Here is a 72,089-nt window from a genome sequence, read left to right on the forward strand (position 1 = left end):
GTTGGAAAAAAAAAAAAAGACAGCTGGTAACACTGCAATGCCCAAAGCCCAAATCCAAAGCTCCTTAAATATTGCTTGCAGAGCTAATGTTTGGGAGCAGTGCTTCTGGCAGGCCTCTTCTCACTTTCTGTTTTGTTAGGGGCAGTCGATGGCATACCTAATATATTCAACATCCCCGATCCTCTATAGGACAAGATTACCTTCTGTAATAATCAGTAATCATGATTCTCTTGATTTGTTCTTTAGTTTTATAACAATTATTAAAAGAATATAAATTTTAAAGACATGTCATGTATGAAGTAAAATTTGTGTTAACAACAAAAACATATCTCACAATTTGTCCTATTTTATTGTTTTCAACTTTATTATTTTTTTCCTTTTTTAATTTTTTGAGATGGAGTCTTGCTCTGTCACCCAGGTTAGAGTGCAGTGGCATGATCTCGGCTCACTGCAACTTCCGCCTCTCAAGTTTAAGTGATTCTCTTACTTCAGTCTTCCAAAGTAGCTGGACAGGCACACATCATCATGCTCAGCTAATTTTTGTATTTTTAGTAGAGATGGGGTTTTTGCTATGTTGGCCAGGCTGGTCTCAAACTCCTGACCTCAGGTGATCTGCCTGCCTCAGCCTCCCAATGTGCTGGGATTACAGGCATGAGCCACTGCACCTAGCCTGTTTTCAACTTTAAATACAAATGAAAACTCAAAGAGATCACAAAGAATGACATGATTGAAGTAACTCGGGTTTTGCTTCTTCATTTTTACAAGGCTGTTCCATCATTGCTGATGTCAAATCTACCATCTCAATGCAGGAAAGTGTTTATCGCTTGAGCTGGATTCAGGCACACGCTGTGCCAGACAGTTGGAACAATTCTCAAGTATAAGCAGTAAACAGATGTACTAATTGACAGATTACATGTATATTCTTAAAACTCACCAGTAATCACTGCTGTTGCCTAGAGTGTAGACCAATCATCTTTTATTAAGGGAGGAGTGTTTTATTATGGACATTTGTTTTTTTTTTTTTGAGACAGTCTTGCTCTGTCACCCAGGCTGGAGTGCAGTGGTGCATTCTCGGCTCACTGCAACCTCCGCCGCCCTAATTCAAGTGATTCTCCTGCCTCAGCCACCCAAGTAACTGGGACTACAGGCACACACCAGCATATCCGGCTAATTTTTGTACTTTTAGTAGAGACAGGGTTTCGCCATGTTGGCCAGGCTGGTTTCAAACTCCTGGCCTCAGGTAGTCTGCCCGCCTCGGCCTCCCAAAGTGCTGGGATTACAGGCGTGAGCCAACGTGCCCAGTCTTACCATTGACATTTTTTATAATTGCCAGGGAGTAGTGACAGTAAAAAGTAGATCAACGTTCCACTGGTTTTGTTACTTTATAATTTTTTTTCCGATGTTCCCCTCTTGCCTGCACCATGGGCAGGCTGACCTTGTTCTTGGCACTCCACCCTCTTGCGTGTCTTACATTTTGCCAGTTTAGCGGCAGAATGACTCCTCCCACCTCATCAGAGCTGCCACGGCCCAGGCCATACTTTCATAGAGGGCCTTGCATTCAGAATGTGGACATGCCATCTATATGAGGCTCTTTCTGTAGTCAGACAGACCAACAAGAATGAAGGAAAGAGATGTTCACCTTACAGTTTTTAACTTATGCCATTAGTGGACTTCTATGTGTAAATTAATATTGTTAAAAACTCTGAGATTATTTTTATCAATAGCACAAGTAAATTGTACATTGGGGTGTTTCAAATGGGTTAAATAAAAAAATTTAAATGTTAAAACAGATCACAACTTTTATAACCATTTTGCCATTTCTACAAAATGACAACATAATAGATGCCGTCGAGACTGTTTGCACTGCTAAAGCAACCAACCCTCTGGGTTTGCACAGACCTATAGGACTTCACGGGCTGCAGAGCTGTCAGTGCTAAAACCCAGACTGTCCTGTCCAGGTAAACCATGATGGTTGGTTACTCTACCTAGGCCCTTCAGAGTACAGCACAACTTAATCTTATAGGATGGCTGGTTTCTTACTGCTGAGTCTGGAGACTTTATTCTGGTAAAGAACAGAAGATAGATGTTTTCCCTTCATGCTGAAACAGGCACTCAAACTAGGAGAGTTCAGCTTAGAGGAACGGAGGCCTCCACAACCCTCTGCCCACGCCTTTCTATACCAATCTCTCTCTAACTCAAGTAGACTACTGGACAACAACAACAACAAATGCAATTACATAATGTCGTTTATATAAGTCAGAGTAGAGTGTTTTATAAACTAAAATCAAAATGGCCATAGAAAATTGGCAATTTTCTTTCTGACCTGAGAGAGACTTACGTTTCTCAAAATTATCTGGAGGCTGTTGCCACACCTTTGTGGTATAAATTCAGAAAGCCCTAGATTTAGGGTTCCAGGGCTGAAATGTAAGTATCCAAGAGATCTAAGAAATATAACTTTTTGAATATGGAATGAAATAAAAGGTTCAGGGAGTATTACAGCCCTGCTGAAACTATACCCTGAGTGAGTCACATTACTAAAAAATTCAATACACATTACCAACAGCCAAGCTATTGTGTTGTTGGAGGTTTGGTGCTGAAACAAATAGTAGTAAAAGAGAACAGTGGTGTTTCTGATGGATTGCATGTTGTTCTTTAACCAATGGTCTGCAGAATCTATAAATAATGATTTATGGTAGAACTTAAGTCTTGAAATAAAGTCATTTGTGATCAAGTTTGATTAACATCTTTGCCTGTTGCTACTTGAAAAACAAAACCAAAACAAAACAAAAGAGACTTCTAGACCTGAAAGAAAACAATCGAAATGGTAAAATAACAAAAAAGTTATGGAAGCTTCACTAATTAACCACGTAAGACTTGGCCATTCATAGCACCAGTAAGATTTCAACTGCAAGGTCAGTCAAAACAAAGGCAATTGTAGCTCATGAATGACTGAAAATAGATCAGTTTTATCAAAGTGGAGAGTCCGATAAAAAGTCTCACCAAAAGGATGTGGGGAAGAGAGTAATCATGTCTGCATTTGTGGAAAGGTAAACTGATACAAGATTTTTGGGGGGCAATTTGACCCCGTATTCAAAATTTTAAATATGCATATAGTTTGACTGAGTATATGTATATACTCTGATTATATTTCTGAGAATCCACTGCACTGAATATTTGCACAAATTTGCAAAAATATATGAACAAGGAAAGCTTATTGCTGAATATTTATAACATTTGTAATAGTTAAAAGTCGACAACCTAGATATTTAACAATAGAGTTAAAAACTTCATTGAGGTGTTTTGTATACACTGACATGGAAGTAAGTTTGGAATAAATTGGGGAGAAGAAAATAAGTTACAGGCATGTACAGTATTAAAATAAATTTAAAAATAAAACAGCAACCTACAGAATGGGAGAAAATTTTTGCAATCTACTCATCTGACAAAGGGCTAATATCCAGAACCTACAAAGAACTCAAACAAATTTACAAGAAAAAAACAAACAACCCCATCAAAAAGTGGGCAAGGGATATGAATAGACATTTCTCAAAAGAAGACATGCGTACAGCCAACAGACACATGAAAAAATGTCGTCATCACTGACCATCAGAGAAATGCAAATCAAAACCACAATGAGATACCATCTCACACCAGTTAGAATGGCAATCATTAAAAAGTCAGGAAACAACAGGTGCTGGAGAGGATGTGGAGAAATAGGAACACTTTTACATTGTTGGTGGGATTGTAAACTGGTTCAACCATTATGGAAAACAGTGTGGCGATTCCTCAAGGATCTAGAACTAGAAGTACCATATGACCCAGCCATCCCATTACTGGGTATATACCCAAAGGATTATAAATCATGCTGCTATAAAGACACATGCACATGTATGTTCATTGCGGCACTATTCACAATAGCAAAGACTTGGAATCAACCCAAATGTCCATCAGTGACAGATTGGATTAAGAAAATGTGGCACATATACACCATGGAATACTATGTAGCCATAAAAAAGGATGAGTTTGTGTCCTTTGTAGGGACATGGATGCAGCTGGAAACCATCATTCTCAGCAAACTATCGCAAGAACAGAAAACCAAACACCGCATGTTCTCGCTCATAGGTGGGAACTGAACAATGAGATCACTTGGACTCGAGAAGGGGAACATCACACACCGGGGCCTATTATGGGGAGGGGGGAGGAGGGAGGGATTGCATTGGGAGTTATACCTGATGTAAATGATGAGTTGATGGGTGTTGATGAGTTGATGGGTGCAGCACACCAACATGGCACAAGTATACATATGTAACAAACCTGCACATGTATTCTAGAACTTAAAGTATAATATAAAAGTAAAATAAAATAAAAAAATAAAACAATCTGAATACATGTATATATGTGTGCTCATAAATAATACAGGAAATACTATATTCCCAGCAAACTGTCAAGAGTGGTTAGTGCTTGGGAATGGGACTGAAAGTATCTCATTTGTATTTTTTTAGGATGCACTTATATTACTTTTTGTTTTTTAAGGCAGAATTTATCTTTCCTTTTTTCTTTCTTTTTTTTTTTGAGACAGAGTTTCACTCTGTTGCTCAGGCTGGAGTGCAGTGGCGCAATCTCGGCTCACTGCAACCTCCACCTCCCTGGTTCAAGCAATTCTCCTGATTCAGCCTCCCAAGTAGCTGGGATTACAGGTGTGTGCCACCATGTCTGGCTAATTTTTGTATTTTTAGTAGAGATGGGATTTTGCTATGTTGGCCAGGCTGGTCTCGAACTCCTGACCTCAAATGATCCACCCGCCTTGGCCTTCCAAAGTGCAGGGATTACAGGCATGAGCCACCCTACCTAGGCAGAATTTCTTTAAAGACACTTTTTTTAAAAAAAAATTTTATTTTTTAAGAATCAGGGAGTTGCTGTTAGGTCCTTACTCTGAATATCATGTACTTGCATTGTCCACATAAGAGACAAAAAGCAGTGGTGATTACCACTGGTGACAAATCAGACTCTCCACACCATCCCAGAAAAAAAACAAAATCAAAACAAAAAAAACCCCTGATCTATCCTACTATATTTTGAGGCAAAGGGTTCAGTTAGGTAACATTAAAGTCACTTATCAAATAAAGCTAATATATTGTCTAAAGAACTAAAGTTATGCATTTGGGCCTATTCATATTGCTCTATTTTAAATATGGAGGATAAAAAGAATAAAGAATGCCTTTTCTTCTTCCCTAAATTATTTCTTACTCTCTTGGGTTTTCCCAAGCCTACATCTGTCTCTCTCTAGACACCATCCAAGTAAATTTTCAGATATTTTTAAAACAGGAAGCAGAAGCTGTCTGTGAAAGACTCTAAAATAAATGTTATTTCTGGAAGGTTCCAAATGGCCTGGGGGAGTGAAGTGGGTCACGACTAATAGAAACAAATTTGATAAAGTTGCATGTTACAAGATCAAAACACAAAATTTAGCCATGTTTCTATACATAAGCAATGAACAATTTGAAAAGAAAATTGAGAGAGGACAATTACATTTACAATAGCATCAAAAAAATAAAATACCTAGGAATAAATTTTACCAAAAAGGTGAAAGACTTGTACAGTGAAAACTATAAAACACTGCTGAGAGAAATTTAAAAAGACCTAAATAAATGAAAAGACATCTGTGTTCATGGATCATAACGCACAGAGAGCCCTGAAGAGCTGAAACAATCTTGAAAAAGAAAAACAAAGTTGCAGGACTCACACTTTTCGATTTTGAAACTTACTACAAAGCTACAGTAATCAAAACTGTGATACCTTCATAAGAATAGACATATAGGACAGTGGAATGAAACTAAGAGTTGAGAAAATAAGCCCACACATCTATGGCCAATTGATTTTTGGCAAAAGTGCCAAGACTGTTCAATAGGTAAAGAATAGTGTTTTGAACTAATGGTGCTGGGACAACTGACTGTACATATGCAAAAGAATTAAGTTGGATCCCTACCTCACATCATATTTTAAAAATCAACTTAAAATGGATCAACAATCTAAACATAAAGGCTAAAACTATAAAATTCTTAGAAGAAAACATAGAGGTAAATCTTCATGATTTTAAATCTGGCAATGGGTTCATAAATATGATATCAGAAGCATGAGCAACCAAAGGAAAAATATAGACAAATTGGACTTCATCAAAATTAAAAACTTTTGTGCATAAAAGACGTTATCTAGAAAGTGAAAAGACAACCTATAGAATGGGGGAAAATATCTGCAAACCATATCTCTGATAAGAGTCTACTGTCTAGAATATATAAAGAATTCTTACAACTCAACAATAAAAAGAGAAAAAACCCAATTAAAAAATGGGGAAAAACTTGAATACACATTTCTCCAAAGAGGATGTATGGGTGGCCAGAATGCACCTGAAAAAAATGTGCAATATCATTAGTCATTTGGAAAATGCAAATCAAAATCCAGGGGTTGCAATGAGAAGGAAATGAGAAATAACTGCTTATCAGGTATGGAGTTTTCTTCTGGGGAGATAAAATGTTTGTTTGTAAAAATGGAGTCTCACTGTGTTGCCCAGGCTGGTCTTGGACTCCTGGGCTCAAGTGATCCTCCTGCCTTGGCCTCTCAAAGTGCTGGGATTACAAGCATGAGCCACCGTACCCCACCAATAAAGTGTTTTGTAACTAGATAGATGGAGTAATCACACAACATTGTGAATGTACTAAATGCCACCAAATTGTGCACTTTAAAATGGCTAATTTTATGTGTGTGACGTTCACCCCAGTTAAAAAAATAAGCATCAATGAGATGCTGACTTCTACTCTTCTTCAATCAACTACTCAGAGTAAGAATAAGGGGAAAAAAGCCCTAAAAATTGGGTCTGCCTTTGTGTGGTCACTACTGAACCTTCTCTAGGCTGCACTGACTGCCTCCGAGACCACTAGCAGTATTTGCCAATTTCAGCGTCAAAAATTAAGCATTTATCCTCTGTGATGGTAAATATAGTTCACTGACATTGAAATAAAATGAAAGCGGTGGGCTAGGTGTGGAGACTCACGCCTGTAATCCCAGCACTTTGGGAGGCCAAGGTGGGTGGGTCACTTGAGACCAGGAGTTTGAGACCAGCCTGGCCAATGTGGCAAAATCCCATCTCTACTAAAAATACAAAAAGTAGCTGGGCATGGTGGTACATACCTGTAATCCCAGCTACTCGGGAGGCTGAGGCAGGAGAATCACTTGAATCTGGGAGGTGGAGGTTGCAGTAAGCCGAGATCACACCACTGCACACCAGCATGGGTAAGACTCTGTTTCAAAAAGAAAAGGAAAAGAAAAAGAAAAATAAAGGAAGTGGCATGTTCTTCATCTTCGTTCAAACTCTACTTACTAGAGCCACCTGCTGCATTTGCCCCCCTACAGTCCAGGGCTTCTTAGCCCTAGTTGTGTATTAGAGTTAATTATCTAAAATATTTTGTTTTTCCTTTTTTAAAATTAAACTTTTATTTTGAGATAATTGTAGATTCATATGCATTTGTGTAGAAAATAATACGGTGATTCCACATACCCTTTACCTAGTTTTCTCCAATGGTAGCATCTTGCAAAACAAGATATGTCCATGATGTGTACAATTTCACCACCAGGATCAGGACTTTTTTTTTTTTTTTTGAGACAGGGTCTTGCTTTGTCACCCAGGCTGGAGTGCAGTGGCACAATTAAGGCTCACTGCAGCCTCAACCTCCTGGGCTCAAGCCTTTCTCCCACCTCAGCCTCCCAAGTAACTGGGACTACAGGTGCGGGCCACCATGCCTGGCTAAGTTTTGTATTTTTTCATGGAGATGGGTTTTTGTCATGTTGCCAAGGCTGGTCTTGAATTCCTGGGCTCAAGGGATCCGCTTGTCTCAGCTTCCCAAAGTGCTGGGATTACAGGCATGAGCCACCATGCCTGGCTCTCCACCAGGATATTGAGATTGCTATAATAAAGACACAGAACATTTCCATCATCAAAGGATCCCTTGTGTAGCCCACTTTTAACCACACCTCCTTACCTCCCACTTCTCTTTCCTCTCCCATCCCCTACCCTCAACAACTAACCTTACTTTATTTCTATAATTGCCATTTTAAGAATGTTATATAAATATAATCATACAATATGTAATCTTTGGGGATTGACTTTTTTCACTCAGCATAATTCACCGAAGGTTCATCTAAGTCATTGCATGTATTGTTGCAAGTATCAAAAGTTCATTTCTTTCATTGCTGAATAGTAGTCCATGGTGTGGCTGCACCACAGTGTGTATAACCATTTGCCCATTGAAGGACAGCTCAGTTGTTTCCAGGTTTTTTTTTTTTTTTTTTTTTGGTTATGATGAATAAAGCTGCTATGATTACTCATGTATAGGTTTTTGGGTGGGCATAAGTTTTCATTTCCTTGGAGAAGTGCCCAAGAGTTCAATTGTTGAGTTGTATGGTTTTTGCATATTTAGTTTTATAAGAAGATGCCAAACTGCCTTGCAGAGGTGGTTGCTGGAATAAATCCACCAGCAATTTATAAGTGATCCAGTTTCTCTACATCCTCAACAGCATTTGGTATTGTCACTATTTTTATTTTAGACATCCTGATATGTGTGTAGTGATAACTCATGTAGTTTTAATTCCCATTTCCCTGGTGGCTAACGATGCTGAACACCTTTTCATGTGCATTATTTGCAGCTGTGTTTTCTCTTCAGTGAATGTCTCTGTCTTTTGCCCATTTTCTAACTGATGTTTCTCACTGTTGAGTTTTGAGAATTCTCTATATTCTAGATACTAGTCCTGTGTCAGATTTGTGGTTTGCAGATTTTAAAAGAAATCTGTAATTTGTTTTTCATCCTAACAGGGTCTTTCTCAGAGCAAACATTTTAAATTGTGATGCAGTCCAATTTATCAGTTGTTTTTCTTTTACGAATTATGCTTTTGTTGTCAAGTCTAAAAACTTTTTGCCTAATCATAGATCCTGAAGATTTTAAAACCCAGGCGTTAATTTGATCAGGTCTGCCTGCCCTGCTTGCTTTTTCTGGTCACTTGCTTCTTGTTATTTTTTTTTCCTTCCTTTTTCCATGAAGCTGAAGGCCTCAGTAGCTGAAGCCGTTGCTGCTGCATACTGAAATTCATCCTTCATTGGCTCCTTTATTGATAACTCATAGGTCACCATGGTAATGATCACTTTGGTTGTTTTTTTCTGGAACTTGGGCCAGCTCCTGTCCAGTTTGAACTGGTTGAGACCACTGCCCCTTTAGCTGGGCTTGTGCAGGTGCTGGAGAGGTGGGTGGCTTTTTGATGTTAGAGGACCAAAATTCCACCCTTGGATCATGCTAATGCTGGCATTTTCTGTGCATATGTTCTATGAAATGACACTTGTGCAGAACCTGCCACTTCATTTTTCCCCACTGTCAATCACCTTTCCCCACACCTTAGACCACCCCACTTCCCTAACCCATAAATATCCCTAAGCCTAATCTTTGGGGAGGCAGATTTGAGAGCTGGTCTCCCATCTCCTCACCTGGCAGCTTTGTAAATAAATCTTTTTTCTTTTGCAAATCCAGGGGACTGTGACTGATTTACTGTGCATGGGCAGAACAGACCTGGACCTGGCTGATAACAATTTTCTCCTATTTTTCTCTTAAAGTTTTATAGATTTACACCTGTGATCCATTTTGAGTTAATTTTTATATAAAGTGTGAGATTTAGGTTGATGTTCATGTTTTTACCTGTGCACGTCCAATTGCTCCAGCACCATTTGTTGAAAAGGCAATCTTTCCTTCATTTAATCGCGTTTGCATGTTGTGAAAAATCACTTGGACATATTTGTGCAGTCTATTTCTGGATTTATCTATTCTGTTCCATTGATATATGTGTCTATTCCTCTGCCAATACCACACAGTCTTGATTATTCGTTATGTTTAAAAAGTTTCTGCACTAATTCTCAGTGTGGCCTGAGAACCATTTCTGAAGCTAGACGAAAGTCTCCAAGAGACTGACTAGTCCAATTATCCCCTGTAATCCAGAAAGGTATAGTGAAGATGTGCTGTACTGAGTGTCAAAAGACCTGGGTCTTGTAGTCTCAGCTCATCAGGATGTGGCTGAGTGACCTGGCTAGGTCTTTTAGTCTGAGCCCCAGTTTTCTCACCTATGGAACTGGGACGCTCATACAGCACTTGTTTAGCCTACCCTCCCAGTATGCTTGTGAGTGTAAAAGGAAATAGATTTGATCTATATATAAGGTTTAGACTTAAGCATAATTCAAATACAAAGGGTTATTATTTTAGGGATAAGCACAATGAGATTCAGAGATTAAAGTTCTTACCCAAAGTCATCTTTTATTTGATTTCTTGGCACCCATCAGAAAATTTCACATATTCAGCACATACGTATAGAGTCCAAACTCTGCCAGGCACTGTGAAAAGTCCCTGGGGTACAAACACAAAAAGACATGGTCTCTGTCCTTAAGAATCTTTCTATTTAGTGAGGACATAATTAATTTTACGAAAGCTAAGTGAATACAAATTAAATTTGTATCCAGTATTCCTTTAGAATTCCAGGACCCTCCTAGTTGGATGAATCCACAGGACAATAAATCATTGTCCTAGCATCTTCACAAGTCCCCAGCTACACTTTCAGACTTTCACAGGGATGTACACTGACTTTGGTAGAGTCAACAGGAAAGAGAGGGTTTTCCTGGACAGAGTTAAAAATCCTGTGAGGCTCACACACTTGTAACCCCTTCCCAGCGATCACCATCTACACTCCAGGATTCCTCTGCCACCCATTTATTAAATCAAAACCATCCCATGGAGCCTATTCAGGGCCCAGATGTCAGGCTTAGTATCTGGGTGATAAAATAATGTATACAACAAACCCCCATGACACGAGTTTACCTGTATAACAAACCTGCGCATGTACCCCTGAATGCAAAATGAAAGTTAAAAAAATACAATTTTAAAAAAATTTAAAAAATGTATATTGCCTACATCAGGTGGGGCAGATCGTGCAGACAGTGGGCATTCCCAAGAGTCAGCCTGCTTTTTCTGTGTGCTCCCAGGTCTCATTTCATGAACTGATTTCAGCCAAGGACTGTCTGTAATGTAACTGCATGTGGACTAGCTTTGTCAGAGAAAGACTGGATGTGTAACATTCTTCTACATAGCCGGCACTGAAGAAAATCTTATTTGGAGAACAAAGGCTATTACTATTAAATCACTTAAGCATTATTACATGCTATTTGGTGCGTTCCAAATGCATGAGAGTAAAGCAAAACACACAGTAGCAAAACATGTATCGCAGCAAAATCAAAATTCAGTTTCTAGATTCACAGCTGGAGAGATGCTCTGATGTAACTACAAGTGCAAGTGCCATCCCAGCCACTGGTGAGGTTCTGCTGCCCCCGGGTGGCCGAAATCCTTCTCTGACAAAGCTGCTGATGCTCTCATGCTGATAATGTTATGGTGATTTTTACAAGGGCAGAGTGGATGTATGTATACATGGATGAATAGTTGGATGGATGGATAAATGCATGGAGAGATTGGGGGATCCATTCATTTAATAGTATTTAATTTCAACTATTTTTCCACACATGGGGCCAAATGCTGTTAAGACATGATGTTTGAGATCTGAGATGTAAAAACCTGCATTGGTGTTAATTAAGCAAGAGCTGTGGTCCGAGCTGCTCAGTGCATTGGTCCCAGGAGATTAGGGGGATAGAAAGGATTAAGGAAGTGATCTAAGATGAGAGGGGAAGGACTTCCCAAATATACCTCTTCTAGGGAGACAAACATACCTCTGGCTAACCATAGCCTATTAACTCAAATCCCTTGGGTTAAGAGGAGAAATAATAAAAAATAGTAAGTATGGGTTTAGATACATACTAGAAGGAATATAGGGAAAATCCAAGGTGGGAACAGGGAAAGAGAATAGGCAGAACACTTTGCTTCACTGAAAAACAAAGTGAAACAGATTAAAACAAGATATGACACTTGACATCACTGGTCTTCAAAGATGATGCCACCCAGTATTAATAAGTTACTATACTATTGATGGATATGCAAACTGATACATTTATTTTGACACAGTGGTTTCATAATCAGGAATTTATTGTCTAGAATTACTTGCAGGATATACAGAGAAAAGAACAGATGAGACCACCTGTTATTCGTTTCACCTGGACTTAAATAATGGCGTCAAGACACTTAAGAGATGAGGAGTTTCTTCTAGAGATTGAAAATTGTGCTGGAAGTTTTCACTGTAGCTGGGTTAGTATTATTAGCTCTTTTTAAGATTCTGTAAAAGCCTCTATAAAAATTCCCAGTCTTTTGATTTCAATTGAACTCAAATATGCATTTATTGATCACCCTGGTGAATGCACACGACTTTGGCTGGGTTTTTGGAGGTTGTGATGCAGGGGTAACTTAGATCGGATTCCTTCCCTCAAATACCTTGGTCTAGAGAAGCCTGGCTTGTAAAAACATAAAATATAGTAACAATGAAATAATGGCTACAATATAGCATTATGAAAATATGGGATAGGGAAGATATGACACATTCTAACTGGAGGGATGATGGAGGGGAGATTCCCAGCAGATGTGGCATTTGAACCTTGGATCAGAGAATTTTGACAGCTCTAGGGGAACAGGGTGGGGGAAAGTGGGTAAGGATTCTTTTCCTTTAGGTTGGAAGAGCATGTGTTGCTATTTATTAAGTCTTTATTGAGCACCAACAAGGTGTTGTGTGAAATAGACAGCATAAAAACATCTATAAAAGGGAGATAAAATACATCCCTGAAAAAAGTCATGTAACAGTAAATGATACTGTTTGATTAGTTATCAGAACAGTCTACAGAATCCAGAGGTGAAGCAGAAATGCAGGCTACTTTTCTTTGGGTGGTGAATTAGCCACTTCAAAAATATTTCAGTGAAATCAGTAAAGGAAAATATGAGGCATAATAAGACACATTTATACCACTGGCACTCCTTTCTTCACTAGATTTTGTAAAAAGTTACTGTTTCTATTTTTAATTAAATGAGTAATCTTGCTTCGAAAAATCCAAGGGATAAGAAAAAGTAAAAAGTAAAATTCTCCCTTCAAAATCCGCTGTTCTCCAATCTCATTTCTCTTTCTGGAAGTAAGCACTATTATCAACTTACTGTGTTTCCTTCCAGAATGATTTCAGATGAATTCATGGAAATATGTAACTGGTATAATTTTGCATAAGTGGATATATGCGTTTTTCTGAACTTTTTTTCTTTACTCAACACCATATTTTGGAGCCTTTTATATGTTAGCACATAGACCATAGAGTACAGAGTTACAACACATTTTTTTTTTTTTAAACTGGAATTCCGCAATTAGGATATACCTTGGCTATTTCACTGTTTCTTTTTTAATGGTTAACAAGACGAAAACTGCTAAGGTCTTATTCGATTTTTATCACCAAACAAACAAGGGAAAAACGACCCCAACTCTGGGCCTCACAGAAAGACATCCTACTTGAACTTCTCACTTGCAGTTCCTCATTCAATCCCCAAACCAGTCTGTTCACAAATCCAGTTTCCTAAATGAAGGGAAAGCCGGAAACCCTTGAATAATTCAGTAATAATATCATGAGACAGGTATGTGCTGTGATTCTTAACTTCTAGCCTTCTCCAAAGGTGCCAGTGATCACCTGTGGATAAATCTGCACTGAAAAAAAAGGAAAATCGCACTATGCCACAGTAGTTCACTGGTTAGAGTGGGGTTTACAGTGGTGAGGTAATTAAAGGAATTCTAACCCAAGTCCACCTTATAGTAAGTTCAATGGAACCCTAAACCCTTCCAGTGGTTTTTCCCCAATTCCTGAGTGTACATTTAAAGGACATAAGGCAGAATCTTCACATTGGTTTCCTGACCTTTAGAACAAGGGCAAGTATGATAGAAAAGACTATGAAGAATCCGCAGAGCTTTATTACACTCTGCCACCCCCAATCAAAATAGTAATGAACAAGCTATAACAATCCCTTGGAGACTAGCTATAGTGTCACCCTCAAATATCTGAATTTATAGTTACCTTCCAGCTTGACTGGTGATGAAAACAGATGGACCCGGAAGAATGACTGACAATTATAAACTCAATCAAGTAGTGTACCCAACTGCAGGTGCCTTTCCAAGTGCGGTCTCTTTCAAGGAGCAAATCAACAGAGACCCTTGTATGTATCCATTGCTTAGGCAAATGCTTTCTCCCCCTCCATCTAATAACAAGCATTTACTATCTTACAGTTTCTGTGAGTCAGGAATCTAAGCATGGCTCAACTGGGTGCCGCCATCGCTGGGTTTCTCAGGTGGTTGCAATCAAGATGTCAGCCGGGCTGTGGTCAACTCCAGGCTCACCTGGGGAGGATCTATTCCAAGTTCACTCACCTGATTGTTGTCAGGCCTCAGGTCCTTACCGGCTGTTGGCTGGAGACATCCATTCCTAAACATGTGGGTCCCTCTGTACAGCAGCTCACAACACGGCAGCTGGCTTCCCTAGGAGTGAGTAAGAGAGTGACGGGGGTGCCCAACATGAAAGCTGTAGCCTTTTTATGTACTAATCACCTAGGTGATAGGCCATCACTTTTGTTATATTCTATTCATCGGAATCAAGTCACTAAGTCAGCCCATACTCAAGCTAATTTTTACCCAGTACTTACCATATGCCAGATCCACGCACTTGGCTTCCTTCTGATCTAACCCCAGACCTGTCTGAGTTCAGAGGCCCTCGCTCAGCATTTCTGGGCTCTGCTGGTGAGCTGTCTGCCTGACTTGTCCACTCAAGTAGCTAAGTCAACTATAGCTGCGCAGCTGCTTTGGCCCCATGCTGGATGCACAGCGTGTCTAAAAAGTTTACGGTTTTCCCTGAACTGTTCTCTGGAAAGGAGACACGAGCAATCTCTGCAACCCCCAAAACCAGCCAGGAGGTTCTGTCTGCACACGGCAGCCCCCTCTTCTGTTCCCACAAATGTAATTCTGCGTCAGGAAAATGGACCTTACATCACCCTGAATCCAACCCCAATCTATGGCTCATGATCTCCTGTCCTTGAGTTTCCTTGGCTTTTGATATTCAAAGCCTGGCATTTTCACTAAAAACACACAACAAACGCGAACAAAACTTTTCACGTAAGCAGCAGCTCTTACAAAAGTTCTTTGTCTTTCAACCCTACTATGACGAAAAAAAGCAAAAACGAACAAACAAAATTCCAGCACCTCACTTAACTTCCAGGTTCAAGAATGTTGCTATCTTTCCATGAGGCAAGTGCATTAAGATGATCACTGATGTCTTAATGCAGGAAAAATGGTAATGGGGCAAGGAAGCCCAGGGAAGGTGGACTTCAGCTAATATCTTAAAATATGATCCACTACAACATCAGCATTTCTCCAAATGAGATATACTTTACGGGCGTCATTTTAATGGCTGTCAGATATTTTAACCAACAAATATAACCTACCTATTTTAGTCTCGTTAGGGTGCTATAAGAAAAATACCATAGACTGGGTGACTTAAACAGCAAACATTTATTTTCCACAATTGCAGGTTGGGAAGTCCAAGATGAATGTATGGGCAGATCCAGTGTCTGGTGGAGGTCTGCTTCCTGGGTCACAGATGGCCATCGTTGCTATAGCCTCACATGGGGTGCGAATGAGGGAACTCTCTGGGGTCTCTGTCATAAGGGCACTAACCTCGTTCATGATGGCTACACCTCCACGACCTAATCACCTCCCAAAGACTCCATCTCTTACTCATCACACAGGGGTTAGGACTTCAACATATGATTTTTTGGGGGAAACTCCAGCATGTATTCAGGATATAAAGAAAGAAAAAAATGAAAAGAATTTTGGGGGTCCACAAACATTTAGCCCATAATATTACCATTCTCTTGTATTTTATTTTTATATCATACATAACACATTATGATTATTTTAGGGCATAAAGTTGTCTCCCCCGAATTTATTTATTTTATTATTATTATTTTAGATGGAGTCTTCTTCTGTCGACCAGGATAGAGTGTAGTGGTACGATCTTGGCTCACTGCAACCTCCACCTCCTGGGTTCACCTCCTGCTTCAGCTTCCCAAGTAGCTGGGATTACAGGCACCTACCACCATGCCCGACTAATTTTTGTATTTTTAGTAGAGATGGGACTTCACCATGTTGGCCAGGCTGGTCTCGAACTCCTGACCTCAAGCGATCCACCCGCCTCAGCCTCCCAAAGTGCTGGGATTACAGGAGTGAGCCACCACTCCTGGCCCCCTGAATTTGTTATATAATTTATGTCACAGTATTTATATAACGTTAATGCTTTCGTTACATATTCCAAGTTGCTTTCCAAATACAGTCACGCACCATATAAGGATGTTTCAGTCAACAACAGACTGCCTATATAATGGTGGTCCCATAAGATTCTAATACTGTATGTTCACTCCACCCTTTCTATGTTTAGAAAGAAATATTGTATTATAATTGCATACAGTATTCAGTACAGTAACATGCTGTACACATTTCTAGATGGGTTATCCCATGTAACCTAGGTGTGAAGTAGGCTATACCATCGAGGTTTGTGTAAGTACACTCTACGATGTTTTCACAATGACTTATTTCTCAGAATGTGTCCCCATCATGAAGCAACCCATGGCTGTAGTTGCAACTGTTTGATTCTAGGATGCTGCTATATTTGGATTAAGCACATTAAAGACTTCTGCACCTTAACAAAGTTGTCCGTACTAGCTATCAGCACTTCATCACCTATTACTCTTTCCTCAACTCATTATGCTCTGACTTCTGCCCAAGCCACTCCACTGAAACTGCTTCTGCTAAGAATCTTGCTGCTAAATCTAAGTCCTTCTACTGTTTGCTCAGAAGCACTTAAGAGTCTTGAATTCCTCCTCTTCCATGACGCTTCTGTGCTTTCCTGGTTTTCCTCTCCCTACTTTTGGCCCCCTTTACAGGTCTATCCTCCTCTCTATAGTCTCCCATGTGTCCTAGGGACCTGTTCTAGGCCCAGTGGTCTTCTCCCTGTAAAGACTCTCCTTGGGCAGTCTCAGACATCCCCACTAGATGCTAATGCCTCTGAACGCTCCATTTCCATCTCAGCTCTCTTTGGGGTCCCACATCCATCCGCTCGCTGGACAAGCCCCTCCAGTAGGAGGTCTCAAACCCATCTCAATATAGCAGTGTTGAAAATGAAACTCTTCTTCTTTTTTCACTCCCGCAAGTACCCTCTGTTCCCATCTCAGTAAATGGCACCGCTACATATCCAGATGCTCAAGCCAGTTGTGGCATTGCTTCCTTCTCTTTCCTTTCCCACATTTAATCAATTCCCTAATCTTGTTGATGCCAGCTCTAAAGGTCTCTTAGATCTGTTCCCGTGTCCCGTGTCCTCTGCCACCATGAATCCAGAGCCCTATCATTCCATCCCTGGATTACTGAAGCAGCCTCCTCACTTGGCTCCTGGCCTCTAGTCTTGCTTCCCTCCAGTCCATTCTTGATGCTACAGGAAGAGTGAGCTTTCTGGAACACAAATCTAATCACAACCGTTCCCAGCTCAAAACCTGGCAGTAATCTTGTTCTGGTGCCTCAGACTAAAATCCAAGCCCCTTGCTTCCTGAGGCAGAGATTAGTGTATGTGAATTTTTAAAAATAACCATGCAGAAAAACAGATTCTTTGGGATGTGCAGTTCTGTGAATTTTTTTTTTTTTTTTTTTTTTTTGAGGTGGATTCTTGCTCTGTCATCCAGGCTGGAGTGCAGTGGCACGATCTCAGCTCACTGCAACCTCTGCTTCCTTGTTCACGCGATTCTCCTGCCTCAGTCTCCCAAGTAGCTGGGATTACAGGCGTATGTCACCACCCACGCCTGGCTAATTTTGTATTTTTAGTAGCCACGAAGTTTCACTATGTTGGCCAGGCTGGTCTCGAACTCCTGACCTCAGGTGGTCCGCCCACCTCGGCCTCCCAAAGTGCTGGGATTACAGGCGTGACACATGTATAGATTCTTGTGGCCGCCGCCATCTATCAGTCCCCGAAACACCCTCAGGCTATCCTTTCATAGTCCTACTCTCCCTCATCCCTACCCCTATCTTTTTAGGAATGTCAAAGAAATGGAATGTGATCTTTTGAAAAACAAAAACACCCAAACCCCTTACGGTGTTTTCAACGCCCTTGCCTACCTCTCCTCCCTCTCCTCCAACAACTGCCCACCCAGACCCCGCAATGCAACTCGCCGGAACTATGCTCAGTTCTTGGGGCGCTCCAGGCCGTACTCCACTTAGCCAAGCTCCCCGCCCGTTTCCGGGGGTGGGTTTCCACTGTGCGCCGCAGTACCTAGTGCTTCCCCCACTACAGCCCTTTCACGCTGTGATAATTGCCAGGTTATCTGCCTCTCTCATTACAGTTCCTTCCTCGCAGGGACCGCGTTTAAACCACGGCTGTATCCCTAGAGCGCAGGATGGGCTAAGCCCCACCCGCCCGGAAACAGCACCCCGCGCTCAGCAGCAGGGCGTCAAGACGTTCCCCGCCCGCGCCCGGCACAGACCTTCGGAGGCGGAACGAGCATGCGCACTAGCAAGGGGCGGGGCGCGCGCGGTCTCCCGCCCCCTGCACGAAGCCCCAGGAGGGGGCGGGCCTTGGCCGCTCGCTCTCTCCTTCCCTACACTGCTGCGCTTGCGCGCTGGGGACAACCGTTGCGGGGTGTCCCAGGGCCTGAGGCAGAACGGTCCTCAGCTGACACCTTCCCTTTCGGTCCTGAGGTTCCCGGCCTGGTAGCCCCAGGACGTTCCGGTCGCATGGCAGAGTGCTGCGGACGACGCCTATGAAGTCCTTAGTCCTTCTAGTTGAGCTGTTGCTATGGTCTTCGTCCGTGCCGGCTTATCCGAGTGAGTGACCGGCCTGAGGAGGCAGCGGACCGGGGACACCCTGGGGGAACCTCCCGAGCTCCGCGACCTCGAAGCCTAGCCCTTCTCCCTGGTCCCACATGCCTCCCTCCCCCACTGTCCATGGTCCTGGCCCCCACGCTGAGGAGTGTCCCTCTCCTCTCCTGGTCAGGGATCGCAGCGACTCAGGCGGCGGGGCCCAGATAAGACGGGAGGCGCCTGCGGGCCGTGGGCGCGGGTGGAATCCCCTCACCTGCCTCTGCTTCTCTGCCCACCCGGTCCTTCCCAACGCCAATTTGTGTTGGGCGTGTGACCGTGCAGGGGTCGGGTGGCTGCTGCCAGCCGGCCACGTCGCCAAGTGGCTGGCCAGCTAGGAATGATTTTTATATTTTCAAATGTAAATATGAAATGTACTCCTTCATGACGTGTGGGAAAGCATGACGCACACATTTCATTTTTCGTGAATAAAGTTTTATTGGAACACAACCACACTCATTCCTTTATGTATTGCCCATGGCTGCTTTCCCACGTTAGAAGGGCGGGGTTAAGTGGTTGCCACAGTCTGGCCTGCAAAGCCTGAAGTTTTTACTATCTGGCCCTGTGCAGAAAAAGGTTGACCCGTACGGTAAAACTTGGAGAGCATGTAGATTGTGGGTCGCGCTCTGGGACACTCACCTGAGGATGCGCTCCCAGAGAGCATGCTCGCGCACACAGCATTCAAAGCCTTAGTTAAGCAGGATTATAACTTAAGACTTGCCAAGGAGTAATTTTTGTCCCTCCCTGAAAGCTGAAAACCAATAAGGTCAAATTCAGGGGTGCTAAGACTTTACTATATTACCAATATCATGTGGACACCTTGAGGCACTTAGTATTTAAGTCAGGCATGTGAGACTTGCCTATTTAGTCTAACTGTAGTTCATTGTGGCATTTAGTAATGTTGCAGTTTGGTTTCACTTAATAAACACAATTTAACAGGTGTGAAAAAAGCACTATCGTGCATGCTGATTATGCAAATCTATATTTCAGAATTGCTAAATGATCCTAGTTAAAAATCAGATTTAAAAACTGAAAATACAACACAATCTAAATTATGAATAGTAGTGGGAAAAGTTCTAGATGAAGTGTCCTAGGTAACTAAAGTTAGCTCTTTAAATACTAGCACTTATGATTTATAGCTGTTTTTAATAAAAAGTTTTCTAACATTTTTCTTCCTTGACATAAAGGACCAGAACATAATGAAGATGCTATTGTCTTTTGGTGTCTGTTGATCATTATTACTAACACCAGTTATTGTATTTTGGTAGTTGTAGATCAGCAAGTCACAAGTGACTGACATGTATGGAGACTTGAATTGAAATGACTTTAACACTGTCACACAGTACACTCTGGGACGGTTGGGTAGGAGTCCCTGGACACCCACTTAACTCAGTGCAGTCTCTTACCTAACACTGTAAATTCCCCCTCTCCTCCTTCCCCCTTCCGCCTTCCCTCTTCTCCTCCCTCCCCCTTCCCTCCCTTTTTTTTTTTTTTTCCTGAGACAGGGTCTCACTCTCTGGCCCAGACTACAGTGCAGTGGCCGGATCTCGGCTCACCGCAACCTCTGCCTCCCAGGCTCAAGGGATTCTCTCGCCTCAGCCTCCTGAGTAGCTGGGATTACAGGCGCAGGCCACTACCGCCTGGCTAATTTTTGTATTTCTAGTAGGGACGGGGTTTCACCATGTTGTCCAGGCTGTTCTCGAGCTCCTGACCTCAAATGATCCATCCGCCTCGGCCTCCCAAAGTGCTGGGATTACAGGCTTGAGCCACTGTGCCTGGCCAGCCTGTTCTTTCTTTGCACCCTGTTTGCTAATCTTTCTTGGGAAGAAAGAAAAGCGTTGTAGGAAATGAAAAGACACTTCCCAGAAAAAGGAGTCATTTTGTGTTGAATATATAGATGTTATAAGACATAAGGAAACTATGTACAGGTTGTAATAATAGAAGATGTCTTGGAATATGTAATTACCTCTCTTCTACAGAAGTGGATTAAGGAATATATAGAGCAGGCAGTGGTACATGGCTGCTTTCTCTGTATGTCTCTCTACTTTTTCTCTAATTTATTTTTGTTTTTAAAGTAAGTATACCAAAAATAAATATATCATTGAGCTTGATGTAAACCAGCTATGCATTCTTTTATATGGCCACTATTCAAACAATTGTTGGCGAGATGCAAAAGGTAAGGCACATAGGTTTTTATAATGAAAAGTAGAGCTTTGACGCATTTTTTTCTAAACTAGTAGACAGTTTTGAGGTTATATTACACAACCATCACGGGTGGATTAAGTAACTGCATTTATTAAGTAACTGTATTAAGTAACTGCATTTATTGGAAACCTCAGTACTTCTTGTATCTGCCTATACCTTTCTAACAGGCCCAATCCAAGTTTAGCTAGTATTTGTTTAATCTAAATTCAGTTAGACATAAATGCAGCTTGGGTATAGAGAAGTGGGCACTCCTTTACATACACACACACACATCCTGATGGTGCTGGATAAACAGCGTTTTACTGTATAAAATTGTAATACATTCAGTTTCCTGTACCTGATTTTTCCATAGTTTTAAATACCTTCCCATTTTTAAATTTTTAAATGGGAAAGTATTTAATGTATTCCCTCTTTAATGTATTTACACTGTGCAACTTACTTTACTTCTTAATGAGAATTCTTTTTACTTTAAAAAAAAAAATGCACAGGCGGGGCACAGTGGCTTACTCCTGTAATCCCAGCACTTTGGGAGGCTGAGGCAGGCAGATCACCTGAGCCCAGAAATTCAAGACCAGCCTGGGCAACATGGCAAAACCCTGTCTTTACAAAAAATACAAAAATTAGCCAGATGTGGTGGGGCACGCCTGTAGTCCCAGCTATTCAGGAGGCTGAGGTGGGAGGATCACCTGACCCCAGGGGGTAGAGGTTGTAGTGAGCTGAGATGGCACCACTGTATTCTAGCCTGGCTGACAGAGCGAGACCTTGTCTCAAAAAAAAAAAAAAAAAGCACAGTAACTTTCAAAGTAATGTTAACATAATATAATAGTTATATATTTAAATAATAACTACTGTTAAAATTATATAATTTGCCTTTTATAATTTTAAGCCATCAAATATTCATGGATTGGGAGTGTAAACTAATTAAAATTAAAGTGTATTAATATTGATATATTAACATTTAAATTATTCAAAATTTGCATAATATTTATAAATAAAATTAAAATATTAATTTTGGGGTATCTCCCAAATAAATTATTTCCTTTAGATCATCTCTTGGTATAGACTAGGAAAAACAGGGTTAGTCTAGGATTACAAAAGCTCTTATTTCTAGATTGTTATTATAAGAAGGCTCAATATGTCAGTCTTTGGCTTCTGTCATTGTCTTTAGGAAGGATTTTGTCTTAATGAACCACACAAGGTAAGAGAATCTACCAGCAGCAATCGTTTGAATCTATCACGAAATAAATTAAAAGGAAAAGAATATTTCTTTTATTTCAAATACATTGTAAAGGTAAAGTTCACTGGGATCTGGTGCTGCAAGTTCACTTAGTGCCCAAGGCTATATAGCATTTAGAAGGGTCTCTTAAACCTGTGAAACTGTCAGGACACACTTTGTTAATGTTTGAGATAATGAGGAGCATGTCATCTAATAGGCAAGTGTCAAGAGAGTAGTCTGTGGGGGAGTAGCAGGAAGTTTCATTAGCTTGTCCACTGATGTTTTATGGGGAAAAAAGTCTTGTCTTTCTGTTCTTTTGATCCTATTATCCCTTAAATGGATATACTTTAATCTCTTGATAATATATGTGAAATTAAACTTAAGCAACAATTTTTTCATATCCAAATAAAATACTAGTTATTTGAAAAGAAAATCTTTTCTTTTTTTTTTTTTTGAGATGGAGTCTCGCTCTGTCGCCCAGGCTGGAGTGCAGTGGCGCGATCTTGGTTCACTGCAAGCTCTGCCTCCCGGGTTCAAGCCATTCTCCTGCGTCAGCCTCCCAAGTAGGTGGGACTACAGGCGCATGCCACAACGCCCGGCTAATTTTTTTTGGTATTTTTAGTAGAGACGGGGTTTCACCGTGTTAGCCAGGATGGTCTCGATCAACTGACCTCATGATCCGCCTGCTTCGGCCTCCCAAAGTGCTGGGATTACAGGCATGAGCCACCGCGCCCGGCCTTTTTTTTTTGTATCACTATATAGTTGAAGCATTTTAAAAACACACAATTTATTTAACCTAAGCATAGTTTTTTCTGAGGCTCAAATATTCATACCGCGACCATTTGGAGCCACTGTAAGCTGTCTTCTCTTGTTCTTTTGATAGGATCCTGTATATTTTTAAAGACTTCTTGTTTTCTGATGTTAACTGATTGTTCCAAGCCCCCTTTGTGTCTTTCCCATTCTGTGTCTTTCTCACTCTGAATGGAATTAACTGTCTTTCCAAGGGAATGGAGAACATGGTATGAGAGACCAAAGTGCTTGCGATACATTCTAGACTGCTGCAGTGGGGAAATATTGTTATTTTTGTCATTTTAGTGAACAGAACTAGAAGAGAGAGATTTAAAGTCATGAGTTTATTTTGGTTCCAATTATAACATTACTCATAGGATGCATCTTGATTTTTAACTCTTTATCCACACTAGAATTGTAACATCATTTAATGAGGCTATTTTGGTTGTCTATTGTGGAGTAAAAGACTGCTCCCCAAATTTATCATTTTTCATGATTCTTTGGGTTCACTAGACTCAGCTGGGCAGCTCCGCTTAATATGGTATAGCTGAGATCACTCACGCAGCTGCATTCAGCTGGAAATTCAAATGGATAGGAAAATCCAAGATGGCATCTCATCCTCCAGGGTCTTTACATGACTTCTCATCTTTCAGTACTCTAGCCCAAGTTTCTTTACACCATGGCAGCTTGCTTCCGAGAAGGAGATTTATAAACCCCAACATGGATGCTCTTACTAAGCCTATACTTTATCAAACTTGCTAATGTCCTGTAGGCCAAGACAAGTCACATCTGGCAAGCCCATATCCAGTGTGAGAAGACACTACCCGAGAACATGAATACCAGAAAGTGCAAAGTTACATTTCTTTAACTGGAACACTTGATTAATATGAACATAATTACTTGTTTATTTACCTGTCAGCAAAAATTAAGATTGGCATAATAATAAATTATAGGAAAATTGCTGGATAAGATTTAATATTTCCTTTTATGATCATTCCTTGAGTAGACCTCAGTAATTAAGCACAATTGTTAGTACTTTGACTTGGAAATACAGTACTTCAGCTCAGTTCGTTTTAAAATTTTAACCTTCATAAAAGCTCATTTTAATTTGAAGGTGTTGGATGTTTTAACTGGTAGTTCTTGCATGATGACAGCTTTCAGTTATTAATTCTTACTTTAGTACTTAACTGCTGCAGAATAAGGGAAGTTTATTCTTTATGAGTCCACTTCATGGCATATATAGAAAATACAAGCAATTTGTTCTCCAAAGTTACGGACATTCAGCCAGAGTGTGTGGACCATCTGTAAGTGATGGATGCTTGGGTATATGTTTAAGTTTTATATACATGAGTTCTTTTTGAATAAAGTTATTCTGTTTTCACTATATCATTGTAATAAAAATCCTAGTTATATTCAAATCTTTAACAAAATGAGCATCCACAATTCTTGGTTAAATTTTGGGTGCAATCAGCAGTTGCCATATCAAGGTTACTGGCCAAAGGTAAAGTAGAAATGTATGTGTATCTATACAATGGAATATTATTTGGCCATAAAAATGAAGTACTGATACAAGCTACAACATGGATGATCTTGAAGACATTATGCTAAGCATAAGAAGCCACTCACAAAAGGACACATATTGTATGATTCCATTTATATGAAATGTCTAGCATAGGAAATGCGTAGGTACAGAAAGTAGATTAGTGGTTGTCCAGGGGCTGGAGGATAGGGGATATGGGAAACGGGTTTTATTGTGGGGTGACAAAACTGCTTTAAACTTAGATTGTGGTGGTGATTGCACTACTCTGTGAACATACTGAAAATGATTGAATTACATACTTTAAGATAAATAAAAGGTAAATTATGGAGTTATTTTAATATTAAGGTTGTGATTTACTTACGTTAAAATTATGTCAATGAGGTGTTACTTTCGAGATTGATAAAATTCAATGAAAGGTAATTAGTAGGACTTAAGTTTATGTGATCTAAACTTATATTAGGCTATTTAGTAAGGGGCAGTTACAAGAAGTATGGGGGCTTTCTGAGAACTGGAGCTATTTTACCATGATGTTTATGATGTTATTTTATATAAACTTCACACTCAGAAATTTAGAAAGACGTAGTAAGCTGTGTCTTTTATTATAAAAAACTGCCTACTTTGCCTAAAATAAAAGAACATTCTTATTACTTATTTAAAATTTTCTCTTTAATAATTGTTAGACAATTAGCCAGAAACTGCTCCCCACACAATAGTTTTTAGACTAGCAGATTTATTTTTAAACATAACATGACGTCTAGTTTTCTTCCTCTGTATTCTTCTGTAGAAATGTTTTACCTGTGATTATTTTCTTAAGATAAATTACTAGAGGTGCAATTAATTTACATACCTTCCAGCATTCTGTTCATTCATTCAGTTATTCATTTAACAAATACTTTTTGACTGTCTAGTATGGTTCTAGGCACTGGGTAAAACAGAGTGTATAATGAACAAATTAGATGTGTCACAGCTCTCAAAGAGCTTACTAAGTGTAACAGTTAACAAACATTAAACAAACACAGTTAGAACTGTCTAAATTCTATAAAGAAAAGATCAGTATGCTAGAGAGAGACGAAAGAAGGATCTAGGAATTAAAAGGGGAGTGAGGATGGAACTTATTTTTTTTCCTTTATTTCTTCTAGACAAACAAACAAAAAAACCAGGATCCATGTGCAGAACGTGCAGTTTGTTACATAGGTATACGTGTGCCATGGTGGTTTGCTGCATCTACTGGCCCATCCTCAAAGTTCCCTCCCCTCACCCCCACCCACCAACAGGCCGTGGTGTGTGTTCTCCAGGGGCTGGGGGATAGGGGATATGGGAAATGGGTTTTTTTGTTCCCTCTGTGTAGGATGGAACTTATTTTACTAAGGAAGTAACATATACACATGCCAATCCTAGGTTTTATCATTTAAAAATATTTGCCTACTTGACTGGCAAAACAAAAATTATTTTTAATTTGCATATCTTTTATGAAAAATGAGTTTTAGCAAGTTTTCATGCAAATTGGCTTTTATGTTAGTCTCTTCCTCCTTTAATTGGTCATTCTATGAAAAGGAAATATATTTCACATGTATTATTTATTGAATGAAGTTTTACATTTTTATTTATTTATTTGTTATTTTATTTTATTTTTTTGAAACAGAGTTTCATTCTTGTCCCCCAGGCTGGAGTGCAATGGTGCAACCTTGGCTTACTGCAACCTCCACCTCCTGGGTTCAAGCGATTCTCCTGTCTCAGCCTTGAGAGCAGCTGGGACTACAGGCGTGTGTCACCATACCCAATTAATTTTTGTATTTTTAGTAGAGACAGGGTTTCACCATGTTGGCCAGGCTGGTCTTGAACTCCTGACCTCAGGTGACCGACCCACTCCCATCTCCCAAAGTGCTGAGATTACAGGCGTGGGCCACCAAGCCCAGCCTGAAGTTTTATATTTCATTGCTCATTTTAAATTATGATTTTATTATTTTCCTCATAATAAACTCAAAAGTAATTAACTTGCCTTTTATTTCTGTGTGAACCGGATTTATTTTTTTGTAAGTCATTGCCTGTCAGTTACTCATACTTTGTAGTAAGAAAACACTGTGGATTATTTTCAGTATTATTAGATACATCTTAATATGTGAAAGGGATGTGTTTTGGTCCATTTGATGATAGAACAAAATTTGGTCATATTTAAGTTAATTTAATTTTAATATTTACATGTAGTTTAAAATATTTTGGTCCAGTTGACAGCATAATTTCAGATATTGTATTTATTTATTTGATTTTATTTAATGTTCACATGTATTTTAAAACAGAGTAGTATCCCTGCAGAATAATTTTATCACAACACTAATACAGCTTTGCCAGCATCCTTGTATGATTTCTTTATGACAACATTGTGTAGTTGTTACAAGCACCTGCTTTGAAGTAAGGTAACCTGTGTTCAAATCCCATCCTTATAAGTTGAATATAATCTTAAGCAAATTGCTTATCCTTTCTAAGTATCTTCCTTTTCTTCTTTGACAAAGTACTTCTCACATTCAAAGTTCTGGGTATAGTGCCTGGCACATAATGATCATTCAATCAGTGGAAGCTATTAGGATCTTTTTTTTTTTTTTTTTTGATATGGCGTCTCGCTCTGTCACTCAGGCCTGAGTGCAGTGGCGCGATTTCAGCTCACTGCAAACTCCGCCTCCTGGATTCACGCCATTCTCCTGCCTCAGCCTCCCGTGTAGCTGGGACTACAGGCGCCCGCCACTGCACCAGGCTAATTTTTTGTATTTTTAGTAGAGACGGGGTTTCACTGTGTTAGCCAGGATCTCCTGACCTCATGATTGACCTGTCTCGGTCTCCCAAAGTGCTGGGATTACAGGCGTGAGCCACCGCGCCCGGCCTGCTATTTGGATTTTTTAAATCATTATCTTCCATTTCCCCTTTGGATTTCCTACCACTTTTGTTCCTACAGTTATTTAGTACCATTTTGTTTACCTTCTTATCACGTCTGTTGTGTGACAGTTCTTCCTGTACTATTTCAAGAAGAGAAGTGCAGGCAACCTCAGGCTCACCTTCAGGCCCCGTGTCTGAGATTCCAGCAAAATCCCAAGCCTGCTTAGCAGTTAGCCATCCTGCTTATAAGAGGCACTGGAGAGCAGCATCATGGTTTCCCAAGCTGGAGATTCTTACCTGAGCCAGAGCCATGTTCTAGGACATTGCCATGTTTGCCTGAATCACTTACTAGTAAAACTAGATGGGATATTATAAAGTATGCCAGTGTAGACTATGAATCTCCAAGTATAGTAACACAACTTCTAGCAGGATTGTCTGTTCTTTGTAAGAATTTGAATTTTGTTCAGCTTTCTAGCACCTCCTGAAGGATGGAGAAAAACAGGTTTTCACAGTGGCCACAGCCATCTGTAGGGACAGTTGAGGCTCCACTATCTTACTACCTTGACTGCAAACATTTTTATAAAGATCAAATTGATTTGCAAGAGCAGACCTGATTAGTAGAACTGACAAGGTCAACATGAAATAGGGAGATGTTTTAGGGGACAAAAGCAGGAGGTAGAAGGTGTATGGAGAGAGGATGGATTTAACAGTAGAAAAGTATGGAGCCAAGGGTACATGAAGAACAGAGGAAAATCGAGGTAGGAGGTAGGGCACTCTGTTGCTAGGCAGCCAAGAACAGGTTTTTGGGTGTTGCCTGAGTAACAATAGAAGGGAATAATAAATATTTCAGTTTGTTAAGGAATCAGCTAGTAGTATCTCCTTTTCCTGTCCTTTGGCACTCTGACTCACCTAATATCCACCTGGGTATCTTATTTACTACTTTGAGAAGAGGCAAGCTAAATGGTTTGAAAAGCAAGTGTTTAGCAGACTATAATCTAATGGCAATGTCTTTTTAAAAGTGTTGAAACCTTTGTTGGTTGTACATTTTAGATTTGCTTATTATAGTTTCTTACAATTAAAATATTTTTCAGATTTTAAAAAACATTTTATTATGGAAACATTTAAATATGTACACAAGTACAAAGAATTACATAATCTCCACATATTTGTAATAGCTTCAGTTATTACCATTATTAGCACTTCAATAGTTTTTGGGGAACAGGTGTTTTTTGGTTACATGGGTAAGTTCTTTAGTGGTGATTTCTAGCTTTAGTTATTATTAATTCATGATCAATCCTATTTCATTGATAGCTCTGCCCACATTCCTTTTCCTCTCACTTCCCTGGACACCCTCCCCAATTTCTTGGGCTTGGATTATGTAGAAGCAAATTCTAGACATCACATAATTTTATCGGCATTTACTAAAGCACTAAAATATAAGGACTTTATAAAACACAAAACAATGTAATTTTTTACTTACAAAAATAATTCCTTAATATTATCAAATATCTGGTTAGTGTTTTCTGATTGTCTTTCTCTTTTTCCAGTTTGATAGAATCAGAATTCAAGTAAGATTTATACATGTAACTTATTGATATACCTGTTAATTCTCTTTTAATCTATAGTTCTTCCTCCATCTCTGTTTTTTCCCTTGCAATTTAATTGTTGAAGAAACTGGGTCACACATCCTTTAGTTTCTCACAGTCTAGGTTTTGCTGTTTACATCCCCATGGTGTAGTTTAATATCTCCCTTATTGTCCTATATATTTTCTGTATATTGTTAGTTATATCTAGGGAGACCTACTGGATTCAGATTTGACTTTTTTTTTTTTGCAAGACTACTTCATAGGTGGTGTTGTGTTCTTCCATCAGGAAACACATAATGTCTGATTTTGTACCTTTTTAGATATACATAGTCATAGAAAATTATTGCAAAATTATCGTATTTTAATTATAAATGACTTTTTAAATTATTAGCTGGAATCATTTATAAATTGAAACCTTTCTTCCTTTTGAGCTACTTTTCCATATTCATTTGGGTCTATTTCTATATTTTCTGTTCTGCTCCATTCATCTGTTCATGGCCAATGCTATACTATTTTTCATAATAGAGGCTTTATAGTATATTTAAATATTTGATTTTAATATCTGATAGGGCTAGGCTTTGTTTTCCTGGCTGTTCTTATTTGTTTTTCCAAATAAACTTTATAATACATTTTTCTAACTCCAGAAAAAATTAATGACATTTTTAGAAACATATTAAATGTATAAATTAAAAGAGAAGATATGACATCTAAGCATCTTTATGATGTTGAATCTTCTCATCTGAGAGCATGGTATAGCTTTCTATTTGTTGATATTTATGTCTTCCAAAAGATTTTATTATATTCGTGTATTAGTTTGCTGTAGCTCCTATAACAAATTACCACAAACTTGATGGTTTAAAACAGCAAAAATTTATTCTCACAGTTCTAGAGGCCAGAAGTCTGGAATCCATTTCCCTGAGCCAAAACCAAGGCATAGTCTGGGCCATGCTCCCTCTGGAAGCTCAATGAAAAAATATGCTCCTTGCTGCTTCTAGTTTCTGGTGGCTGCCTACATTCCTTGACTTGTGGCCACATCAGTCTAATCTCTGCCTCTTCCTCCACATTACCTCTTCCTCTTCTGGGTGTGTGTCATATCTCTCTGTGTCTCTCTCTTGTGAGAACATTTGTGATTGGATTTAGGGTCCACCCAGGTAATCCAGAATAATTGCCCAATGTCAAGAAACTTAATTTAACCACATCTGCAAAGACCCTTCTTTCTTAAGGTAATATTTACAGGTTCTAGGGTGATATCTTTGAATATTCATTATTTAGCCTACTATAACTCTTCATATTGATTTTGGCATGTTTTTGATATTTTATGATTATGTATGTATATATAAAATTCCAGGCTGGAGTGTAGTGGAAAGATCATGGCTCACTGCAGCCTCAACCTCCCTAGGCTCAAGCAATCCTTTCACCTCAGCCTTCTCACTAGCTGGGATTACAGGCATGTGCCACCATGCCCAGCTAATTCTTGTACTTTTATAGAGTTGGGGTTTTACCATGTTTCCCAGGCTGGTCTTGAACCCCTGGGCTCAAGCCATCCACCTGCCTCGGCCTCTCAAAGTGCTGGGATTACAGGTGTGAATGAATGCACACAGCCAATATTTTGTTTCATTTTTCTGTTATGTAAACAACATCTTATTTCTCATATCTTCTAAGCAGTTTATATTTATATATTCATTTTGGTATATTGATTTTTATGACTTGCTATTTATGAAATTCTCTTACTAATTGTAATAGCTTTTCAATGGATTCTTTTGTGTCGTCTATTTATAATCCTATCATCTGTATATAAACATAGTTTTACCTCTTTCTTTCCAATTTTCATGTCTCTAATTATTTTCACTTGTCTAATTGCATTGACTAGTATCACCAACATGATGTTAAATATTAATAGAAATGAAGATATTAGGTATTCTTATCTTGTTCCTGTCTTTAGCGGAAAAGCTTTTACTGTTTCCCACTAAATAAGATACAAAGTATATTTTACTGTTCCTTTTACGGAACATGTTTTTCTATATAATGTTAAGGGAAATTTATATTTAAAATAAGAAATGTAAGCAGTTACCTTTATAAAGAATAATATCTTATGAGTGCTGTGTAACTTTGAAAGTGTTTTAAAATATCTAATTTATTTGGTTCTGTGAGAAAAAAAGGCAAGTGTAGTATCTTAGTTTTATAGTTAAGTGAATATCCAGATAAGTTAAATAATGACCTAAGGTAATGCTGCTATAAATTGGTAGAGCCAGGACCAGGATCAAATATTTTATTTTCACTGCACAAGCATATTCATTTTACCCAATATTTTCCTTCATGAAGACTCTGATTCGGGACAATGCATTTTATAAATATGAGTTTGCATAAATAAGTTATTTTCCTTTTAAAAATGTGATTTGCATACAATTTTTGTTTGCCATGAAAAAATAAAGGAGAAAAAATACTTGAAACTTAAAAAAATAAATGTGACTTATAATGGTTTACTATATTAAATGATTGGGGGGTGTGTGTGTGTGTGTGTGTGTGTGTTTAGGGAGTAAAACATTATAGTTAAAGTCTAAAGTCTCCTCTACTGACCAAATTGAGTCCCACTACCTCTCCTCAGATGCAACTGCCCATATAAGTTTAGTATATTATCATTCCAGTCCATTAAAAAAATCTGCAGTTCACAGACAAAATATATGATGCTATGTGAGTGATTTTAAAAAAGTATTATAAGGATAGCATCAAACTCCACTTTATGTTCTATACTTTCTTTTTCACTTATCATCATCATATGGATCTTAGGAGTATACAAGGCTTTTCTAAGCATTACATAAAATGAGAATTTATTTTTAGGATCAAGACTTCTGGACATGTGGTATCTTTCCACTAACCACACTGGCTCACTAAACTGTTCTCATTAAGAATTTTTTAAAATTTAGAAATATGGCTTCAATTTTGATTAAATATCTATCTGGTCTTTCTAAGTTGTAACAGAATAAAGAAGAGAGGAGAAACATGTAAATACAAGGCAGTTTTTGAGTATTTTGTACTTACCAAAAAGCTAAATAAAAGTGCCTCCTGAACAAAAAGTTTATTACTTTATTTAACCTGCAGGGGGATGGTTCAGGTAGGAGTAATGCATTAGTGTTTGGTAAACAGTGATTTACTTCCCTGAATTAAATCAATTTGTATACTTGAAAATGGCAAACCTTAAAACTGCACATAGTGAAAAATCACAGCACTTAAAATTAAAATACCGTGATTCAGGAGTAGTTGAACAGAATTCCAGAATATCTTAATATGTTACTATCTTTTCTGTTCTCCACGCTGGAAATGAGAGGCTTTACTGTTTAGTTGCTGCAAAATAGGAGTATAAATAGAACTACCTTTTTTTGGCTTATCAAAATATTTTATTTTAAGAGACCCCCCCAAAAAAAAGACTCTCCAAAAAAAGATGCCCCAACAATACTCTTGGGTTTTTTTTTTTTTTTTTTTTGGCCTTTTCTGTATTTTTTTTTTTAATCAACTAAACACAATTTGATGCTTAAAATAAAACTACTCCATGATTCAGGAGTAGTTGAACAGAATTCCAGAATATCTTAATACCTTATTTTCTTTTCTGTTCTCCACGTTGGAAATGAGAGGCTTTACTGCTCAGATGTTGCAAAATAGGAGTATAAATAGAACTACCTTTTGTTTTTTGCTTATTAAAATATTTTAGAAGACCCCTCAAAAAAAGACCCTCCACATTAGATAGATGCCCCAACAATACCCCTGGGCTTTTTTTGTCTTTTCTGTATTTTTTCCTTTTTAAGTCAACTAAAACAATTTGATACTTAAAATAAAAGACAGGAAATATTTCCTGAGTAGACTTTAGTTAAGAATATATATATATTTTTGATCCGGGGGCGGGTAAGGAGAAGTAAGGTGCCACCAGCGGTTCATGAAGTAGAACTACCATTTTGTTGTTAAGAGTGAAATGTTGATGATTTAGACCAGGAATTGACAAACTTTTTCTGTAAAGGGTCATACAGTATTTCCAGCTTTGCAGGTTATGTGGTCTCTTACAATTACTCTAGTGTTGCAGGCAAAAGCACCTGTAGATAATACATAAACAAATGGGCAAGACTCACTGGGTGCCAATAAAACGTTACTTAATAAAGCAGTTGAGTGGATATGAGTCACAGACTATAGTTAGATCTTTGAATGAAAATCTTTGATGAAAATATTGCATTTTCATCATACAGATACACTAGATGTAAATAACCTCACGAGCATAGAAAATAGTAAAATAATTAGAAAGTGATGAGTTTGGAATATTTATTACCTTTGCTTTTAATATAATTTATTGGATTGTAATGTAGATAAGTTAATTTTTAAATAATGTCTGTGTTTAACATCTGGCTCACAAAATTCATAAAAATTTAACAATGGGCTCTAGTGAACCAGTATAAGCCTACTCCAGCACACCACTGTGTTAGAGGACATAATCAAGAATTTTGGTTTAATAAGTTGCCTGTTGAATCATAAGTTATATGAGAGAATAAAAGCAAAAATCATAAGTTATATGGGAGAATAAAAGCAAAAATGTAGAGAGAATGGTGTCAATATGCAACTTTTGCACTAATCTTGCTCACCTGTTTTAATAAGAACCTGAAGAAATAATTTTGTTTATTTTAGTGAAAGTTGACTCTGTGTCAAAGGTGCTTTGCAAATTGGTTCTTTATTTCAATTTTTAAGTGATAGCATATGAAATAAATTTTGGTCAGTAGATTTTGTCAATGTGTTATATATAATAATAAATGTTACTTATTATTTGTTTGATTTCTTTTCCCTTAAGGCATAACTGTGTCACCTGATGAAGAACAAAACTTGAATCGTTATATACAAGTTTTAGAGAACCTAGTACTAAGTGTTCCCCCTAAGGAGCCAGGTCGTGAGAAAAAATCTAACTCTCCAAAACATGTTTATTCTATAGCATCGAAGGGATCAAAATTTAAGGAGCTAATTACACATGGAGACACATCAACTGAGAATGATGTTTTAACCAATCCTATCAGTGAAGAAACTACAACTTTCCCTACAGGAGACTTCACACCGGAAATAGGAAAGAAAAAACACATGGAAAGTACCCCATTCTGGTCGATCAAACCAAACAATGTTTCCATTGTTTTACATGCAGAGGAACCTTATATTGAAAAGGAAGAGCCAGAGCCAGAGCCAGAGCCAACTGCAAGACAAACTGAGGCACCAGGAATGTTGCCAGTTGTTACTGAATCATCTACAAGTCCATACAAGTCACCTGTCACTACTTCAGATAGGAGCACTGGCACTGAGATCTCTACAGAATCAGAAGATGTTCCTCAGCTCTCAGGTGAAACTGCAATAGAAAAATCCAAAGAACTAACGTTTGGAAAGCACCCAGAGAGTTGGAATAATGATGACATTTTGAAAAAAATTTTAGATATTAATTCACAAGTGCAACAGGCACTTCTTAGTGACACCAGCAACCCAGCATATAGAGAAGATATTGAAGCCTCTAAAGAGCACCTAAAACGAAGCCTTGCTCTAGCTGCAGCAGCAGAACATAAATTAGAAACAATGTATAAGTCCCAGTTATTGTCACCAGGACAAACAAGTAATAAAATTGATGATATTGAAACTGTTATTAACATGCTGTGTAATTCTAGATCTAAACTCTATGAATATTTAGATATTAAATATGTTCCACCAGAGATGAGAGAAGAAGCTGCTACAGTATTCAATACATTAAAAAATATGTGTAGATCAAGGAGAATCACAGCCTTACTAAAAGTTTATTAAACAATAATATAAAAATTTTAACCTACTTGATATTCCATGACAAAGTTGATAAGCAAACTGCATTTTTTCACAGGAGAAATAAGCATATTCGTAATTTCAAAAGTTGTATAAAAATATTTTCTATTGTAGTTCAATTGTGCCAACATCTTTATGTGTCATGTGTTATGAACAATTTTCATATGAGCTAAAAACCTAATTTAAAATAAAATTTTGATTCAGGAGTTTGTAGTTTTTTCTCATTAATTTTAAATGTTGTGAAGATCTTTACAATGTTTAAGCTTTGATTTTGCTTGAATATATTAGTTAAATTCATACATTTTATGAGTTAAGAGACTGTGTGCGCTCTCTATAGCTAGTTTTAAATAAAATAATTGTATATATATAAAGTGTAAAATTTTGGGGCATATGGTCTTTATTATTCTTTCAGATAATCTGAGTTTTCTGTCTTTTTAAATTTTTTTTTTTTTTTTTTTTTGAGACAGTTTCACTGTCACGCAGGCTTGAGTGCAGTGGTGCAATCTCAGCTCACTGCAACCTCTGCCTCCCGGGTTCGAGTGATTCTTCTGCCTCAGTCTCCTGAGTAGCTGGGATTGCAGGCGCCCATGACCACGCCCGGCTAATTTTTATATTTTTAGTAGAGACGGGGTTTCACCATGTTGGCCAGGCTGGTCTCAAACTCCTGACCTCAGGTGATCCACCCGCCTCGGGCTCCCAAAGTGCTGGGATTACAGGCATGAGCCAGTGCGCCTAGGGAGTTTTCTGTCTTAATAGCCTAACTTGGGGCTTGTATCCGCGCTTTTATTTGATTATAGGTGTGCCTCCTTTGAAATGTAGATAATATTTTAAGATACATCTCTATTCTTCTGTCATTAAGTGCTTTTGGAGTATCACTGAGGGATGGTAACCTGGATATGTAATGAAGTCATTCTCATTTCCTCTCTTTGTGTACATACACATTGAAGATTTTTAAATCTTTTGTCAGAGAGTATGACTGACACCATTAAGGTTAACTGTATAATATTATAATAATGGCTCAGGTAATTCTGTTTATGATTGGACCAGTATTATATTCAAATACATTTATTTATTTGTTCATCAAGACATTCATTTATAGTTTGATAAAGATTTATTGACCTTTTACTATGTACAGGACACAATAGATGCTAGGCTTTGGGGATACAAAAATAAGACCTACTTTCTTTTCTCTTTGAGATTATATTATAGCAGGAAAGACAGACGCTAAACAAATAATTTCAAAAAATTTTTAAATTTCAGTTGTGTCAAGTTGTCGTGAAGGTGTGAGGTATTTGACCTCACTTAGACCAAGAATAATGGGAAAGTTTCCCCGAGAAAGTCGCAATTAAGGTGTAGTCTGAAAGATTAGGGTGTGTGTAAGGACAAAGTGAACATTTTAGGCAGAGGGAACAGCAGGTATGAATGCTTTGAGTTAAAATAAGGATGAGAAGTTCAGGAAGTACCTGGAGTATCGAAAGGCAGGAAAAAGCATCACAAGATGTATCTGGTGACATATACACCAGGTTGGAATGGATCCTGCAGCACCTTCGGTGCGTTATTGAATGTTTTAGCCTTTACCCTATGATCACTAAGAAGCCATTAGTGGATTTTAAGCAAAAAGGACTGGTATGATCAAATTTCTGTTAAAACAACAACAACAAAACCTACTCGTTACAGTTTTGGAAGTGGGCAAAAGTAGAAGTGCGCTGCACAGGGCAAACGTTGCTTGGAGTAGGTGAAAAGAATTGGCAATTAAGAGGGAGAATCAGGCCAGGCGCAGTGGCTCACGCCTGTAATCCCAGCACTTCGGGAGGCCACGGTGGGCAGATCACCTGAGGTCAGGAGTTCAAGACCAGCCTGGTCAACATGGTAAAACCCCGTCTCTACTAAAAATACAAAAATTACCTGGGTGTGGTGGTGGGCGCCTGTAATTCCAGCTACTCCAGAGGCTGAGACAGGAGAATTACTTGAACCTGGGAGGTGGAGGCCACAGTGAACTGAATTGCAGTGAGCCGAGATTGCACCACTGAACTCTAGCCTGGGCAACAGAGCAAGACTCCACCTTGGAAAAAAAAAAAAAAGAGAGAGGGAGAATCAACAAGATTTGGTGATTGAATGGATATGGGGACTGTGCTAATAGCAGGGACCAAAAATAATTCCCACAGTTAGCTGTGTTGTAAAAAGGATTATATAGGCTTTTTTAAATAAAAATACTCTTTTACTGTTATTTATAAAATAATTTTACTTTGGAAAATTTCAAAAATTTGCAAAAGTAAAGAATAATATAATCCATGTACATGTCAACCTTTAAAAAAAAAAAGAAAACCTCATAGAGACAAGCTCTCTAAAACAAAAGATTTTAATTGGGAATAAAAAAGGGTTGCAATTTAGGGTACACAAGCCATGAAAATCATAAGCACACACATGAGGAAAATCAGGTCAAAGAAGAGTTTTTAAAGACAGAAGTCCACACAAACTGCTTTGAAACAAAGCTCACTGCAGGATATAGCCCTTGGTAGACACCTGTCCTGGTCAGATCATCTTATCTGAAATGCTGAAGGCCAAGGAAATTCCTGAGAATAAGCTCTGATTACAGGGTACAAGCAAGATGTACAGGTATTTCAAGAATGTAAGCAGGAGGATTTTTTCTTTATTACCTCCCCAGCTCCCATTTTTGATTAGGGCTTTGACATAAGTGACTCCAGTTTGTTATTGTTCACTTCCACATACCCATCACCTAGTCTCAACAATCATCTAAAAACTAATCTTTTTTCATCTATATCCCTACCCCTTTCCCCTCTTCCTATTTTATGTTGAATTAAATCACAGATACTTTTATCATTTCATCAGTAAAAATATAACAATGTGAAGTTCTATAAGTTTTTTTTTTTTTTTTTTTTTTTTAAACACAACCACAATATCACACATAAAAGTTTAATGATTTCTGGCTAGGCGCAGTGGCTCACTCCAGTACTCTCAGCACTTTGGGAGGCCAAGGCAGGAGGACCACTTGTGGTCAGGAGTTCAAGACCAGCCTGGCCAACATGGTGAAACCCTGTCTCTGCTAAAAATACAAAGCATAGCTGGGTGTAGTGGTGCATGCCTGTCATCCCAGCCACTCAGGAGGCTGAGGCAGGAGAATCACTTGGACCCAGGAGACAGGTTACAGTGAGCTGAGACTGTGTCACTGTGCTCCACAAAAAAAAAAAAAAAAAAAGTTTAATGATTTTTAACATCATCAAATATCTAGTCAATGTTCAAATTTCCAATTGTGAAATAATTTTTAAAATTTAGAGTTTATATGAATCAAGATCAAATAAAGTTCACACATTAAAATTGGTTGATTTGACTAATAAGTCTCTTTTAATCTAAAGTTTTCCGTTCTACCTCTTTTTTCCCCCTTTAGGTTTATTTACTGAAGAAATTGGTCATTTGTCCTTTAGTTTCCCACAATATTGAGTTTGCTAATTGCATCCCCATAGTGCCATTTAGCATGTTCTCCTATCCTCTGTCTTTTCTATAAATTGGTAGTTGGATCTAGAGAGGCTTCCTCAGACTGAGGTTTTTGTTTTTCTTTCTCTTTCTTCTTCTTTTTTTTGGCAAGATGGTATTTTATTCTTCTGTATTGTTGGATCTCTTTTTGTATTTTTAGCAGACTTTGATGGTCATTGCCTAGATAGATTAATTGATTGGGTGGTACAAAGTAGAGACATCATTCCTTCCATTATTATCTGGAATGTGTCTATAAAGAGAAACTTTCATCTATTATTTGATTCCCCAGTGGTCTGGCATGTATTGGAAATACATCAAATGCTTGAATCCCTTTGCTTAATAATTTCCAGAATAATTAGTTCATAGAATCTCCAATGATGACCTATTTTTTTTACATTAGTAGCCTTTATTTTTTTAAACAATTTTAGTTTTACAGAGAAATTGATCAGAAAGTACAGAGTTCCCACATCCCTCTCTGTCTTCTCTGACACATCTTGTATTAGTGTGGTACATTTGTTATAATTAATGAACCTACATTGACACATCATCACCACCTAAACTCCATAGTTTATACTAAGATTCACTCTTGGTGTTTTACATTTTATGAATTTGGACAAATGTACATGTGTCCACCGTTATAGTATCGCACAGAGTAGTTTCACTGCCCTAAAACCCTCTGTGCTTCATCTATTCATGCCTCCCTCTCCCCTAACTTCTGGTTGGCAACCACTGCTTTTTTGTTTTCATTTCCACAATTTTGCCTTTTCCAGAATGTATATATAAGTTGAGTAAATTATTTGAAATGCCTATGACCAGAGGTGTTTTGGATTTTGGGTTTTTTCAGATTTTGGTATTTACATATACATAATGAGATATCTTAGGGATAGGATCCGAGTTTAAACATGAAATTCATTTATGTTTCATATATACTTTATGCACATAGCCTGAAGGTAATTTTCTACACTTTTTAATAATTTTGAGCATGAAATAAGGTTTGTGTACATGACCCATCAGAAAGCAAAGGTGTCAATATCTCAGCCAGCCATGTGGACAGTCTGTGGTTATTTAGCATCACTATCATTTCTGACTCTGAATTTATTTGCCACTGATAAACGATTATTTTCTTACACTTATGCACACATAAGTACTTGACAGTAAAAACATGACATACTATTAATACAGTGAAAAAATAATGTGTCAGGTGTGGAATTTTTCGCTTGAGATGTCATGTCAGCATTCAAAAACTTTCAGATTTTGGAACATTTTGGATTTTTTTTTTCTTTTTGCTTTTTGTTTTGAGACAGAGTCTCACTCTGTTGCCCAGGCTGGAGTGCAATGGCGTGATCTTGCGCACTGCAACCTCCACCTCCTGGGTTCAAGCAATTCTCCTGCCTCAGCTTCCCTAGTAGCTGGGACTACAGGCATGTGCCCCCATACCTGGCCAAAATTTTTTTTGTGTGTATTTCTTTAAGTAGAGTCAGGATTTTACCATGTTGACCAGGCTGGTATCAAACTCCTGATCTCAAGTGATCCGCCTGCCTCGGCGTCCCAAAGTGCTGGGATTACAGGCCTGAGCCACAGTGCCCTGCCCATTTTCGATTTTGGATTTTCAGATTAGGGATGCTCAGTCTGTAGTTGGAATCAATGCAGTCTGTAGCCTTTTCGGACTGGATTCTTTCATTTAGTAATACACATGTACGTTTCCTCCATGTCTTTTAATGACTTGATAGTTTATTTCTTTTTGGTGCTGAATAATATTCTATTATCTAGATGTACCACAATTTATTTATTCATTCACCTACTGAAGGATATCTTGGTTGCTTCTAAGTTTTGACAATTATGAATAAAAGCTGATGTAAACGTTCATGTGCATGTTTTTGTGTGGACAGAAGTTTTCAACTCCTTTGGGTAAATACCAAGGAGCATGATTGCTGAATCACAAGTAACATGGTTTGGATACGTGTCCCCTCTAAATCTCATGTTGAAATGTGATTCCCAATGTTGGAGATGGGGCTTGGTGGGAGGTGACTGGATCACGGGGGCAGATCTCTTGTGAATGGTTTAGCACGATCCCTTTGGTGATAAGTGAGTTCTTGCTCAGTTAGTTCACGTGAGATCTGGCTGTTTAAAAGTCTGGGACCTCCCTTCCTTGCTCTCTTGCTCCCACTCTTGCCATGTGATATGCTGGCTCTCGGTCACTTTGTGCCATGATTAGAAGCTCCCTCAAGCCATCACCAGAAGTAGATGCTTGCACCACACTTCCTGTACAGCCCGTGGAACAAGGGGCCAATTAAACCTCTTTTCTTTATAAATTACCCAGCCTCAGGTACTTCTTTAGAGCAATGCAAGAATGGACTAATACAACATGGTAAGAGTATACTTAGCTGTGCAGGAAATTGCCAAACTGTCTTCCAAAGCGGCTGTAATATTTTTGCATTCCCACCCAATGAATGAGAGTTTCTGTTACTTCACATACTGACCAGCATTTAGTGTTGTTAGTATTCTGCATTTTGGCCATTCTAGTAGGTGTGTAGTGATATCTTATTGTTATGCTCTATTGCTTTTTAGCCTTATTTTGCGATATAAATTCACATGTTTTATAGTTGTAAAAAATAATGCAGAGAGATCTAGCTAAATGTACCCTCTCCCTATTTCACCCAAATGTAGTATTTACATTAGAGTACAATATAACAGCCCAAATATAGATATTGGCACAAGATACAGAACATTTCCATCATCACAAAAATCTCTCATGTTGCTGTTTTACAGCCACATCACTTCCCCCTTCCTTGTCTAACCGCTCGTAATCACTATTCTGTTCTCCATTTCCATAATTTTGTCATTTCAAGAATGTTGCATGAATGGCATCATACAGTACATAATCTTTTGGGACTGATTTTTTTCACTTAGCTTAATTCTCTGGAGATTTATCAAGATTTTTGTATGTACCAACTCATTCCTTGTTATTGCTGAGTGGTACTCCACAGTTTAACCATTTACTTGTTTAAGAATTTCTGGATTGTTTCCATGTCTTGGCTATTAGAAAAGAAAAGCTGCTGACAGAATGGGAGAAGATATTTGCAAATTATATATCTGATACAGATTATATATAATCTGACATTCATTTACAGGTGTTTGTGTGAACATAAGTTTTCATTTCTCTGGGATAAATGCCCAGGAGTGCAATTATTGTGTTGTGTGGCAGTTGCATATTCAGTCTTATAAGAAACTGCCCACTCTTTTCCAGAGTGGCTGTACCATTTAACATAACCACCAGCAATGTGTGAGTTTCTGTGAAATCTCACCAGTATTTCGTGTTAGCACCATCATTTAACATTTATTTATTTTAAAGTGTATAATTTAATGGTTTTTAGTATATTCACAAGTTTTTAGTATAGTCACAAAGTTGTAGGACCATTAAATCTAATTCCAGAACGTTTCATCACCCACCAAACTCTACCCATTAGCAATTACTCCCCATTCCTCTGTCTTACAGCCTCTGGCAACCACTGGTGATACTGTTCTGTCTCTATGGATTTGCCTATTCTGGACATTTAATGTAATGCAATGTAATGTAATGCAATCATACGATATGTATTCTTTTGTGACTGGCTTCTTTCACTTAGCATAATATTTCAAAGTTCATCCGTATTGTAGCATATGTCTATTTTTTATGCAGCTATGTCTATTTTTATGACTAATATTTCACTGTATAGATATTCATTTTGTAAATGAATTCATCAGTTGATGGGCACTTGAGTTGTTCCCACTTTTTGGCTATTAGGAATAATGCAACTGTGAACATTTATAAACACATTTTTGTGTGGACACATGTTTTATATTTGCTTGGATGTGTATCAAGATGTGGAAATTCTGGGTCATGTGTAACTTTTTGGGAGACTACCCAACTGTTTTCCAAAGGGACTGAATCACTTTACATTCCTGCCAGCAATGTACAATGGTTTCAATTTTTCCACACCCTCCCCGACATTTGTCATCTTCTCTCTTTTTTATTATTGTGGATGTGAAATGGTATCTTGTATTTCTCTAATAACAAGTGATGTTGAGCATCTTTTTAAGTGCCTGTTGGCCATTTCTATATCTTCTTTGGAAGAACATTTACTTATATCCTTTGCCTATTTTTAGATGAGTTATCTTTTTATTATTGAGTTGTAAGAATTCTGGATACTGGTTCTGTGTCAGATATATAATTTTGTAAATATTTTCTCCCATTCTGTCAGTTGTCTTTTCGCTTTCTTAATGCTATTGGTTGTGGAACAAAGTTGTTAATTTTGAGATAGTATAATTTATCAACATTTCCTTTTGCTACATGTGCTTTGGTGTCATATCCAAGAAAAAAATTCCAAATTCAAGGTCTGTAATTCAATGTGACTAGTGTCATCTTGTAAGAAGAGGAAAATGTCATGTGAAGACAGAGACATGCAGACATCACACCATGTGATAACAGAGGGAGAGATTGGAGTGATGCAGCCCCACACCAAGGAATGCCAAGAATCAACAGCTACCAGAAGAAGTAAGAACGAGGAAAGGAAGGATTCCACACAGTCTTAAGGGAGAATGGCCCTGCTGATACCTTGATTTTGGAATTTTAGCCCCCAGAACTGTAAGAGGATAATTTCTGTTGATTAAAGCCATCTGGTTTGTGCTACTTTGTTATGGCAACCCTAGGAAACTAATACTGTCATGATGCTCCTTTTTATATGTTGCTTAATTCTGTGTGCTGAAATTTATTATGGACTCTTGCATGTATTAATGAGGGATATTGGCCTATAGTTTTCTTTTTGTTTTTGTACTGTCCTTCTCTGGTTTTGGTATCAGGATAATATTAGCTTTGTCAAATGAATTGAGGAGTATTCCTCTCTCCTCTATTTTATGGAAGAGATTTTGTAAATTGGTGTTAATTCTTCTTTCAACATTTGGTAGAATTATCGCCAGTGAACCATCTGGGCCTGGAGGTTTCTGTTTTGAGAGTTTTACCTTTACAAATTCAATTTCCTTAATAGTTTTAGGGCTATTCAAATTATCTTATGTTAGGTGAGATGTAACTGTTCACGTTTTTGAGGAATTGGTCTATTACATCCCACTTCTCAAATTTATGTTTTTTAAAGTTGTTCATAATATTCCTTTTTATCTTTTTGATGTTTACAGTCTTTAGTGATATAACTTGTTTCATTCCTGATACTAATTTGTATCTTTCTTCTTTTTACCATTTTCAGTCGTGCTAGAGGCTTGTGGATTTTATTGATCTTTTCAAAGAACAAACCAATAACAATTTGTTTCATTAATTTTTCTTTATTGTTTTCTGTGTTAAATTTTATTGATTTCTGCTCTTTATCATTTCATTCTTTCTGCTTGCTTTGGGGATTTTGCTCTTTTTCTCTAGGTTCTTGGTGTTAGATTTTTTTTCTCTTTTCTAATGTATGAATTTAACACTATACATTTTCTTATGAGCATTGTTTTTGCCATGGCCTATAACTTTTGATATGCTGTATTTTCTTTTCCTTCAATTTAATGTATTTTTTGTTCTATTTCATGATGTTGAACTTTTTGTGTGCCTATTGGCCACGTGTACATTTTCCTCTTTGAGACTTCCTCTTTGGCCCACGGATTATTTTAAAGTATGTTATATAGTTTTTAAGTGTTGGGGGAGTTTACTGTAATCCTTTCATCACTGATTTCTAGTTTGATTCTATTGCAGTCAGAGAAAAAACTATATATGATTTAATTCTTTTAAAATTGTTAAGGTTTGTTTATGATCCAGGATATGGTATGTGTATGTATATATACCATATATTCTGTTGGTTGGAGGACTTTATAAATGTTAATTAGATCCTATTGTCTGTTGTTGATTTATTCCGTAACCTTTCTGATTTTCTATCAGTTATTGAAAGAGGAGGGTTAAGGTCTCCAACTATAATTGTGGATTTGTGAATTTTCTCCTTTCAGTTCTATCAGTTTTTGCTTCACATACTTTGCAGGTCCGTTGTTTATTGCATATACATTTAGGATTGTTATGTCTTTCTGATGGACTGAACATTCAATCCTTGTATAATATGGATTTATGCCTCTGATAATTTTCTTTGTTATGAATTCTACCTTATTTGATATTAAATATAGCCATTCTTGCTTTCCTTTGATTAGTGTTTATTTGATATATTGTTTTTTATCCTTTCACTTTCAACCTGCCTATATCATTATGTTTGAAGTGAGTCTCTTGTAGAAAGTGTAACCTGGGTCATGTTTCATAATTCACTCTGTAATCTCTGTCTTTTAATTAGACCACTTAAATTTAGTATAATTACTGGCATATCAGGGCTCATATACGCTATTTTTTTGTTGTTGTTTCATGTTTGTTCTCTCTGATTTTTATTTCTCTGTTTTCTCTTTCCTGCCCACCAGAGGATTACTTGAATATTTTTTGGAATTTTATTTTTATTTATTTATGTTTTATTTGAATGTATTTCTCTGTATAGATTTGTAGCAGTTACTCCAGGTAGCATATTGCATATATATAACTTCAGACAGTGTACTGGTGTCATCATTTAACAGTTTGAGTGAAGAGTAGAAACTTTACCTCTCTTTAGATCCCTTTATCCTCTCTGACTTAGAATTGTCTTAACTATTTCCTCTACATACATTTAGAACCACATCAGACAGGATTATAAATTTTGATTTAACATCAAACGTAATTTAGAAAACACAAAAGAAAAGAAAAATCTATTGTATCTACTCACATTTTTGCTCTAGCCATTATTTTCTTATGTTTCACGACTCCTTGCTTTATGATTTATTTCTCATCTTAGAGAACTTCTTTATCCATTCTTTTAGCGTAGGTCTTCTAGTGACAAATTCCCTTAGCTTTCCTTTGTCTGAAAAGATCTTCATTTACTCTTTATTCCTGAAGGATGTTTTTACATGATATAGGGTTCCAGGTTGATCTTTCCTTTCATCAACTGAAAAATGTTGTGCTACTTTTCCCCCTGCCTTCATGGTTTTTGATGAGAGATCCACTGTCATTTCTATTGCTTTTTCTTATTGGTAAGACGTAATCTCTCTCTCACTGTTTTCAAGGTTTTTTTTTCCTCTGACTTTAATTTTCAGAAGTTTGGATACAATGTGCCTTGGTATGGATTTCTTTGTATTTATCCTGCTTGAGATTTGCTCAGCTTCTGGAATCTGTAGCTTTATGCCTTTTGCCAAATTTAGACACTGTATCCATTCTTTTGAGGACTTTTTCAACTCTTTCCTTTTCTCCTCTTTTTATGAAACTCCGGTGACATGAATGGTAGATCTTTCATTATAGCCCCTTGGGTCCCTGAGGCTCATTCCATTCATTTTTACCCCCAATCTTTTCCCAGCCTATTTTTTCTTTATTGATCAGATTGGGTAATTTCTATTGTTCTGCCTTCAAGGATTCTTACTGTTTCACCTGTTCGCTCCATCCTTCTGTTGAGCACATCCACTAGGCCTTTTATTTCAATTATTGTATTTTTCAGTTCTAAAATTTCCATTTGGTACTTTTTGTTTTGTTTTTGAGATGGAATCTCTCTTTGTTGCCCAGGCTGGAGTGCAGTGGTACAATCTCGGCTCATTGCAACCTCTGCCTCCCAAGTTCAAGTGATTCTCCTGCTTCAGCCTCCTGAGTATCTGGGACTACAGGCACATGCCACCATATCCAGCTGATTTTTGTATTTTTAGTAGAGACAGATTTCACCACATTGGCCAGGCTGCTCTCGAACTCCTGACCTCATGATCCACCCGCCTTGGCCTCCCAAAGTGCTGGGATTACAGGTGTGAGGCACTGCACTCAGCCTGGTACTTCTTTATATCTCCTAATTCTTTGATAAGACTCTATTTTTTGGTGGTGGTGGGGGGGACGTTTTTATACTCTTTAATGGATTTCAAACTTGTTTGTAATTGTTTACTGAAGCATTTTTATGATGGCTGATTTAAAATCTTTGTCATATAATTTAATATCTCTGTCATCTTGGTGTTGACATCTATTGATTATTTTCTCCATTGGGTAGTGGTAAAAATCCTGGCTCACCATTAGGGCTCCTCTGATACTACTGTAGTGGTGACAGGGAGGAATGGCTCATTAAGGCTGGGTGGGGGTGAAAGTGTAGGCTTTTCACCTGGTCTTCACTAATATAAAGTGGAGAATTCATACATCCAACAGAGATGAAAGTCCTGTATCCCTACTCAGCCTTCTCCAACACGCCCTTACAGCTTGGAGAGTATGAAAATCTAGGCTCCCAACTTGGCTTTTGCTAGTGGGGATGGAGATTGGATTGGGGGCACAGTTTTTCTGTAGTGTTTGGCTGGAATAGAATAGTTATTGTCTAAAAGTTTTCTGTGTTGTCTCCGATCGCTCTCTCAATCCTTTGGTTAGAGGGAAGAGGCTTTTGTGGGGGATTTTATGTCTGTGCCTGTTCATGTTTCTGGGTTGTCAGCTTCTCTAGCTCCAAGTTTGGGATATATGAGGCCAAAAGAAAATTCAGAGAATGCACCACCATGTCATTCCTTGGGTTCAGAGGTCTTCAGCCAGTTTGGCTTTTTTTCTTTGCCTTTTACAGTTATCTTATATTTGTTTTATATATAATATGCAGAACCTTTATTTGTATTTTGGAGATTGTACTTTATTCTTAAGACAATGAAACAGTTTTTGCAAGTCACTTTAAATGACTTCAGTGTAGATAAAGGATAGGAAGGAGCAAGACTGAAAGTAGGGGCCAATTAGGAGCCTGCCATAAAAATCTGGTGAAAGATGATGATCTCCTGGACTTGGATAGTGACAGAGGAGATGGAAATAAGTAGTAAATTTGAGAGATATTTAAGAATTAAGAACCAAGAATTTGGTGATTATTTTGTTACTGTAGGTAGTTAGACATGAACAGGGTAGGAAAGCCCTCTCCTGACCCCACCAGGAATGTCAGGTGACCATTAGGTGATGGTCAGGTGGTTGTTAAACTGTCTCTGTAAAGTAATAATTGGCTGCAACCAGTGCCAGGGAAAGGCATTCTCCCAATAGATAGAAAAAACCTGACACTGATGATCAGCAAACTTCCCAGTAAAATCTCAGGAGTTGGGCAAGTGGGCTCAAGTATATGCACTAAGAGGCAACATGATGGAGCTTAAATACTCGACTGGTAAGGGAAAAACACCTCGATTGAGTATGTGTACAACTTCAGTAATCACACTTCGTATGTGGCCCCTCCCAAGTGCTGGCAGGCCACTGCACGTGTGCATGACTCACCCCAAGAGAAGAATCAAGGAAGGAGGAAAGAAGACCCCAAAGTCATGCCAGTGTATAAAACCTCAAGTCAAGGGCTGATGAAGGCACTTGGATCTCTCAAGTTTTCTGGTTGGCCCTCTTACAAGTTTACTTCCTTTCATTCCTGCTCTAAAAGTTTTTCATAAATGTTCACTCATGCTCTAAAACTTGCCTCAGTCTCTCCTTTTGCCTTCTGTTCCCTGGTTGAATTCTTTCTTCTGAGGAGGCAAGAATTGAGGTTGCTGGAGACCCATATGATTCACTGCTACTAACAATTTGATGTGCAAGATAAAGCGGTCAGGAATAACTTCTATGTTTCTGACGAGCTACTTTGTGGGTGATAGTGTACCTTGTCTTTTTTATAGCATGTATCATAATTGTATTATAATTTTATAGTTATTTATATGATTATTTGTTTAATGTTTGTCTCTCTTTACCAGATTGTAAGTCTATACGGGAAGGAGTCATAAGAATTTCGTTCACTGCTATACTCTCAGCAGCTAGCACAATGTCTGGCCTGTAATTATATTCTCAATAAGTATTAATGCATTATGATATATTTAAAAGGGGAAGCATGCTTGTGGGGAAGATGATTTTAGAAATTTTGTTTTTGAATGTGTTAAATTTAAGTTGCCTATGAGACATATCCAGTTAGATACACTAGTCTGGAGCTTAAGAGTTGGACAAATAACGATTTTGGAGCTATCTGGAAGCTAAACGGAAATTTAAGTCATTGCAGTGGAGACATTCTTTATAGAGTGTACAGAGAAAAGCAGAAGACCTAGAACGAAGCTTTAAATATCTCTAATTTAGAGGGAAAAATGAAGAAAAGCACCTACCAAAGTGATCAACCAAGTAAGAATAGCTAGAAAAGTGCTTAAAAACATTAAAACATTTGAAATATTTCTCCTGTATTTAACCACACCAGGAAAAGTGTGGTTAAATAGATGTCAAACGAAGAAAGAGTGTTTAAAAAAGACGGAGGACTTGACACTGTTGTAACTCAAAAATCAAACAAGATAAAGACTAAAAATCATCTACTGGATTAGTGCAAAAATTATTTTGATGGCATTGGAGAGAAGCCATATTGGAACAATGAGTTAAGGAAAGAAAATGGAGACAAAAAGTAGAGACAATTCTTGAAATATTTAAGTGACTAGAATGAGAGAAAAAGGTGATGGGAGTGGGGGAAATGTAACGCCCAGGGAGAATATTCGTTTGTTATTTTCAGATAGGTGAGACTGAGAGGTGAAGCCAGCTGAACTTCTAGGTCAGGTGGGGACTTGGAGAACTTTTCTGTCTTACAAGAGGATTATAAAATGCACCAATCAGCACTCTGTAGCTAGAATTGTAAAATGCACCAATCAGTGCTCTGTGACTAGCTAGAGGTTTATAAAAGGTACCACCAATACATTGTAAAACGTACCAATCAGCTCTTTGTGGCTAGCTAGAGGTTTATGAAATGGACCAATCAGCACACTGTAAAATGGACCAGTCAGTGCTCTGTAAAGTGGACTAATCAGCACCTTGTAAAATGGACCAATCAGCAGGACATGGGCGGGGACAGGAGAATAAAAACTAGCCACCCTGGCCAGCGGCTACAACCCGTTTGGGTCCCCTTCCTCGCTGTGGGAGCTTTGTTTTTTTGCTCTGCACAATAAAACCTGCTACTGCTCACTCTTTAGGTCCGCATCTAGAGCTGTAACATCACAAAGGTCCGTGGCTTCATTCTTTAAGTCAGAGAGACCATGACCCCACCTGAAGGAACCAACTCTGGACACAAGACTAGACCATGTTTAGCAGCTGATGAAAAAGATCCAGTAGAAAAGGAGAGGTTGAAGATGGGGTGCAGAGAGTGCAATAGGAGGGAAGGAGAAGAAATGAATTCAGATAAAGGTAAGCCTGAAGGTTTGGAAGCTAAAAATGAACGAATTCCAGATTGTAGCTTCTAAACTTTTTTTTTAATGGTGTAGAAATTGAGGATACCTGTTTAGATTAAGTTATAAGGTTTAAAAAAAGACAGCATATATTGAGGGCCTAGCATGTAGTAGGTGCTTAATAAATAGTAGCTTTGTGTTACTTGCAGTTTTAGAAAGGTTTTGTGTGATTAAAGCTTTAGTACAGTATAATGTGATTTGAGAACATTTAAAATATTTTCTCTATAGATCTGCCAAAGTGCTTGAAGCTCAACTTTGAGAAAATGGTTACATTAGATTAAAGCATTGTAAAATACTGCTTTATCTGCTTTATATGTTCGTATTTTGGTGAGATGCATTATTTTATTTATTATTTCAATAGTTTTTGGAGTACAGGTGGTTTTTGGTTACGTGGATAAGTTCTATAGCGGTGAATTCTGAGATTTTAGTGCACTCGTCACCCAAGCAGTGTACACTGTACCCAATATGTAATCTTTTATCCCTAACTCCCCTCCATGTCCCGCTCCCCTTGGAGTCCCCAAAGTCCATTACATTATTCTGTATGTCTTCACGTCCTCACAGCTTAACTCCCACTTATAAATGAGAACATAAAGCATTTGGTTTTCCCATTCCTGAGTTAATTCATTTAGAATAATGGCCTCCAGCTCCATTCAGGTTGCTGCAAAAGACGTTATTTTGTTCCTTTTATGGCTGAGTAGTATTCCATGGTGTATGTATGCCACATTTTCTTTATTTACTTGGCACTTAGGTTGGTTTTACATCTTTGCAATTGCACATTTTGCTGCGGTATACATGCATGTGCATGTGTCTTTTTCATATAAGGACTTTTTTTCCATTAGGTAGATGCCCAGTAGTGAGATTGCTGGATCAAATGCTAGATCTACTTTTAGTTCTTTAAGGAATCGCCATACTGTTTTCCACAGTGGTTGTACTAAATTACATTCCCACCAGCAGTGTAGAAGTGTTCCCTTTTCACCACATTCACACCAATATCTATTCACACCAATATCTATTGTCTTTTAACTTTTTAATTATGGCCATTTTAAAAACAAAAAATAATTTTGGCCATTCTTTCTGGAGTAAGGTGGTATCTCACTGTGGTTTTAATTTTGCATTTCCCTGATCATTAGTGATGCTGAGCATTTTTCCATACATTTGTTGGCTATTTGTATACCTTCCTTTGAGAAACGTCTATTCATGTCCTTTGACCACTTTTAGATGGGATTCTTTTTTTTTCTTGAATGCAATATTTTAAAATGCAGCCAACTTCTTGTTTAGTTCCTACTTAAAACCCCTAAAAAGGGTTTTTTAAACAGACAAATAAAAATTGTATATAATTATCATGTATAACATGTTTTGAAATATATAAATGTGGAAGAGCTAAATTGAGGTAATTAAGATGTGCATTACCTCACACACTTCTCATTTTTTTGAGATGAGAACACTTAAAATCTACTCTCTTAGCAATTTTCAAGTATGTAACACGTTATTGTTTAAATCCCCTTTGATGCTTTCCTGCAGGTTCAGCCTTGCCCCAGTCCCTTCCTCTTCTGTTTTTTGAATTTGTGAAGGATTAGTGTTAATTCATGCTTAACGTTTACGTAGAATTCACCAGTGAAGCCATCTGGTCCTGAACCTTTCTTTCTTGAGAGGTTTTTGGTTACTGATTCAATCTCTTGGCTTACTAGATGTCTGTCAAGATTTTTATAGCTTCAAGTCTTATGGTTAAGTCTTTAATCCATCCTGAGTTAATTTTGTGTATATGGTAAGAGATAAAGATCCAGTTTCATTCTTCTGTGTGTGACTAGCCGCTTTTTCCAATACCATTTATTGAATAGGGTATCCCTTCTTCCATTTGTTGAAGTTGGTTGTTAGAGGTTGTGGTGGTATTTCTGGGTTCTCTATTCTGTTATTTTTGCTTAGTACTGCTTTGGCTATTTGGACTCTTCTTTGGTTCCACATGAATTTTAGAATTGTTTTTTCTAATTCTGTGGAAAATGATGTTGGTGGTTTGACAGAAATTTCATTAAATCTGTAGATTGCTTTGGGCAGTATAGTCACTTTATCAATATTGCTTCTTTCTACCTATGAGCATGGGATGTTTCTCCATTTATTTGTGTCACAATTTCATCAATATTTTGAGATTCTCCTTGTAGAGGTCTTTTGCCTCCTTGGTTAAGTGTATTTCTAGATATTGTATTTTTTTGTGGCCATTGTAAAGGGGATTGAGTTCTCGATTTGGTTCTTAGCTTGAGCATTGTTGGTGTATAGCAATGCAACTGATTTTTGTGCATTAATTTGGATCCTGAAACTTTACTGAAGGTCTAGAAGTCTTTTGGAGGAATCTTTGGTTTCCTAGTTTGGTATAAGTTTATGTCGTTCAGCAAAAAAAGATACATTGACTTCCTCTTTTTCTATTTGGGTACCTCTTTTTATTTCTTGTTCTTGCCTGATTGCTCTGGCTAAGACTTCCTGTTCTATATTGAATAGGAGTGGTGAGAATGGATATCTTTGCCTTGTTTCAACTCTTAGGAGAAATCCTTTCAACTTTTCCCTGTTCAGTATGATGTTGGTTGTGGGTTTCTCATAGATGGCACTTATTATTTTGAAGTTTGTTCCTTCAATGCCCAGTGTGTTGAGAGTTTTTCTTATGAAGGGATATTGGATTTTATCAAATGCTTTTTCTGCATTTATTGAGATGATCATACGGTTTTTGTTTTTAATTCTGTTTATGTTGTGAATCACATTTATTGATTTGCATATGTTAAACCATCCTTGCAATCCCTGGAATACTTATCGCGATGAATAATCTTTTCATTTTATTTTATTCCTTTATTTTTTTGAGACAGAGTCTCTCTCTATCCTAGGTTGAAGTGCAGTGGCTCAATCAGGGCTCACAACAGTCTTGACTTCGTGGGCTCAAGTGCTTCTCTTGCTTTAGCCCCCCAACTAGCTGGGACTACAGGCATGTGCCACCACATCCAGCTAATTTTTTTGAATTTTAGTAGAGATGAGGTCTCACTATGTTGTCCAGGCTGGTCTTGACCTCCTGAGCTCAAGCAATCCTTTCGCCTTGGACTTCCAAAGTGCTGGGATTACAGGCGTGAGCCACTGTGTCTGGCTATGATGAATGATCTTTTTGTGTGCTTTTAGATTTGCTTTGTTAGTCTTTTGTTGAGGATTTTGCCTCTATGTTTATTACAGATGTTGGCCTGCAGTTTTCTTTTTTTGTTGTGTCTTTGCCAGATTTTGGTATCAGAATTGATACTGGTTTTATAAAGTGAGTTAGGGGAATCCCTCCTCTTTGATTTTGTGAATTGTTTTGATAAGATTGGTACCAGCTCTTCTTTGTATGTCTACTAGAATTTGGCTGGGACTCCCTCTGGTCCTGAGCTTTTTTTTGCTTGGTAGATGTTTTTATTACTGATTCAATTTCATAACTTGTTACTGGTCTGTTCAGGATTTCAATTTCTTCTGGGTTCAATCTTGGGGGCTGTATGTTTCCAGGAATTTAACCGTGTCCTCTAGGTTTTCTAGTTTGTGTGCATACAGATGTTCGTAGGAGTCTCTGAGGATCTTTAGTATTTCTGTGGTTTCAGTTGTAGTGTCATCTTTGTAATTTCTGACTGTGCTTATTTGGATCTTCTTTCTTGATTTCTTGGTTAATGTAGCTAGTGGTATATCGATTTTGTTTATTCTTTCAAATAATCAACTATTCATTTTATTGACCCTATGTATGATATTTTTTTGTCTCAATTTCATTTAGTTCTGCTCTTATCTTTGTGATTTCTTCTGCTGGCTTAGGGTTTGGTTTGTTCTTATTTTTCTAGTTCCTCGAAGTGCAACATTAAGTTGTTAATTTGAAGTCTTTTTGTCTTTTTGATGTAGGCATTTGGCACTATAAACTTTCCTCTTAACACTTTTTTTTTTTTTTTTTTGCTGTATCCCAGAGGTTTTGGTATGTTGTGTCTCTGTTTTCCTTTGTTTCCAAAAAAAAAAAAAAAAAAGTTTATTTCTGCTTTAATTTCATTGTTTAGCCAGAAGTTATTCAGGAACAAGTTGTTTGGTTTTCGTGTACCTATGTGGTTTTGAGAGTTCCTCTTGGTATTGATTTCTAATTTTATTCCACTGTGGTCTGAGAAGGTGCTTAATATAATTTTGATTTTTCAAAAATTATTGAGACTTTTTTCAATGACGAAACATATGGCAAATTTTAGAGAATGTTCTGTGCACAGATGAGAAAAATGTATATTCTGCAGTTGAGTGGGATGTTCTGTAAATGTCTATTAGGTCTATTTCCTCAAGAGTCCAATTTAAGTCCAGAGTTTCTTTGTTAGTTTTCTGCCTCAATGATCTGTCAGTGGGATGTTGAAGTCACCCACTATTATTGTGTGGCTGTCTATCTCTTTTCTTAGGTCTAGTAGTATTTGTTTTATAAATCTGCATATATGTTGGGTACATATACATTTAGGATAGTTAAATTTTCTTGTTGAATTGAACCTTTATCATTATGTAATGTTCTTTTGCATATTTTTAACTGTTGGTTTAAAGCTGATTTTATCTGATACAAGATAGCAACTCCTGTGCTTTTGTTTTCCATTTCCATATGTCTTCATCCACCCTTTTACTTTGAGCCTGTGGATGTCATTACACTTTAGGTGGATCTCTTGGAGGCAGCAAATGGTTAGGTCTTGTTTTTCCATCCAGTTTGCCAATCTGTATCTTTTAAGTGGAGCATTTATAGGCTGTTTACATTCAAACTTAATATTGATGTGTGAGATTTTGTTCCTGTCATGGTGGTGTTATCGCTTTGTAGTCTTAATTTTGTAATTGCTTTATAGGTACTGTGAACTTTGTACTTAGATGTGCTTTTATGGTAGCCAATATTGTCCTTCTGTTTCCATGTTTAGAACTCCCTTGAGCATATCTCGTAAATCCGGTCTGGTGGTGAAGAATTTCCTTAGCATTTGATTATCTGGGAAATAATTTCTCCTTTGTTTATAAAGTTTAGTTTGACAGGATATTAAATTTTTGGCTGGCATTTGTTTGCTTTTAAAAGACTAAAAATAGACGCTCCCAATCTTTTCTGCTTGTACAGTTTCTGTGGAGAAGTCCACAGTCAGTCTGTTAAAGGCAGCTAGGTCAAAGGACCAAATGTGAGTGTCATTACACGCTAGGTGGGTGTCCTGGAGGCGGCAGATGGTTGGCTCTTATTTTTTTTCATCCAATTTGCCAATCTGTATCTTTTAAGTGGTGAATTTAGGCCGTTTACATTCAAGGTTAATCTTGCAATGACACCATATTTGGCCCTTTTCTCTGGCTGCCTTTAAAGTTTTTTCTTTAATGTTGACCTTGGCCTTGGTGATTTTCATCTTTTATGGTTTCTTGCAGGTGTTATCTGAATTTCTTATATCTGGTTGTCTACCTCTCTATCAAGAATAGGGAAATTTTTCTGAATTATTCCTTCAAATTTGTTTTCCAATTTGCTTAGTTTTTCTTCTTTTATTTCAGAAATGCCCATAAGTCATAGGTTTGGTTATTTTACATAATTCTGTATTTCTTAAAGGCTTCATTTATTTTTAAAATTCTTTTAATTTGAAAGCCTGTTCTTTGAGCTCTGAAATTCTTTTTTTCTAATTCTTGGTTGAGTTAGATAGTTTCTCAGGTCCTTTTTAGTTGTCATATTTTCTTAGTCTTTTATTTTAATCTATTTGCATTAGAAGAGTATTGATCATTAACATTTACAAAATATTTTAAAATTTTTGAATTCATATAATCCAAAACAGAAGGAAAAATATCATGATCTTCTTAATATTAAAAAATAATATGATTGATCAACAAAATGGCAAACTCTCTTCACTGCGCAGAAACAATAATACAAGCAGAAACTGTCAGAGCCAACTGTATCAGAATTCTGGAAAACAAAATTTTACAGCAAATAAGTAAAAGTGCTGAATCAGGAAAAAGGCAACTTTTAAATGGTGGGGAAGTTTTGTGGTGTTTCGACTTTTCCCTGCTCCACCCCCTCCTTATCTCAGCCATGGTTTTGAAGATGGCAGTTCACATTGCCAGTGAGGGACCCTGTTTCCTGATTCCAGAGGGAGCACAGAAGACCTTATTCTAACTTATGTAAGGACTCACTGAATGACTGATATGAGGTGTCCTTGTGTGTTATGCTTAACTCAGAACTCATCAGGTGGAAAAGCAGTAGGCACTGCTCAAAAACATTGTAAGACAAATGAAAAACATACAGCACAACCTGGGGTAAAAGACAAAATAGGCCACCTAAAGCCTGGGAGGAAAAGACAGAAAGAATGTCTTTGAAAAATTAGGACATTCAAAAATGCCTGTGTGTTTTGGTGAATCTAGAAAAAGATACACATGCTCAGAAAGGACCTGAGAGGACCCTAAGCTTTCTCTCTGACTGATCTCTAGGTTCAGCACAAGCAGGAAGTGAAGGCTAAGTCAGAGTTGATGGTTAGCTTGGCTAAGTGTTGAAGGAGTGCCACTGCACAGAGCTAATCTGCAAAGAATAGAAGTTGTTTTTAAATTTTTTTGTTTGTTTTTAGCTCCTGGCACTTAAGAAAATCTGTGTCAAAACACTAGTTAAACACAAGCTAAAGAAACATAGACTTTAGTCACTAAATGTGACAAGAAATACAGTCTTTGCAAAAATAATCTGGAAAAGTCACTAAACAATGACTGACTTCAGCCTTCAACAATAAAAAAAAATGACAAATCCTGGGAAAGGAAATATCTGATTTCCATAGTTACTGTATCATAATAGTCAAATGTTGAGTTTTCAACAAAAACCACAAGACATACAAAGAAATAGTAAGTCCAGACTTTGGACTTACTAGACAAAGAATTTATGTCAACTGTCTTGAATATGCTCTAAGAATGAAAGGAAACCATGGACAAAGAACTAAAGGAACCTATTAAGTAAGAAGAAAATGGGAATATCAACAAAGAAATTCTGGAGCTGAAAAGTGCAATAACAAATAATATATTCACTAGAAGGGTTCAACAGCAGATTTGATTAGGCAGAATAATGAATCAGTGAACTTGAAGATAGGATTACTGATATTACCCAAGTCTGAGTAGAGTAGAAAGGAAAAAAAGAAGAGGTGAACAGAGCCTAAGGGACCCATGGGACACCATTAAGTGTACCAACATATGCATTTTTGGAGTCCCAGCATACAAAAGAAGTAGATGGACTATTTGAAAAAATAATGTCTGCAGACTCCCAAAATGTGATGAAAGATATGAATCTTCATGTCCAAGAAGCTCAATAACTCTAAGCAAGATAAACTCAAAGAGATCTGCACTGACGTACATTATAATCCAGTTGTTGAAAGGAAAAGACAGAGAGAAAAATCTTAAAAGCAGCAAGGGAGAAGTGACTCATTATATACAAGCGTATATAACTAAGGTTATCAGGTATTTCTCATCAGAAAACATGGAGCCAGAAGGCAATGGGTTGACATATTTAAATGCCAAAAGTAAACAAAAACAACACCTGTAATTCTATACTCAGCAGAACCATTCTTTGAAAATAAAGGAGAAATTAAGACATTCACTGATAAACAAAACCTGAGGGAGTTTACCAGCAGACCTGACTTATAAGAAATACTGGGAGTTCTTCCAGCTGAAATTAAAGGACACTAGACAGTAACTCAAAGCTGTATGTAAAACATGTTGATCTGTAGTAAGGGTAACTGTATAGGTAGATATAAAAGTCAGCATTATTATATTTTTAGTTTCTGACTCTATTTTTATTTCTTACATAATGAAAGACAAATGCATTTAATCAGTCATTAGCTACACAATGTATAAAGATATAATTTGTGACAACGACAATATTATAAAGGGGCAGAGACAGAGCTGTATAGGAGCAGAGTTTTTGTATGTTATTGAAGTTAAGTTGGTATCAATTCAAACTAGATTGCTACAAATTTAAGATGTTAAGTATTATCCTTATAACCATTAAGAAAATATCCAGAAAGTATGCACAAAAGGAAATGAGCCAGGAATCAATATTGTTCACTACAAAAAAAATCAGCTAAACACAAAATGAGACAGGAATAGAGGAATAGAGGAAATGAGAGACAAAGGTATATAAGGCATACAGAAAACAAAAAAAAAAATGGCAGAAGTAAATCCTTCTTTATCAGTAATTAATTTACATGTAAATGAGTTAAATTCTCCAGCCACAAGGCAGAGGTTTGTAGAATGAATGAAAACAAATAAACAGGACTAAACTATATGGTGTCTAAAAGAGGTTCACTTTAGATCCAAAGACACAAATAGATTGAAAGTGAAAAAAATATGAAAAAATATGAGGCAAGGGGATTTTCAAGGAATTAAAATAACGTGTCCAAAGACACCAATCCTAAGTGATGGTAGAGATAACAGTATCATCTACAGTTTCTGATTTCCAGTCTATTACTGTTTCTGCCATCTAATTTTAAACTCCCTTATTTTCCTACAATGGGTTTTCCCTTCCCCAATTTTTATTCATAGTATACACATAACATAAGGAAAAATTTACAATCATACCCTTGCCTCAATACAAATATTTCTCTTTAGTTTCTTTTAGTCCTTGCTTATCTGCATACATTATTGCAAACCAAATTATACTGCTCATATTGCAATGCTGCCTTTCCATCAAGTACAAATTATTTTGTCACTACTTAATCATTTTTAATGTTTACATAATACTCTATTGAGTTTACATGTTATTATATACTTCACCAATCCCTAATTATTAGAAATTAGGTTTTCCTAGTTTTAAAAATAATACAACTTTATGGATCATTTTTAATAGTTTGACTTCTTCTTTTTAAAAATAATTTCTTAGGATTAAACTCCTGGAGAAGGGTTAAATCATGATCTTTAATATGCTTTTCCAAGTTATTTTCTAATTAGGTTATACTTAACCTTTCTGCTATTGTAAATCTACCACCCCTGACCATAAGAATAAGGTTTAAGACCTTCTAATCATATTTTAATATTTAATAATAGCCACAATATAGCAGAATAGAAATATTTTTTAAAATGCAGGGAAAACAACTCATTTCATTTTTGCATTTTCACTGTTAACCTTTGTACATATGATCATCCTTTTAAACTTTCACTCACAGATAATGATAGTGATTAATTCTTTTAGATAGAATAACTATAATTAGTTTCATACACATATTAGCTGTTACTATAGCAAAACTTATCCAGAATAGAGTTGAAAGAATATTGTTGAATCTCTAATAGTATTCTGATTTTTCAATTTAAATTCCTGATTAAAATAGCAATTTCAAAGTTAGAACAGTAAGATAATTCAGAACAATATATAAATAGTATGAAATGTTAATTCATCTGTATCTCAGCTTATTATTTTAGATAGCTAAATTTATCTGTAATTTCATGGCAAAACTAAAAAGTCATGCCTAGATGTTGGACTTTTTGGACTATTTCACAAAAAATTAATTTTCCAGATAACCAAATATTATGCCTTTAAGCACATACTTTTGGCATTTTGAGGACATTTTACTCTTAAGCAAAGTGTATTGAACACTTTCTCTGCCTTAATAAAAAAGTATTCTGAATGGAAGTTGATCTTTCCTTGACTCAGGACTTCGTCATCATTTTAAACAATGTGTTATGTGGGATTATAATAGTACCTGAAAAGCTAATAATAATATGTGAAGCCAGTAAGATGTAAAGGCTTTTTACAACCATGCTAAGCAGTTCCAGTATGCTTTACTTTTGGGGAGCATTTGTTAATATTCTTATTTTTGTTTTCTCCCCATCATGTAGTGCTTCCACCTCCAATTACCTCTCTGCTGTTTGTTTCAGAAATGGGTTGGGCTAGGAAACCCAGATAACAGAGTAAGAGTTATGTGTGAAATTAAGAGCAAATGGGTTTTTATCTTTGGTAGAGTTCTCTTAAAACATTTTTTTTTTTTAATAAAACCATTCCTATCTGTTAGTCACTGCTCATGATTAGGTATAGAGCCAGACCTCAGACCATCTTTCCTTCCTTACAACGTGGATAACCATGTGTGCTGCTCAGAGTTCTGCCTACTGAGAGAATTTCTCTTCACCACTGCCTTTCAGAGCCACCTGGGAGGGGGATTTGTAGTAGTCTTCTAAGTCTGCCATAATAACGTACCACAAACTGGGTAGCTTGGATAACAGCAGTGTATTATTTCACAGTTCTGGAGACAGGAAGTCCAAAATGAAGATGTGGGCGGGGTTGGTCTCTTCTAAGGGCTGTGAGGGAAGGATCTGTTCCATGTCTCTTCCTGAGCTCCTCTGCACTAGCTTCTTGGGGGTTGCTGGCAAGCTTGGCATTCCTTGGCTTATAGAAACATCACCCTGATCTCTGCCTTTATCTTCACGTGGCATCCTCCCTGTGTGTGTGTGTGTGTGTGTGTCCAAATTGCCCCTTTTCATACGGATGCCAGTCATTTTGGATCAGGGCCCAATCTAATGGCCCAATTTTAACTTGATTACTTCTGTAAATATCCTATCTCCAAATAAAGTCACATTCTGAGGCACTGGGGTTTAGGAATCCACAATATCTCTTTTGAGGGACACAGTTCAACACACAACAGGACAGTGGCTGCCTACTTCTGGCTGGTGCCAGTATACAGAGCTGTAAAGAAGACCTGTGTTTTTCTTCCTTCATTAATTATCTTAGGGAACTCCCCAGCAAAGACAGAGGCAGGGCTGTAGGGGAGGCTGAGCCACCTGCTCATGGAATTTCCTTAGGCATGTCAGACCTGCTTGGGCTGGGTCTAATGTAAATTGTTTCCATTTTGTTGGGGGATACTACTGTCCTTATCCAGTTTTATGCTTTTTGGATCATAATCCGTTCATTGTGGATGGTTCATGGTCAGACTTTTAGTCACTGCCAGGGCCCGTCACAGGCCAGGCTCTGCCCTTCCAATGGAGGTTACTGTGGGCAGAGGATGGTGCAGCTTTACTTCAAAGTTTGTGTGGTCTGCTGAGTGCTTCTTACTGTGTTTGCCAACCTCTGTGTAGCATCTCGGGCACCACAGACTCTTCCAGTATCATCGGATCCACTGAGTCCTAAGGTACAAGAGTTAGGGCAGCTCATACAGAACCCTGGACCTGCGACAGAATCCTTGCTTATTCAAAATGGACAACATTACTTTTATTTTTAAATTTTAAAGTAATTATAGGTTTGCATGAAGTCGCAAAGAAATGTACAGAGAAGTTCTGTACATTTCCTCCAACCTCCCCCAATGTTGGCATCTGGTGTAACTATAGTATAATATCAAGGTAAGAAATCGACATTCGTGCAATCCACAGCACTTATTCAGATTTCATCCATTATATGAGTACTCATTTGATTGTGTGTCTGTATGTGTGTATGAGGATGGGATATATAGCTCTATGTATTTCTATCACATATATACCTTCATGTAACCACTACCACAATCAAGATGCTTAACTCTGTTATCACCGCAAGATTCCCTCACAATACCTCTTTACAGCCATAGCTACCTTCTCCCCTCCCCCATCCATAACCCTTACAACTACAAATCTGTTATCTCTATACTTTTATTATTTCACAGATGCTATGTAAATGGAACCATGCAGTATGTATCCTCTTGAGGTTGGCTTTTTTTTTTTTTTTTTCACTCAGCATAAGTTCCTTGGGATTCATCCAAATTGTTGCATGTATCAATAGTTTGTTTCTTTTTGTTGTTGAGTAGTATTCCACAGTATGGATTTACCAGTTTGTTTAACCATTCTTTAGTTGAAGAACATTTGGATAGTTTCCAGGATTGAGCTATTACAAATCAAACTGCTATGAACATTTGGGTGCAGGTTTTTGTGTGAATATAAATGTTTTTTCATTTCTCTGAGGTAAATGCCCAAGACTGCAATTGTTGGGTTGTACAGTAGTTGCATGTTTTATTTTCCAGAGGGGGCTATACCATTTTACATTCCCACCAACAGTGTATAAGTGATCAATTTCTCTACATCTTGGCCAGCATTTGTTGTCACTATTTCTATTTTAGTCATTCTGCTGTGTGTGTAGTGATAGCTCATTGTGGTCTTAATTTCTGTTTCCCTCTTGGCTAATGATAAAAAACATCTTTTCTTTTTTCTTTTTTTTGGGACACCACAGCTCACTGCAGCCTCAACTTCGCGGGCTAAGTTGATTCTCCCACCTCAGCTTCCTGAGGAGCTGGGATTACAGGTGCACACCACCATGCCAAGATAATTGTATTTTTTGTGGAGATGGGGTTTTGCTGTGTTGCCCAGGCTGGTCTCAAACTCCTAGGCTCAAGTGATCTGTTGCCTTGGTTTTCCAAAGTGGTGGAATTACAGGTGTGAGCCACTGTGCCCGGCCATGAACATGTTTTCATGTGTTTATTTTACCCCTTTCTGTCCTCTTTGGCGAAGTGTCACTTGGATTGGTTTTGTTTTTAGTGTTGAACTTTGAAAGTTTTTTATATTTTTTTAGGCACAAATTTTTGGTCAAATGTGAGATTTTGAAATTTTTTTCCCAGTCCATAATTGTCTTTTCATTATCTTAATAGGGTTTTAAATATTGCTTTACATGTTGATGAAGTCCAATTTTTCAATTTTTTTCTTTTATAGATGTGCTTTTAGTGTTAAGTCTAAGAACTCTCTGCCTAGTTCTTTTAGAGTTTTCCATTTTCCATTTAGGTCCATGATTCATTTTGAGTTCATTTGTATAATGTATAGGATTTCTTCAGGTTTTTTTTCCCCCAACATGGATGTCCAATTGCTTCAGCATCATTTATTTGTTTATTTATTTTGAGACAGAGTCTCACTGTGTCACCCAGGCTGGAGTGCAGTGACATGATCTTGGCTCACTGCAAGGTCTGCCTCCCGGGTTCACACCATTCTCCTGCCTCAGCCTCCCGAGTAGCTGGGACTACAGGCACCCGCCACCATGCCCGGCTAATTTTTTTGTATTTTTAGTAGAGATGGGGTTTCACCATGTTAGACAGGATGGTCTCAATCTCCTGACCTCGTGATCCACCCGCCTCAACCTCCCAAAGTGCTGGAATTATAGGCGTGAGCCACCATGCCCGGCTTCAGCATCATTTATTAAAAAGGCTCTCCTTCTTGATTTGAAATGCTATTGCTATTTTTCTAAAGATTAATATTTGTGTACACCTATTTCTAGGTTCTTCATTGGTCTGTGCAACTATCCTTCTCCAAGTACCACTTTTGATCACTATACTTACATAGTAAGCCTTAGCACAGGGAGAAGTGATTCCCCCTACCTTATTCTTCTTTTCAAAATAGTTTTGACAATTCTAGAGTCATTCCCTTCCACATATGTTTTAGAATAAGCTTGTTTATGTCTACAAAAACAACCTTGCTGAAATTTTGATAGAAATTGTGTTAAACATATAGATCAGTTTGGGAGAACCTGGCATTTTCACTAGGTAAGTCTTCCAATCTATGAACACAGCATGTCTCTCCAAGTATTTGGGTCTTCTTTGTTTTTTCATCAGCAGTTTGTGATTTTCATTGTACGATCCTGTACCTAAGTATTTCATTATCTTTGGAGTGATTGTAAATACTATTGAGTTTTTAATATTTGTTTTCCTGTTCATTGTTAGTATATAGAAATGGAATTGATTTTTTGTGTTGGTCTTGTATCCTTTGACCTTACTACACTTGCTTATTAGTTCTAAGAGGATTTTGGAGATTTATTTCTCAGGATTTTCTTCATAGGCAATCATGTCATGGGAAAGCCTTACTTTAACCCACTAAATAGGTTGTAGCAGCGTGTCCAACTGTTACATGGGTTGCCTCCAAGATCCAAAGAGGCCACCCTGCTTTGTGCCTTCCCCTTTATGGTGGCAGGAAAATTATGTCTTACTTTAAAGAAGATATTCCAATATCTACCAGACCCTTGAACTCCTTGGAACTTCACTGATGTGATAGGCCACTGGGCTTTGGGAAGAATTATTTCCAACTGCTGGCTGACGTGTCATAAGGCATCTAGGGCGCTTGCTACATTCCACTTGCAAGTCCAGTAGGCATTCTGTCACCAAAGCAGTGGACCTGCATGATGTCCTTTGGGATATCAAGATGATCAGGATACTTCTGGACTATAGTATTATAATGTTCTATAGTCCCTGCTATGTGAAGGTGAACTGCTTCTCATTTTTTTCTTTAACTAACGGAGAAGAGGGAAAATCCATTTGTTTTGTCAACACAGCTAGGGAGCTAGGGGCTGTGCTCATTTGCTGCAGTAAAGATACCATCTGGAATTTCTGCAAGTGACGTCACCATCTGATTGTGTGTGATGATCAGCTGTTATCGTCCACAATTCATCAAGCTTTTTGCACCGGCCAAAGATAAAAACCATCATTGCATTTGGGGAGCAATGGGAACCACCGTGCTTGCATCTTTCAGGTCTGTGATGGTGGCACTAATCTCTGCAGTTCCAGGGATGTGGTGTTGCTGTTAGTTTACTCTCTCAGTGGGAGTTGCAATTATAGAGGCTTTCGTTTAAACCTCCCTAGTTATACTTAAGACCCACCCTTGGCAGGCAGTGGCATTTTAGGTATCTGTGGATTAGCATCACTCAGGAACAGTCTCTCTAACAACCCTTAGAAGATATGGGTATTCTCTTTTCCATAGTGCTCAGTCACTCTGTTAGATGACTCTGAAGAAGACCTAGGGGAGATTCACACGATCATGTTGCAGAGTCCTTCCTCAAAAATATGTGGTCTGTTTTTCGGCCAAATAACTTGTGATCTGTGGACGAGCTTAGGTCTAGGACCTCAGTAAGAGGATGTAAATCATCATATTCAAATCAGATTTCTGTTCCTCCAGACCCAGAGTTTTCCTGCATGTACATGTTAAGCAACCTTTTAGTAGACTGCCTACTGGGTCACATTTTGGGATCCGGTAATTAATTAGCCATTGCCACAGATCCATGCAGGCCAAAGCCCTTTGTTTACCACTCCATCCCTGTGGTTATTGTGATAATTGTGCCCACTTGGTCGGTAATATTAGAGCACTGCCATCTGGCCTCTGCTACTTCAGATTCTCACTATACCCACTGTGAACAAAGAATCTAATTTCATAATCTCTCACTAGTGTCATCACCTTGGAGAGCACAACCAAGGCAAAACTCTTCAAGGATGCTGGCATCTCCCTCTTCAAGGTACCTTGGTGAAGGGAGTGTCTTCCAGGCTATCCCAGGGCATATGGTTGATGAAGAAGGGATGCTAAGCAGATTGCACAAAACAGATCCTTGTGAATCTTTGGATCTTTTATGCATCCTAGGGGAATTTTTCCTGTCTCTGGATCTTTGGGCCCTTTCTATGTGCCAGGAATCTTGTCATTACCCAAAGACCAGTATTAAACTTGCTGCTAACATTTGTGGTGACCAGGAAAAGGGTACAAATGGAGGGTTACATACATATATTTGTAAATCAGGGTAAAAAACAAAATGTTTTGTCCTCCTACCTTGAAAAATATTATAATTTAGAGTGTTCATACTTAGGATTCTCAGAGAAACTTTGGAACTCCACTCTGGAACACGGTGGCACTGCTCCATGAGGAAGGGCCTGGGAGAGGAGCAGGTCTAAGGACAGCATTGGTCACTGTTGAGTTCAGGCTTCATTTAGAGAATCTGGCAAACTATTTATGCCCCTCTCCAGTGCTTAAGCCATCACTTTAATTCCTGAACTTGACTGAGTGCACCCAAGTTAGTGAATTCAGCTGCTTCTAGGGATGTATTAGGACCAGTGGATCCCAAGGTCGTGTGCCTATTGTCACACCTCCTTTATCATAAAATGGGTACCTTAGTCCAGGGTGATGTTATATAGGATCCCCTTTTGTAAAGCAGGCATGTGTAAGCCCTCAGATGGTAATGTTAGATAGAAAACAAAAATGGATACAGTGGATATGTTGCATAGAGAAGAAAAAAAATACAGTGGATAGAGAAGAAAAACCCATATCCAAAGAAGATGCCAATCCCGAGATGGATGAATCCACTGCTTCCTGCATGATGGAGGGGTTTCATGTAATTAGCTGGCTACTCTATTCAAGAGATGGCACCCTGTTGATGGCTCGGGTCCGATCTATGTAGCTCTACAATCACTCAGTCAGTAGTGGCAATAATTAGATAAACTTTGGTAAGAGAAAGCTTATGTTGTTGGGCTAACACATGGTCTCACCCCTGCCACTCTGGTTACTCCATTCTTGGAATCATTTTATAAGCATCCAGGTAGCCAAAGACAGAGGGTAGCTGACAGACACTAGATGTATCATCTTATTTACTGGTTTTTCAGTATCTCCTCTGAAGTGGATCCTCTCAGGTAGGCATTGATGGAGAGACAAAGTTCCACAAGCTTGTGCCCACCCTCACAGGTCGTCTACGTGTCTCTTTCTCACATCTCCTAGTGTCTACTCTTGCTCCTTTTAGTTCATTTGTCACTACGCGGGAGTCCATGTATATCCTTACTTAAGGTTATTACTCCCTCCATATAAAATTGATGATTAAGTGTTCTTCTTAAAGCTCTATGTTTTGGAAAGATTTCTCCCCTCCCGCACCACCCAATATTGTACTTTAGATACAACAGATGTACTGCAGCAGTAGCCCTTATTGGCTCATGCCAATATGCCAGCCTGACCCATTCATAAATTAGACCCAGGTGTTTTCTTCCTCCTTTATCTTATTTTACAAGGTTTGAGCTAAGGTGTTGATGCAATGAATGGGGGAGTCTTGGAGGGTTGGGTCACCTGTTTATGTAGCTTTTTTGTGCCCAGGGTATTCATGAATATGATCGTCTCCTGCATCTTGGTTAGGTTTATCTCTTGCCCTCTAGCACAATTCCTGAAAATTTTCTGCTTCTTGTTCACCATATCTAATTAACAGGATGTTTTATCATTATGGTGGATGAGCATATTCTGTGCAATGTAAAAATGATCAAAGTCCCTGTGGACTATATTGTAACAGAGAACAAGAGAGATAACACAGCCCTGGGGTGAGACGATGAATGTGTATCTCTGTTCTTTCCATATATATTATGTTCATTTGTCCTTCTTTATTGAAGGAGATTTTAAAGATTACATTTGCCCAAACATTAGGTCTGTTGTAATAAACATGTAGCAGCTGGCATGGCAGCTGTAATTGGAGCTACCACTTGGTTGAGTTTTCAGTAGTACATCATTATCCTCCACCATCTGTTTATGTTTTGCAGGAACCATACTAGTGAATTGAATTGGAAGTGTGATGGGAATTATCACCCCAACATCCTTTAAATTTTGTAGAATGACTTAGTAAATGCTCAAAGATTGATTATTTCTATTGATTTGCCATCTTGGTTGTTGAGGGAGGATGCTAACTTAGGAGCTTTCACTTGCCCTTCCTATATAATGACTCTAATGCCCCAGGTCAGGAAAACAATTTGAGGACTAAGAGTTGCTAAGAAAATCCATGTCAATGATATACTCAATATTGGGGAAATCACCAGAAGGGGATGTTATGGACCCTTTAGAACCACTGTGAGATAGACTTGAGCAAGGACTCAATTCATCACCATGCAGGGCCAGGACTAGGGTGAGGCAAATGAGCACCTAGCATGCAAGTTTTAAGGAAATACTCACAGGTGCCAAACCTGCACTTGTACAACCCTGAGAGTGAGTGCCTCCTCAAATGTTGTGACCTTGGCACCTTGTTTGTCTCACCTTAGTCCTGATCCTACATTCAAGTATAAAGATATTGCACATCTCAGTACCTCCTCTGCCTCTTATATCTCATCCAAACTATAGGAGAGTCAATAATTATGAAGTTTCAGCAGACCATGGGTTGTGACCACTCCACTTGTTACCATCAAGGAGATGCTGTGGCCATCTGACTGAAAGATTTAGTTCGAGAATCCCATCCCAAGAGGGCTCCTTTCTAGGGCCATTACTGACACCAACTATGTTCATTTGGCTTGCCCCAGATGGCAGAGTCTATGACAAAGATATGGATGCAGGGAGGTAGGTAATCCAAGAAAGCAGTGATAAGAGAGTTTGGAGAGTAAGACCGGAAGTGAAGGAGTATTTTTGAGCTGTTATCTCTGTGGTGAACTGAGGTTTAATAACTCTGAGAAATCATGAATTGTGTGCCTCAGCATTATCCCATTTGTGGAGGGGAAACTCCCTTGCAATATGAGGCTGCGCATTCCTGCAGGCTGAGCATGTATGTTCTCATGGTTCCGGAGCAAGCTCTGAGGCAGAAGAATGGTGAGTGTTTGAGATGGGAAGGAGTCAGTGTGCCTAGCACTGTCCCGCATAGCTGTGACTGAGAAGATATGGCATGGAGTAACAACAGCACCTTCTAATCTACTCTGTGTCATTACTAGTAATAATCTGAGTACTTATTTTTTTTTTTTTTTTTTTTTTTTTTTGAGACGGAGTCTTGCTCTGTAGCCCGGACTGGAGTGCAGTGGCCGGATCTCAGCTCACTGCAAGCTCCGCCTCCCGGGTTTACGCCATTCTCCTGCCTCAGCCTCCGGAGTAGCTGGGACTACAGGCGCCCGCCACCTCGCCCGGCTAGTTTTTTCTATTTTTAGTAGAGACGGGGTTTCACCGTGTTAGCCAGGATGGTCTCGATCTCCTGACCTCGTGATCCGCCCGTCTCGGCCTCCCGAAGTGCTGGGATTACAGGCTTGAGCCACCGCGCCCGGCCAATCTGAGTACTTATGATGCCACCATATGTCATGGATTAACTGCTTCCTCATTTCTCCCAGGCAAGGAGTATACATCCTTGCACTTCTCAAATATGTGAGCAATCCAATTCTAGAATCACATTCTGAGGATCTGTTCTTTGGGGCCACTTTCTGTAAAACTTAGGAAAACAGATGACTTTCCCAAATTAGGCGATTTAAAGAGAGTTAATAAAGATACTTTTTCCAAAGGTATGGACAAGGATACCACAAAGAACAGTGTGGTCTCTTATGGTGAATAACAGCAGAGATATCATTACTTCCTTTAACTACATGGAGGGAGGAGAAGGAGCCTTTACCAGAACCTGGAGACAGAACTGTGTGGAGAGGACCAACTAATAGATCCACCCAGTAGGAGCTGCCCCCTTAGATAGAGAAGAGCAGTTAGCCAGCTATGATTCTTCCAGAGGAAAGCCAGGGGTGTAAGCATCTGGCCTCACTCTCCATCTCTCTGGTCTCCTGTGCCCACTGGTTAACTGCCTGAGAGCAAGGAAGCCCATTGATGCTGCCTGTCCAGAGAGCAAGGGAGCCCACTGATGCTGTTTATCCAGGTCAGCCTCCTGGGTCACTCCTTCCTAGGGTGGAGACAAGCAGATAGTAGGCCTGAAGAGATAAATCCAGTACACATTGCTTAAAAGCAAATAAAATAGCTTTAAAAGGACCAGTCTAGAACTGGCTCCTGGGTGAGAGTGTATCCCACTGAAGAAGGAATTCATGAATTTTACAATATGTAAAGCCAGAAAATTAACTTTCCCCTCAGGGCTTAGTGTAGTGTAAGCCCCCCACTCACCATAGTCTAAGTTAGAGAAGAATACTAACGGCCTGTTTTTCCTTCTGTGCTCAGCGAGCCTTATCAGTTCTCACTAGTTTCACATTCCTTGAGGCTCAGCCAGCTCTTGCTTACCTTCCCAGCACAGCTGCAAGGTCATAAGATTGATAAGTATATGTTACAGAGCCATGTATTCCCAAGGATGTAAGACATGAAGTAACAAATAACTGCCTTTGTTCTCGCTTCTGTAAGTGTATGCTTCCTGCATCATGTAGCTCCGGGCCACTGACTGCTTAAAACGTGGCTGCTTTCTTTGTCTAGGACTCAGACTTTCCTGCACGCTAGTCCAATTGAGCCAGGTGATCACCTTTTAATAAAGGACTCTCCTGAACTCTGTTCGGTCTCTCCCATCTTTGATTGTCCCGCAACACCACAACTCACGGTCCAGTCATCTGGCCCATTTTGTTCCGGTGTCATCCTTTCTGGTGTGTAGGACAAAGATCTTTGAGGGAGTGGCATATTTGCCTACTCTTTATTTCAGAGTTGTCTATGTGAGTAATAAACTGTCTGAATCTGAAAGTAGCTCTCTGGATTTTTACTCGCTGAATCAGGCTTTGCCTTCCCTTGTATGTGCTTGACATAGAATACTACTTCCCCCTCCAAAATCTGTAGGTTCAAATTCTAAGCAATTGCTGTGGTTCTATTGAGTTTAATATTGCATATGTAAACTCCAAATTATCACATTTGTATTACTTATCTATGTTACATGGAATTTAATTTGGAGAACTTGGATGGGCCCGGTGGCTCACGCCTGAATCCCAGCACTTTGAGAGGCTGAGGTGAGAGGATCACTTTAGCCCAGCAGTTCAAGACCAGCCTGGGTAACAGAGCAAGATCCTGTCTCAAAAGAAAAATTTGGAGAACTCCCGGTAACAGAGTGCTGAGTCTATGTCAAAGACATGAAGACATGGAGAGCTCATGTCCATGAACAGCTGACATTACTATGTCAGAGGAGGGCAGATGGACTTTCTGGTCAGTGTCACCAAGACAGGATGTGAAGGAGGTGCCAACCAGTGGACTTTGGGCTTCGCTTTCAGTTATAGAAACACCCTCCCCTGCCCAGGATCCATAGGAACTGTGACAGTGTGGTGTTGAAAATCAACATGTCCTTCAAAAAAGCCTAAAATGTGACAACTTAGAAACATAAGAGGATGCCCTAACCCACCAGCAAATAAGAAAAAAATTGAAAACATCTGCGTGAAATCTGTCAGAATCTTAGTGTCTTATAGTCAGAGGCAATCTACGAGCTAAACTAATGCAGGCCCCCCATTTTACAGATCATAAAACTGAGGCCAAGGGAGGGGAGGACCTTGCTCATGGTCATCCTGCAAGCTAGTGGCACATCCAGGACTAGCCCCAAGTCCACCCACAACCCTTCTCACTCTTTGGACGAAGAGCATCACACTTTCCTTTTCTTGTTCATGCCACTCCTAAGCACTTATCTGTTGGATTTTACATGTGTATTCCATTGTATCTAGTCCTCCCACCATTGCCCTGGTTAAAGCTGTTTTTTCTCTTGCCATGATGATGGTGGTGGTGACAATATTAATAATAGCAGCAGCTAACCCTGATTGAGCCCTTCCCACTCTTCAAGCCCTATTCTAGACTTTACAAGTATGAACACTTTAAAATCAAACAGCCCTTTAGGGGAGGAGTTAGTATCACTCTAGTTTTATAAATGAGGAAACTGAGGCACAAAGAGGTAAAGCAACTTGCACTGTCAGTGTCAAGAGTGGTAAGTATTGGAGCCATAATTTAACTCGGGCCATCTGACTTTGGAGTTTATGCTCTCAAATATTTTATTAAACTGCCTTTAATGTGTATTAACATAATGGTTAACATTATTACCCCATTTAGAGATCGAGGAACTGCATCCTGGTGAGATTAAGCAAGGTCACAAGACTAACAAGGTCACAAGGTAACAAGCAAAGTTAGATCTCAAACCCAAGTGTCTGACTCCAAAATTCATGCTCTTAAACACTAGGTGTGCCTCCTTCCTGTCATAATAACTTCCTTACCTTAGACTTGCTTAAAAAAAAAAAATCTCCAACAGAGAGCCAAAAAATGCAGTGCTAGCTGTATTTCTAACTAGCACACAAGTTTAAAAACCACTGGTATCAGTGGTCAAAGTTAAGGTACTTTGGAATCAAACAGTATAGAGTGTGGGATCCTGGACCTATCATGTAACCTCTTTAAGCCTCATTTCTGTAACACAGGGATAGTAGTTATGTGTAATGAGAGTTCGCATATGTTAACTGCTTACTGCTACCCAAGACCAGTGCTTCATGGGCATGGCCGCATTTGATTGAAGTACCCATCTCATTAGGTTGTGGTGAGAGTTAAATGGGTAACACGTGCTGCCACAGTGTCTGCAGCCAGTAGGCATCCAGGAAGTGTCGACTGGCTACTGTGAGGACTCTTGGCCCTTTTTGTGTTTGCCTCCCTACTGGGTAGGAAGCTTCCTACACCAATGACGTGTGTCTTACTGATTTTTGTGTCTCTCCGGAGTCTGCCTCGTAGCTGGTCTCCAATCAGTCTGCATAAATCTGTTGACGTGAATGTCGAAGTGCATCTTCTACTAGGCTTCGTGACCCCTGAGGGTTTTCAGGCTGACATGAGCCTCTTGCCAAATTTGTTCACACTGTTCCCAAATTCTCCCCTGAAGAGTAGCAATACATACATATTGTACATACATACAACACACACACACGTACATTCAGTGATGATGTTTCTGCTTTAGGGATAAGGGGCAGCGTGGGTTGATTTTTGAAGGTTTTGCAAATAAGAATGGAAAATGTGGGTGGCTTGGACAAACCACTGTCACAGC

At 38.4% G+C, this 72,089-nt stretch overlaps 1 protein-coding gene across 2 annotated transcripts; it reads left to right on the plus strand.

Annotated features, from left to right (window-relative positions):
* Positions 1-18,678: 18,678 nt before the first annotated feature.
* On the plus strand, positions 18,679-35,163 carry SPESP1 (sperm equatorial segment protein 1). Of its 2 annotated transcripts, none has more exons than XM_008016098.3 (2): positions 18,679-18,900; positions 34,101-35,163. In XM_008016098.3, exons 1-2 carry the CDS (start codon positions 18,837-18,839, stop codon positions 34,943-34,945), a joined length of 909 nt encoding a protein of 302 aa, XP_008014289.3. In that variant the 5' UTR covers positions 18,679-18,836; the 3' UTR covers positions 34,946-35,163. The 2 variants fall into 2 exon arrangements, with proteins under 2 accessions (XP_008014289.3, XP_008014288.3); XM_008016097.3 differs by having other exon boundaries at positions 18,680-18,900; positions 33,963-35,163.
* The last annotated feature ends 36,926 nt before the right edge of the window (positions 35,164-72,089 follow it).

This window comes from Chlorocebus sabaeus, chromosome 26, assembly GCF_047675955.1.
Source record: "Chlorocebus sabaeus isolate Y175 chromosome 26, mChlSab1.0.hap1, whole genome shotgun sequence".
In the NCBI taxonomy this organism is placed as follows: Eukaryota; Metazoa; Chordata; class Mammalia; order Primates; family Cercopithecidae; genus Chlorocebus; species Chlorocebus sabaeus.

Excerpts from the sequence above, each read along its gene's own strand:
- SPESP1 (XM_008016097.3), top strand. The coding sequence starts at position 18,837 with ATGAAGTCCTTAGTCCTTCTAGTTGAGCTGTTGCTATGGTCTTCGTCC. Across the intron at positions 18,901-33,962 it reads GTCCGTGCCGGCTTATCCGA|GCATAACTGTGTCACCTGAT; the intron begins GTGAGTGACCGG and ends TTTTCCCTTAAG.